At 41.1% G+C, this 72,089-nt stretch overlaps 1 protein-coding gene across 1 annotated transcript; it reads left to right on the top strand.

Annotated features, from left to right (window-relative positions):
- The first annotated feature begins 28,989 nt into the window (after positions 1-28,989).
- Positions 28,990-70,011, top strand: LOC124271423 (Fanconi anemia group J protein homolog). The gene is made up of 32 exons (XM_046706576.1): positions 28,990-29,136; positions 30,254-30,370; positions 31,135-31,246; positions 31,536-31,580; positions 33,732-33,875; positions 34,621-34,706; positions 36,065-36,264; positions 38,109-38,198; positions 38,855-38,948; positions 40,654-40,776; positions 41,235-41,330; positions 47,856-47,991; positions 48,897-48,943; positions 49,490-49,639; positions 50,249-50,409; positions 51,294-51,339; positions 52,363-52,399; positions 53,196-53,257; positions 53,853-53,990; positions 55,016-55,135; positions 56,732-56,803; positions 58,107-58,230; positions 58,613-58,710; positions 59,655-59,690; positions 60,252-60,379; positions 61,203-61,270; positions 61,937-61,967; positions 64,004-65,219; positions 66,103-66,166; positions 67,634-67,765; positions 68,527-68,675; positions 68,963-70,011. Exons 2-32 carry the CDS (start codon positions 30,272-30,274, stop codon positions 68,996-68,998), a joined length of 4,140 nt encoding a protein of 1,379 aa, XP_046562532.1. The 5' UTR covers positions 28,990-29,136; positions 30,254-30,271; the 3' UTR covers positions 68,999-70,011.
- The last annotated feature ends 2,078 nt before the right edge of the window (positions 70,012-72,089 follow it).

Genomic DNA, 72,089 nt, shown 5'->3' with positions numbered 1-72,089 from the left:
TGTGCCTGTATGTCTAATTGTCTGTCGTGCTTGCATGTCTCTAATTTTCTGTCGTGATTGTATGTCTGTCTCTAATTGTTTGTGTGCCTGTATGTCTAATTGTCTGTCGTGCTTGCATGTCTCTAATTGTTTGTGTGCCTGTATGTCTAATTGTCTGTCGTGATTGTATGTCTCCAATTGTCTGTCGTGCTTGTGTGTCTCTCTCTAATTGTTTGTGTGCCTGTATGTCTAATTGTCTGTCGTGCTTGCATGTCTCTAATTGTTTGTGTGCCTGTATGTCTCTAATTGTTTGTGTGCCTGTATGTCTAATTGTCTGTCGTGATTGTATGTCTCTAATTGTTTGTGTGCCTGTATGTCTAATTGTCTGTCGTGATTGCATGTCTCTAATTGTTTGTGTGCCTGTATGTCTAATTGTCTGTCGTGATTGTATGTCTCTAATTGTTTGTGTGCCTGTATGTCTAATTGTCTGTCGTGCTTGCATGTCTCTAATTGTTTGTCGTGCCTGTATGTCTAACTGTTTGTTGTGCTTGTATGTCTCTAACTGTTTGTTGTGCTTGTATGTCTCTAATTGTTTGTGTGCCTGTATGTCTAATTGTCTGTCGTGCTTGCATGTCTCTAATTGTTTGTGTGCTTGTATGTCTAATTGTCTGTCGTGGTTGTATTTGTCTCTAATTGTTTGTGTGCCTGTATGTCTAATTGTCTGTCGTGATTGTATGTCTCTAATTGTTTGTGTGACTGTATGTCTAATTGTCTGTCGTGATTGTATGTCTCTAATTGTTTGTGTGCCTGTATGTCTAATTGTCTGTCGTGATTGTATGTCTCTAATTGTTTGTGTGCCTGTATGTCTAATTGTCTGTCGTGATTGTATGTCTAATTGTTTGTGTGCCTGTATGTCTAATTGTCTGTCGTGATTGTACGTCTCTAATTGTTTGTGTGCCTGTATGTCTAATTGTCTGTCGTGCTTGCATGTCTCTAATTGTCTGTCGTGCTTGCATGTCTCTAATTGTTTGTGTGCCTGTATGTCTAATTGTTTGTCGTGCTTGCATGTCTCTAATTGTTTGTCGTGCCCATTGTATGTCTCTAATTGTTTCTGTGCCTGTATGTCTAATTGTCTGTCGTGATTGTATGTCTCTAATTGTTTGTGTGCCTGTATGTCTAATTGTCTTGTTGTGCTTGTATGTCTCTAATTGTTTGTGTGCCTGTATGTCTAATTGTCTGTCGTGCTTGCATGTCTCTAATTGTCTGTTGTGCTTGCATGTCTCTAACTGTTTGTGTGCCTGTATGTCTAATTGTCTGTCGTGCTTGCATGTCTCTAATTGTCTGTCGTGCTTGCATGTCTCTAATTGTTTGTCGTGCCTGTATGTCTAACTGTTGTTTGTCATGCTGTATGTCACTAATTGTCTGTCGTGCTTGCATGTCTCTAATTGTTTGTGTGCCTGTATGTCTAACTGTTTGTGCCTGTATGTGCTTGCATGTCTCTAATTGTTTGTGTGCCTGTATGTCTAAATGTTTGATGTGCTTGGATGTCTCTAACTGTTTGTTGTGCTTGCATGTCTCTAATTGTTTGTGTGCCTGTATGTCTAACTGTCTGTCGTGCTTGCATGTCTCTAATTGTATGTCGTGCTTGCATGTCTCTAATTGTTTGTGTGCCTGTATGTCTAACTGTTTGATGTGCTTGGATGTCTCTAACTGTTTGTTGTGCTTGCATGTCTCTAATTGTTTGTGTGCCTGTATGTCTAACTGTCTGTCGTGCTTGCATGTCTCTAATTGTGTCTCTGCGTGCTTTGTGTGTCATTGTCTCTAATTGTCTGTCGTGCTTGTGTAACTCTAATTGTTTGAGTGCCTGTATGTCTAATTGTCTGTCGTGCTTGCATGTCTCTAACCGTTTGTGTGCCTGTATGTCTAATTGTCTGTCGTGCTTGCATGTCTCTAATTGTCCATCGTGTGCCTGTATGTCTCTAATTGTTTGTGTCCCTGTATGTCTCATTGTCTGTGGTGCTTGCATGTCTCTAATTGTCTGTCGTGATTGTATGTCTCTAATTGTTTGTGTGCCTGTATGTCTAATTGTCTGTCGTGCTTGGATGTCTCTAATTGTCTGTCGTGCTTGCATGTCTCTAATTTTTTGTTGTGCTTGTGTGACTCTAATTGATTGTTGTGCTTGTATGTCTCTAATTGTTTGTGTGCCTGTATGTCTAACTGTTTGTCGTGCTTGCATGTCTCTAATTGTTTGTGTGCCTGTATGTCTAACTGTTTGTTGTGCTTGCATGTCTCTAATTGTTTGTGTGCCTGTATGTCTCTAACTGTTTGTTGTGCTTGCATGTCTCTAATTGTTTGTTGTGCTTGCATGTCTCTAATTGTTTGTTGTGCTTGCATGTCTCTAATTGTTTGTGTGCCTGTATGTCTCTAATTGTTTGTTGTGCTTGTATGTCTCTAATTGTTTGTGTGCCTGTATGTCTAACTGTCTGTCGTGCTTGCATGTCTCTAATTGTATGTCGTGCTTGCATGTCTCTAATTGTTTGTGTGCCTGTATGTCTAACTGTTTGATGTGCTTGGATGTCTCTAACTGTTTGTTGTGCTTGCATGTCTCTAATTGTTTGTGTGCCTGTATGTCTAACTGTCTGTCGTGCTTGCATGTCTCTAATTGTATGTCGTGCTTGCATGTCTCTAATTGTTTGTGTGCCTGTATGTCTAACTGTTTGTTGTGCTTGCATGTCTCTAATTGTCTGTCGTGCTTGCATGTCTCTAATTGTCTGTGGGCCTGTATGTCTCTAATTGTTTGTGTGCCTGTATGTCTAACTGTCTGTCGTGCTTGGATGTCTCTAATTGTTTGTTGTGCTTGCATGTCTCTAACTGTTTGTTGTGCTTGCATGTCTCTAATTGTTTGTGTGCCTGTATGTCTATCTGTCTGTCGTGCTTGCATGTCTCTAATTGTTTGTGTGCCTGTATGTCTAATTGTCTGTCGTGATTGTATGTCTCTAATTGTTTGTGTGCCTGTATGTCTAACTGTTTGTGTGCCTGTATGTCTAATTGTCTGTCGTGCTTGCATTTCTCTAATTGTCTGTCGTGCTTGCATGTCTCTAATTGTTTGTGTGCCTGTATGTCTAACTGTTTGTTGTGCTTGCATGTCTCTAATTGTTTGTGTGCCCGTATGTCTAACTGTTTGTTGTGCTTGCATGTCTCTAATTGTTTGTGTGCCTGTATGTCCCTAATTGTTTGTGTGCCTATATGTCTAATTGTTTGTTGTGCTTGCATGTCTCTAACTGTTTGTTGTGCTTGCATGTCTCTAATTGTTTGTTGTGCTTGCATGTCTCTAATTGTTTGTTATGCTTGCATGTCTCTAACTGTTTGTTGTGCTTGCATGTCTCTAATTGTCTGTCGTGCTTGCATGTCTCTAATTGTTTGTGTGCCTGTATGTCTCTAATTGTCTGTCGTGCTTGCATGTCTCTAACTGTTTGTTGTGCTTGCATGTCTCTAACTGTTTGTTGTGCTTGCATGTCTCTAATTGTTTGTGTGCCTGTATGTCTAACTGTTTGTTGTGCTTGCATGTCTCTAATTGTTTGTGTGCCTGTATGTCTAACTGTTTGTTGTGCTTGCATGTCTCTAATTGTTTGTGTGCCTGTATGTCTAACTGTTTGTTGTGCCTGTATGTCTCTAATTGTTTGTGTGCCTGTATGTCTAATTGTTTGTTGTGCTTGCATGTCTCTAATTGTTTGTTGTGCTTGCATGTCTCTAACTGTTTGTTGTGCTTGCATGTCTCTAATTGTTTGTTGTGCTTGCATGTCTCTAATTGTTTGTGTGCCTGTATGTCTAACTGTCTGTCGTGCTTGCATGTCACTAATTGTTTGTTGTGCTTGCATGTCTCTAATTGTTTGTTGTGCTTGCATGTCTCTAATTGTTTGTATGCCTGTATGTCTCTAATTGTTTGTTGTGCTTGTATGTCTGTAACTGTTTGTGTGCCTGTATGTCTAACTGTCTGTCGTGCTTGCATGTCTCTAATTGTTTGTTGTGCTTGCATGTCTCTAACTGTTTGTTATGCTTGCATGTCTCTAATTGTTTGTGTGCCTGTATGTCTAACTGTCTGTCGTGCTTGCATGTCTCTAATTGTATGTCGTGCTTGCATGTCTCTAATTGTTTGTGTGCCTGTATGTCTAACTGTTTGATGTGCTTGCATGTCTCTAACTGTTTGTCGTGCTTGCATGTCTCTAATTGTTTGTGTGCCTGTATGTCTAACTGTCTGTCGTGCTTGCATGTCTCTAACTGTTTGTTGTGCTTGCATGTCTCTAATTGTCTGTCGTGCTTGCATGTCTCTAATTGTTTGTGTGCCTGTATGTCTAACTGTCTGTCGTGCTTGCATGTCTCTAACTGTTTGTTGTGCTTGCATGTCTCTAACTGTTTGTTGTGCTTGCATGTCTCTAATTGTTTGTGTGCCTGTATGTCTAACTGTTTGTTGTGCTTGCATGTTTCTAATTGTTTGTGTGCCTGTATGTCTAACTGTTTGTTGTGCTTGCATGTCTCTAATTGTTTGTGTGCCTGTATGTCTAACTGTTTGTTGTGCTTGCATGTCTCTAATTGTTTGTGTACCTGTATGTCTAACTGTTTGTTGTGCTTGCATGTCTCTAATTGTTTGTGTGCCTGTATGTCTCTAATTGTTTGTGTGCCTGTATGTCTAACTGTTTGTTGTGCTTGCATGTCTCTAATTCGTTGTTGTGCTTGCATGTCCCTAATTGTTTCTGTGCCTGAATGTCTAACTGTCTGTCGTGCTTGCATGTTTCTAATTGTCTGTCGTGCTTGCATGTCTCTAATCGTTTGTTGTGCTTGCATGTTTCTAACTATTTGTTGTGCTTGCATGTCTCTAATTGTTTCTTGTGCTTGCATGTCTTTAATTGTTTGTTGTGCCTGTATCTCTAACTGTTTGTTGTGCTTGCATGTCTCTAATTTTCTGTCGTGCTTGCATGTCTCTAATTCTCTGTGTGCCTGTATGTCTCTAACTGTTTGTGTGCCTGTATATATAACTGTCTGTCGTGCTTGCATGTTTCTAACTGTTTGTTGTGTGCTTGCATGTCTCTAACTGTTTGTTGTGCTTGCATGTCTCTAGTTGTTTGTGTGCCTGTATGTCTAACTGTTTGTTGTGCTTGCATGTCTCTAATTGTTTGTGTGCCTGTATGTCTAACTGTTTGTTGTGCTTGCATGTCTCTAATTGTTTGTGTGCCTGTATGTCTAACTGTTTGTTGTGCTTGCATGTCTCTAATTGTTTGTGTGCCTGTATGTCTCTAATTGTTTGTGTACCTGAATGTCTAACTGTTTGTTGTGCTTGCATGTTTATAATTTTTGATGTGCTTGCATGTCCCTAATTGTTTCTGTGCCTGAATGTCTAACTGTCTGTCGTGCTTGCATGTTTCTAATTGTCTGTCGTGCTTGCATGTCTCTAATTGTTTGTTGTGCTTGCATGTTTCTAACTGTTTGTTGTGCTTGCATGTCTCTAATTGTTTGTTGTGCTTGCATGTCTCTAACTGTTTGTTGTGCTTGCATGTCTCTAACTGTTTGTTGTGCTTGCATGTCTCTAATTGTTTGTTGTGCTTGCATGTCTCTAATTGTTTGTGTGCCTGTATGTCTAACTGTCTGTAGTGCTTGCATGTCTCTAATTGTTTGTCGTGCTTGCATGTCTCTAATTGTTTGTGTGCCTGTATGTCTAACTGTCTGTCGTCCTTGCATGTCTCTAATTGTCTGTAGTGCTTGCATGTCTCTAATTTTTGTTGTGCTTGCATGTCCCTAATTGTTTCTGTACCTGAGTGTCTAACTGTTTGTCGTCCTTGCATGTCTCTAATTGTCTGTCGTGCTTGCATGTCTCTAATTGTCTGTCGTGCTTGCATGTCTCTAATTGTTTGTTGTGCTTGCATGTCTCTAATTGTTTGTCGTGCTTGCATGTCTCTAATTGTTTGTGTGCCTGTATGTCTAACTGTTTGATGTGCTTGCATGTCTCTAATTGTTTGTTGTGCTTGCATGTCTCTAATTGTTTGTGTGCCTGTATGTCTAACTGTCTGTCGTGCTTGTATGTCTCTAACTGTTTGTTGTGCTTGCATGTCTCTAACTGTTTGTTGTGCTTGCATGTCTCTAATTGTTTGTGTGCCTGTATGTCTAACTGTTTGTTGTGCTTGCATGTCTCTAATTGTTTGTGTGCCTGTATGTCTAACTGTTTGTTGTGCTTGCATGTCTCTAATTGTTTGTGTACCTGTATGTCTAACTGTTTGTTGTGCTTGCATGTCTCTAATTGTTTGTGTGCCTGTATGTCTAACTGTTTGTTGTGCTTGCATGTCTCTAATTGTTTGTGTGCCTGTATGTCTCTAATTGTTTGTGTGCCTGTATGTCTAACTGTTTGTTGTGCTTGCATGTCTCTAATTCTTGTTGTGCTTGCATGTCCCTAATTGTTTCTGTGCCTGAATGTCTAACTGTCTGTCGTGCTTGCATGTCTCTAATTGTTTGTTGTGCTTGCATGTCTCTAACTGTTTGTTGTGCTTGCATGTCTCTAACTGTTTGTTGTGCTTGCATGTCTCTAATTGTTTGTGTGCCTGTATGTCTAACTGTCTGTAGTGCTTGCATGTCTCTAATTGTATGTCGTGCTTGCATGTCTCTAATTGTTTGTGTGCCTGTATGTCTAACTGTCTGTCGTGCTTGCATGTCTTTAATTGTCTGTAGTGCTTGCATGTCTCTAATTTTTGTTGTGCTTGCATGTCCCTAATTGTTTCTGTACCTGAGGTGTCTAACTGTCTGTCGTCCTTGCATGTCTCTAATTGTCTGTCGTGCTTGCATGTCTCTAATTGTTTGTCGTGGTTGCATGTCTCTAATTGTTTGTTGTGCTTGCATGTCTCTAATTGTCTGTCGTGCTTGTATGTCTCTAATTGTTTGTGTGCCTGTATGTCTAATTAGTCCGTCGTGATTGTATGTCTCTAATTGTTTGTGTGCCTGTATGTCTAACTGTTTGTTGTGCTTGTATGTCTCTAATTGTTTGTGTGCCTGTATGTCTAATTGTCTGTCGTGCTTGCATGGCTCTAATTGTTTGTGTGCTTGTGTGACTCAAATTGTTTGTGTGCCTGTATGTCTAACTGTTTGTGTGCCTGTATGTCTAATTGTCTGTCGTGCTTGCATTTCTCTAATTGTCTGTCGTGCTTGCATGTCTCTAATTGTTTGTGTGCCTGTATGTCTAACTGTTTGTTGTGCTTGCATGTCTCTAATTGTTTGTGTGCCTGTATGTCTAACTGTTTGTTGTGCTTGCATGTCTCTAATTGTTTGTGTGCCTGTATGTCTAACTGTCTGTCGTGCTTGCATGTCTCTAATTGTTTGTCGTGCTTGCATGTCCCTAATTGTTTGTGTGCCTGTATGTCTAACTGTTTGATGTGCTTGGATGTCTCTAACTGTTTGTTGTGCTTGCATGTCTCTAATTGTTTGTTGTGCTTGCATGTCTCTAATTGTTTGTGTGCCTGTATGTCTAACTGTTTGTCGTGCTTGCATGTCTCTAATTGTCTGTCGTGCTTGCATGTCTCTAATTGTCTGTGGGCCTGTATGTCTCTAATTCTTTGTGTGCCTGTATGTCTATCTGTCTGTCGTGCTTCCATGTCTCTAACTGTTTGTTGTGCTTGTATGTCTCTAATTGTTTGTGTGCCTGTATGTCTAATTGTCTGTCGTGCTTGCATGGCTCTAATTGTTTGTGTGCTTGTGTGACTCAAATTGTTTGTGTGCCTGTATGTCTAACTGTTTGTGTGCCTGTATGTCTAATTGTCTGTCGTGCTTGCATTTCTCTAATTGTCTGTCGTGCTTGCATGTCTCTAATTGTTTGTGTGCCTGTATGTCTAACTGTTTGTTGTGCTTGCATGTCTCTAATTGTTTGTGTGCCTGTATGTCTAACTGTTTGTTGTGCTTGCATGTCTCTAATTGTTTGTGTGCCTGTATGTCTAACTGTCTGTCGTGCTTGCATGTCTCTAATTGTTTGTCGTGCTTGCATGTCTCTAATTGTTTGTGTGCCTGTATGTCTAACTGTTTGATGTGCTTGGATGTCTCTAACTGTTTGTTGTGCTTGCATGTCTCTAATTGTTTGTTGTGCTTGCATGTCTCTAATTGTTTGTGTGCCTGTATGTCTAACTGTCTGTCGTGCTTGCATGTCTCTAATTGTCTGTCGTGCTTGCATGTCTCTAATTGTCTGTGGGCCTGTATGTCTCTAATTCTTTGTGTGCCTGTATGTCTATCTGTCTGTCGTGCTTCCATGTCTCTAACTGTTTGTTGTGCTTGTATGTCTCTAATTGTTTGCGTGCCTGTATGTCTAACAGTTTGTTGTGCTTGCATGTCTCTAATTGTTTGTGTGCCTGTATGTCCCTAATTGTTTGTGTGCCTGTATGTCTAACTGTTTGTTGTGCTTGCATGTCTCTAACTGTTTGTTGTGCTTGCATGTCTCTAATTGTTTGTGTGCCTGTATGTCTATCTGTCTGTCGTGCTTGCATGTCTCTAATTGTTTGTGTGCCTGTATGTCTAACTGTTTGTCGTGATTGTATGTCTCTAATTGTTTGTGTGCCTGTATGTCTAATTGTCTGTCGTGCTTGCATGGCTCTAATTGTTTTTGTGCTTGTGTGACTCAAATTGTTTGTGTGCCTGTATGTCTAACTGTTTGTGTGCCTGTATGTCTAATTGTCTGTCGTGCTTGCATTTCTCTAATTGTCTGTCGTGCTTGCATGTCTCTAATTGTTTGTGTGCCTGTATGTCTAACTGTTTGTTGTGCTTGCATGTCTCTAATTGTTTGTGTGCCTGTATGTCTAACTGTTTGTTGTGCTTGCATGTCTCTAATTGTTTGTGTGCCTGTATGTCTAACTGTCTGTCGTGCTTGCATGTCTCTAATTGTATGTCGTGCTTGCATGTCTCTAATTGTTTGTGTGCCTGTATGTCTAACTGTTTGATGTGCTTGGATGTCTCTAACTGTTTGTTGTGCTTGCATGTCTCTAATTGTTTGTTGTGCTTGCATGTCTCTAATTGTTTGTGTGCCTGTATGTCTAACTGTCTGTCGTGCTTGCATGTCTCTAATTGTCTGTCGTGCTTGCATGTCTCTAATTGTCTGTGGGCCTGTATGTCTCTAATTCTTTGTGTGCCTGTATGTCTAACTGTCTGTCGTGCTTGCATGTCTCTAATTGTTTGTTGTGCTTGTATGTCTCTAATTGTTTGTGTGCCTGTATGTCTAACTGTTTGTTGTGCTTGCATGTCTCTAATTGTTTGTGTGCCTATATGTCCCTATTTGTTTGTGTCCCTGTATGTCTAACTGTTTGTTGTGCTTGCATGTCTCTAATTGTTTGATGTGCTTGCATGTCTCTAATTGTTTGTGTGCCTGTATGTCTAACTGTCTGTCGTGCTTGCATGTCTCTAATTGTTTGTTGTGCTTGCATGTCCTTAATTGTTTCTGTGCCTGAGTGTCTAACTCTCTGTCGTCCTAGCATGTCTCTAATTGTCTGTCGTGCTTGCATGTATCTAATTGTTTGTTGTGCTTGCATGTTTCTAACGCTTTGTTGTGCTGGTATGTCTCTAATTGTTTGTTGTGCCTGCATGTCTCTAATTGTTTGTTGTGCTTACATGTCTCTAACTGTTTGTTGTGCTTTCATGTCTCTAATTGTATGTTGTGCTTGCATGTCCCTAATTGTTTGTGTGCCTGTATGTCTAACTGTTTGATGGCCTTGCATGTCTCTAATTGTCTGTCGTGCTTGCATGTCTCTAATTGTCTGTGTGCCTGTATGTCTCTAATTGTTTGTGTGCCTGTATGTCTAACTGTCTGTCGTGCTTGCATGTCTCTAATTGTTTGTGTGCCTGTATGTCTCTAATTGTTTGTGTGCCTGTATGTCTAACTGTTTGTTGTGCTTGCATGTCTCTAATTCGTTGTTGTGCTTGCATGTCCCTAATTGTTTCTGTGCCTGAATGTCTAACTGTCTGTCGTGCTTGCATGTTTCTAATTGTCTGTCGTGCTTGCATGTCTCTAATCGTTTGTTGTGCTTGCATGTTTCTAACTATTTGTTGTGCTTGCATGTCTCTAATTGTTTCTTGTGCTTGCATGTCTTTAATTGTTTGTTGTGCTTGCATGTCTCTAACTGTTTGTTGTGCTTCCATGTCTCTAATTTTCTGTCGTGCTTGCATGTCTCTAATCGTTTGTGTACCTGTATGTCTCTAATTGTTTGTCGTGCTTGCATGTCTCTAATTGTTTGTTTTGCCTGTATGTCTCTAATTGTCTCTCGTGCTTGCATGTCTCTAATTGTTTGTGTGCCTGTATGTCTAATTGTCTGTCGTGCTTGCATGTCTCTAACTGTTTGTTGTGCTTGCATGTCTCTAATTGTTTGTGTGCCTGTATGTCTAACTGTTTGTTGTGCTTGCATGTCTCTAATTGTTTGTGTGCCTGTATGTCCATAATTGTTTGTGTGCCTGTATGTCTAACTGTTTGTTGTGCTTGCATGTCTCTAATTATTTAATGTGCTTGCATGTCTCTAATTGTTTGTGTGCCTGTATGTCTAACTGTCTGTCGTGCTTGCATGTCTCTAATTCTTTGTTGTGCTTCCATGTCCTTAATTATTTCTGTGCCTGAGTGTCTAACTCTCTGTCGTCCTAGCATGTCTCTAATTGTCTGTCGTGCTTGGATGTGTCTAATTGTTTGTTGTGCTTGCATGTCTCTAATTGTTTGTTGTGCCTGCATGTCTCTAATTGTTTGTTGTGCTTGCATGTCTCTAACTGTTTGTTGTGCTTGCATGTCTCTAATTTTCTGTCGTGCTTGCATGTCTCTAATTGTTTGTGTGCCTGTATGTCTCTAATTGTTTGTCGTGCTTGCATGTCTCTAATTGTTTGTTGTGCCTGTATGTCTCTAATTGTCTGTCGTGCTTGCATGTCTCTAATTGTTTGTGTGCCTGTATGTCTAATTGTCTGTCGTGCTTGCATGTCTCTAACTGTTTGTTGTGCTTGCATGTCTCTAATTGTTTGTGTGCCTGTATGTCTAACTGTTTGTTGTGCTTGCATGTCTCTAATTCTTTGTTGTGCTTGCATGTCTCTAATTGTTTGTGTGCCTGTATGTCTAACTGTCTGTCGTGCTTGCATGTCTCTAATTGTTTGTTGTGCTTGCATGTCTCTAACTGTTTGTTGTGCTTGCATGTCTCTAACTGTTTGTTATGCTTGCATGTCTCTAATTGTTTGTGTGCCTGTATGTCTAACTGTTTGTTGTGCTTGCATGTCTCTAATTGTTTGTGTGCCTGTATGTCTCTAATTGTTTGTGTGCCTGTATGTCTAACTGTTTGTCGTGCTTGCATGTCTCTAATTCTTTGTTGTGCTTGCATGTCTCTAATTGTTTGTTGTGCTTGCATGTCTCTAACTGTTTGTTGTGCTTGCATGTCTCTAATTGTTTGTTGTGCTTGCATGTCTCTAATTGTTTGTTGTGCTTGCATGTCTCTAACTGTTTGTTGTGCTTCCATGTCTCTAATTTTCTGTCGTGCTTGCATGTCTCTAATCGTTTGTGTACCTGTATGTCTCTAATTGTTTGTCGTGCTTGCATGTCTCTAATTGTTTGTTGTGCCTGTATGTCTCTAATTGTCTGTCGTGCTTGCATGTCTCTAATTGTTTGTGTGCCTGTATGTCTAATTGTCTGTCGTGCTTGCATGTCTCTAACTGTTTGTTGTGCTTGCATGTCTCTAATTGTTTGTGTGCCTGTATGTCTAACTGTTTGTTGTGCTTGCATGTCTCTAATTGTTTGTGTGCCTGTATGTCCCTAATTGTTTGTGTACCTGTATGTCTAACTGTTTGTTGTGCTTGCATGTCTCTAATTGTTTGTTGTGCTTGCATGTCTCTAACTGTTTGTTGTGCTTGCATGTCTCTAATTGTTTGTGTGCCTGTATGTCTAACAGTTTGTTGTGCTTGCATGTCTCTAATTGTTTGTGTGCCTGTATGTCCCTAATTGTTTGTGTACCTGTATGTCTAACTGTTTGTTGTGCTTGCATGTCTCTAATTGTTTATTGTGCTTGCATGTCTCTAATTGTTTGTGTGCCTGTATGTCTAACTGTTTGTTGTGCTTGCATGTCTCTAATTGTTTGTTGTGCTTGCATGTCTCTAATTGTTTGTGTGCCTGTATGTCTAACTGTCTGTTGTGCTTGCATGTCTCTAATTGTTTGTGTGCTTGTATGACTCTAATTGTCTGTCGTGCCTGTATGTCTCTAATTGTTTTGTGCTTACGTGTCTCTAACTGTTTGTCGTGCTTACATGTCTCTGTTGGTTTGTGTTTCTATGGCTCAAGGTGTATGTTGTTTTGCATGTGTCTCTGATTCGCACCATGTAAGTGTTTTATATAATCAACAATGAAACCAAAACGGGAATGGCTAAACAAACTTCAGGAAACGTACATGGACCTGAAGGTATTTTTCATCCTGTGATAGGAAATCATGGTTCCCCATAACCTGTCATTTTCTTTTTCCATATTTACAGTTCAAAGGATACTGAACACGTGATGTTTTGTATTGTCATATTAGTATCATTGTAATGGGTGAACCACATTTGTATGTCATCACCAACAGAAATATCACGCAAAGAATTGCTGTGTCTTTGTGAGGCTCTAACTGATTATGAGAGAAATTATTCGTCTGTGCGAACATAAACTGTAGCCACATATTTCATCAGTCGGACATCTTGTCAAAAGGAATTAAATCTCGTCGCGACGCGAGAGTCTCACGAAATACTCATCAAATCGTACCTTCACATCAAAGAGCGCGTGTCAAGGGATACAACCGTCATGACGAAAGGTTAGCCCCGGGGATTACGAAGTAACAGCGAGTTGATCTTAGTGTTAAAGTTTCATCGTATGGGGCACGCGCGGTGCTACATATAGACGTTATTCTAGTGAGGAAGTGTGAATAAATAAGTTTTGTGAGAACGAGAAAAGATGTATGACAAGCATTGTCATCGAGGTGTCGCCACTGTGGCCATTAAGATACTGTGGGTTTGGTTTACGAGCTTCTCGCTCTGATTTGGACTCGCTCGGGCTCCGCGTGTGACTTATAACGAAGCTTCGGGCGCAGATGCACTGATTTCGGAATAAACATGATGGGTTTATAGCGTTTGTTTTGCAATAATGACCCAGTTTAAGGCACCTGTGTATATATAATTGTCATGGAATCAGGATAAGGCACGGCACACTGTGATGACCTCTGAACTACTTTGTATCATCACGTAATCAATCATCCATCGTAAGTGCATGTAGGTAAATTACAAGGCATAAATCACACGAGTTGCGCAAAACGAATTTGTCAGAAGCAATAATTCCGTACTTATCAGACAAACAGATTTCTCAATTGGCTGAAGAGAAACGTCAGAAAGTGGCAGAAAAATATAAAAAATATATTAAAAATATATATAATTGTGAAGAAAGGATGTTTATCATCCAAAACTGTTTTCCACAGGAGATATCGCTTGTGTGAGATCATATGATATCTCCTAGGAGATATCGTTTTGAAAGTAGATTTTGTACAATGCCCCAACAATGCTATGACGTCATCAACTTGATGACGTCACAATGCTATGACATCGCTGCACTGCACATCTAATGGTAGTACAGAGTTGAGAGATGTGCATTTTCATTGAAAACTAATGAAGAATGATTTTGATGATAAATAGAATCCTCACCCTCGTGTCTACTGATATCAATTATATCAACACTCGTTGATAAAGGTAAAATATCCTCGGCAAAGCCTCGGATATTTGTAACTTTATCAACTCGTGTTGATATAATTGATATCAATAGACACTGGAAATGAGATCTCTATATAACTTTATATAACACTTTGATATATTCTTTGTACTCTCACCTTTGTAATTTTGTTCATTGTGATGTTTTTGTCTATTCGACACGACGTTACGACTTCGTAAGGATGTATTGTAGTGTTGTTATTGCTGTTTTTCATTATTTAAATTACCCTTGAATGTGCCTTCAGTAACCCATGCTTATCGTAAGAGGCGACTAACGGTATCGGTGGTCAGGCTCGCTGACTTGGTTGACACATGTCATCGGTTCCCATTTGCGCTGATCGATGCTCAAGCTGTTGATCACTGGATTGTCTGGTCCAGACTCGATTATTTACAGACCGCTGCCATATAGCTGGAAATAGTGCTGAGTGCGGCGTAAACCTAAACTCACTCACTCACTCATTATTTAAATACTAACCTTAATTGGCAACGTTAATGCAACACCACGATAACTCGTGATTGCCTTGGTCGTATTCAGCGGAAGAAATTTCGTAATCCTTTATTCATATCTTTCAGAAATTTAAAATTATTATTATATATCATTATAACTGCTACATAATAAATATTATATTTACAGCCAACTGTTATCAAGTAGTAGTCTGTATTCAAGTGTATTTACTTACGTCTCTGTAATATTATGGTAAACTGGGCACCAGTTCAAAACATTTGAAAATAATCATAGCAACTTTATTTTCTCATCATGTTTAGTAGATGTTTCATGTGGGTAATACAGTATTATGTGTACAAATGGCCCTACTAAAGCACGAAGACATTGTCATATCCTTCGGCGCCAAAGGAGAGGGCGTCTTTCAACGTTTTGAATATATCAACGTCTCGCGACTGTGTGAGACATAGTCACAATTTTGTGGTCCTGAATCAGAGTCCCCGTGTTAACTTTACGAGCTTAGACGACATAAACGTCAAGAGGTTTACATTATAAGCCAGTGGTCCTCGGTGGGTGCTGTTATTACATGTGTGACGCCAAATGGACATATATTTTATCCTTATGAGGACATGAAAATCTATTTCTCTCGCTCGTTTGTGGCACACATGACGGCGTTAACTACAGTGATGAGTGTCTGAAAAGAAGAATGCACTTGAGAGTGGTAAGAGTGCATGATCACGGTCACCAAGTGTTGACATTATGCCCTGAGCGCGGTACGCTCAGCTTTTTCAGCGACAAACGATAAAAGAAACGGGAGAAAAGAACATCTCTGTCGCACACCTAGATTGTTTATAAACCGTGCTCACATTAACCTATTTTGCAGCATGCAGTCGTGCAGGATTTCAAGTTGTAGATAAGGGCGATGATTATTATACTTATCTTCATGACTTCTAAAATATCGGAAAAATATAACACAAACTCAAATAAATGGTTGGTCGACGATGATAGACCCAACAAATGCGCGATGAACAAATATTTTCAGTACCCACAATCTCATACAGCTTGCGTTGAGAAAGGAAATGAACCAAACGTGTCTATAAAAATAACAAATAAAACTGTCTCAGCCAATATGCGGTCATAGAAGAAACACATGCCAGTTACATTTGTGAGTGTTAATCAGAATGACAGTGTATCCGGCTTACCAAATTCGATGTTTCCGTCATCGTGTCTTGTCGTGGATGCTCTCGGGCGTTAATTACCAGAACTTGTAGATTTACTGATTCATGTCCCAGATAAACTTGCGATGAGACTTGAGAACAGTTACGCATATTCGTCAGCAGCAACAATCTTTACTCTCATGCTGCGTCTCAAGATAACTGTCGTTTTGTGGGGGCGGGATCTTAAATGTTATAGATGTAAAACATAACCTTTGTATCATCACGCAATCCCTCATGGATTGTAAATGTACTTTGGTATATCTCAATGTATAAATCACACGACCTGGCGCAATACGAATTTGTATTCATATTTCCTAGATATGTAATAAACCTAACTTTATGCAGCAAATTAATTTATTTCTACTAGAAATAATAATATCGCAGAGCATTCCAGCAACTAAAATTGGAGAAACGAGTAGGTTCGTAATTACTGATCTTACTGAAACAAATCTAAGGCGAAATAACATAAATACATCGCCTTGCAACTGAAATGTACGTCAACACAGATTTTGTTTGTCATTGTTAATGTTGAATATTTACTGTCCTATGCATAAATTCCAACATTAAACATCGCCGGAAATGTAAATAAAATGAATTGTAACATGCTTATATTTAGTTGGTTTTTTGCAAAGAAATGTTTTCCGAGTTTAGATTTATTACAAAATAGCACATTTAACTCTTGTGAAGGTGAATAGTTTAAATTATCCCAACATAAATATTTGTGTGATATGGATTGCAATGTAAACAAAGATATAAATTACGAGGATCACCTTATATAATTTTAAAGTACTTGGATTACATTATGTTTCTATCTCCATGATCTGTTTATGAATTACCTTGCATCGCGTTCGGTTTTAAGTTACATTTCGCGGTCTTAAATCATTGATAAAGGACCGCAAAAATTGAAAACAGGGTAGCTTTATCTTCTAATTTACCTGGATCACAATATATTCATAAAACCATACCGCAAATTACGAATAACAATGATCACAATATCTGTCTAATCCCATACTTAAGTATCAATGACTTGTATCACAATATCTGTCTAATCCCATACTTAAGTATCAATGACTTGTATCACAATATCTGTCTAATCCCATACTTAAGTATCAATGACTTGTATCACAATATGTGTACAACCTTTGTCTGTAAGAATAAATTACAGTAGTAATATTCCAAGTGTGGACTTTCGGTAAAAACATTTTCGGAAACGGACACATTTGTTTCCATTAAAATTAATTATAATTCCCCAATGTTTGGAAATGACGGTGTCCGGACTAGCAAGGTTTTCAGGACACACTATGAGTCAGGTGTCATTTCCTCCGGTGTTTAATAGATTATTGTGACAACCCGGATGTGTCCATGATATATACCTGTCTGGTGACGTGAACGTAAGTATTTCAGCAAAGACATTCTCCCTGACATGGACAATCCGTGTGTCGATTTCAGAATAAACTATGCGCGCTTAATGTCTATACAGGCAGTCATTCTCATTTATACCTGTTTTTATATTTTGTTGGATAATTTTTTAAGACATTGGAATATATAAGAATCAGGGGCATTCGTAAACTACGCTTCACATTATAACTGCAGGATGGGATTGTTTTATTGGTGTTTTACACACTCGCAACTTGATTTAGTGTTTCACATTATAACTGCAGGATGGGATTGTTTTATTGGTGTTTTACACACCAGCAACTGGGGTTTAATATTTCACAGCATAACTGCAGGATGGGATTGTTTTATTGGTGTTTTACACACCAGCAACTGGGGGTTTAATATTTCACAGCATAACTGCAGGATGGGATTGTTTTATTGGTGTTTTACACACAAGCAACTGGGGATTAATATTTCACAGTATAACTGCAAGATGGGATTCTTTTATGAGTGATTTACACACCAGCAACTGGGGATTAATATTTCACAGCATAACTGCAGGATGGGATTGTTTTATTGGTGTTTTACACACCAGCAACTTGATTTAGTGTTTCACATTATAACCGTTGTATGGGGTTGTTTTATTGGTGTTTTACACACTAGCAACTGGGGATTAATATTTCACATAATAACTGCAGGATGGGATTGTTTTATGAGTGTTTTACACACCCAGCAACTGGGGATTAGTGTTTCACATTATAATTGCAGAAAGGGATTTTGTTACTACTATAGTTATTTATACACTACCAACTGGGATTTAGTGTTTCACATAATAACTGCAGAATGGGATTGTTTTATGAGTTTTTACATACTAATTATAACAACTGGGAGTTAATGTTTCACATTATAACTGCAGAAAGGGATTTTGTTATTACTTTAGTTATTTATACACAAGCAACTTGGATTTAGTGTTTCACGTAATAACTGCAGAATGGGATCGTTTTATGAGTGTTTTACTTACTAGTAACTAGGATTTAGTGTTTCACATTATAACTGCAGAAAGGGATTTTGTTATTAGTTATTTACACAGTAACAACTAGGATTTAATATTTCACAGTATAACTGCAGCATCTCTAACATTATTTCAGGACATCCTACAACTAATTGAGTCTGTCGTGTTTCAGGCCACACCAGCCTAGGTGCATCACAGCAGCATGTAAGCTTTCCATCCCACTGAGGAATCGAACTTGGACAAGCCAACGTTTAACCCACCGCCCATATCACATGATCAATGCTACCTGACTCGATGTCACACAAAGCTAAGTCACAGAGCTTGACTATCGGTCAAAATCACTGGTTGGTGGTTTTAAAAAAAATCCACAAAATGAGCCCTATTCTTAAAGAGATTGGAGACGGTTGTGATTCATTCCAACATAATTCTTTGAGATGTGCACGATTAACTAAAAACGTTTATCAGGCGAAGCCAAGTTATTCACAACTTAAATGTATTTATGATCTGAACATTGCAAAGAGATAAACGTGTTTGAGAGTGTTAATGGGGAAGTGAATGAGTGAATATGGTTTTACGCCGCTTTTCACCAATATCCCAGCAATAATTGGAAAGACATATATATGTATATAATTTGTTTAGATTTGTAGATGTTGTGCGTTTTCTTTCGTCTGTGAGACGACTGATCATTTCATGTGTTTAGATCCTAAAACACACAAATACAAACGGGATTTAAACACATTCCTATACATGTTAAATCTAAATGTGTATACATTCTAAACATACTAAACGTCATCAAACTGAAGTGTAAGTCATAAGTTTATAGTGATAATTTTTCATAGGATTATTTTACTGAAACAGAAAACAGGGTTATCAAACAACTGTTTTGTCATCTTCAGGTTTGTTGTTCGCACGCGTAACTAGAAAAGCACAAACAATCATTTGTCAGTAGACAGGGTCCCAGTCTGGCAAACTAAGGGGCGTCTAGCGAAGTAGGCGAGCACTTGTGGTTGCTGTTGAAGAGAAAGTCAAGTCCTTAAGACTCTCTTCAGTTGTTTGTTTTGCCTCTCTCTTTTTATACACGCGCGCCATTCTGTCGCCGTTCGTGTCAGCTGAATCTAGCTATAAATTGAGCATATCCATTGCGCATACACCCAGTGTTATAATACACATTCTGTGTTTGCCGAGCTGAACTGTTTGTCTGTTCAGATTGAAGGTGTCGCCCATTAGGAAAACGTTCACGTTGATTCTGTTGGTGTTCGATTTGATAAGACAACTATACAGGTGCCTAAGTTAATATGTTTTGGTGTTCAACTATTCCGTAGTCAGATATACATAAGCAATATGTCATTTAAAGAGTATAAGTGGCTTTGTAAATTTGGACAATAGGGTAAGAAACGGCACTGATGAAGCTGTAAAAATCGATAGCCAATATTGGCGTTCGGCAGGGTGACATCATATGTCCATTTCTTTTGACGGAATTGTATTATTTTTTACATTTTACAACCTATTTTCAAGGCACATTGTACTATTCAACATATCGTATCATATCACTCAATAATGTTGATATAACTTAAAACAATGTGATGAGGTTTTAATTTAAATATGTGATATATAGTTTACAGAATGATGTTGACGTTATGTGAAATCAATTTTCCTATCGTTTTAGTTCACCTGAATACTGTGTTATTTGTTGTCGAGTCAGTGTCCAATTTTAGACCATTTCCACTGAATTACCTTTCAGTACTGACTCCACCTAGACCACATGTTCGTCCTACACGACCGGGGCCCTTCACTATGTCATTATGATCTCTGACCCCCGTCAATCAAATTAACGCTGTCCATTTCTACTTATCGCTACCATCACGAATAGTGGCGAATGTGCCAGTGGAATCTGTGAAGACTGTACCTATGTGTACATGAAAACGTCACCCTGCGTCTGCCGTCGGCACCAGAGGGGGATGAAGGGGGAACGAAGAGTGCTTGAGGAACGCTCACGAGCTCCTTTACCCCCTCTTTGTCCTTAAGTAGAGGGGCTTGGACGAGCGGCGTTCTGAGTGTAGACTACTCTGTTATAAACGAGAAAATTGTCTGACAAGATACTTGAAAACTGCAGCCAAAATTTACAACTGCTAAGGGCCCTTCGCTAGTAAAAACTACCAAATACCGATGGCTGTATATGCGGGACATGTTTTGTTGGGGGTTGCGAAGACACTGTCACCGTCACAGAAAACGTGAAGTATTTATGTCCAAAAGCCATGTATGTTTTAATTCAAGAAAGAGCCTCATACTTTGGAAAGAAAGCCTGGTCACTATTGCCCAACATAAAACATTTGCATTGTACTGTTAGGACTTGTAGCATGATATGTCCTTTACATACCCAGGGACACCATGCGCTACGTTTGACTCTCTCACTTGTCCAAACAGTATATCATATATTGCACATGAGCTCAAGAAACACCCATACCAACCTAATCATTGACGGACATTTTCGTTGTTTTATTCAAGCGTTATTCGGGTTAGGGGTTATAACGAAAGTCCGATGTGTCCCATTCGGCCGTCAGAGCGGACTACGGTGGTTCGTGCGTTTAATATTAGCCATCGTTCTACGATGGCGTGGATCGATTGTCAACATGCTGCCAAGCCCAATTGCGTAGATCGATGCTCATGCTGTTGATCACTAGAATGTCTGGTTTAGACTCGATTATTTACAGACCGTCGTCATATAGCTGGAATGTTGCTGACTGTGGCGTTAAACAACAACCAATCCTGACCACAGCATTCACAAACACACATGCACGCGAGCACACGCAACGAACTATTTTCTCGTTTCCAGCTCTAACAGCGCCCTGCACATTCCGCCATCACTTTTCAAGCCTCGTGTTTTGGAACGGGTAGGAGTGCGGGTCTCGCTCTTGTGACCAAAGGAACATCCAGGCATGTTTACAATGTATTTATTTTGTGGGGAAAAACACACTTGAGGTGAAATGGGGAGGTGGCAACGACTGGCGTCTCTCTGGGGAGTGTTTTCCCCACCCAGACAGATATCGTCGTGGGGTGTTGAGATCTGCATTTTCCGAAGTGCTCGCGGTCTGCCGTAGGCTGGTGCTGTGTCGCTACGTGGAGCAAGAACTTGGTTTGGGGTGAAAGTTCGGCCATATGCAAGGATGTCCCTATCATCCTAAACACGTGGCTCTTGTAAGGTGTTGAGGTCTAAATTCACTGTAGTGTTTAAAACCAAGCAACACTTGTCTGTCTGGGGTGGGTGTTCTGGGCCCTTCTGAGGAGTCTCCGTTCCTTGATTTCGGATGCACTCGTGCCGTTCCGGGATATGAAAAATTGATTACGGAAAGGACCGAATGTTGACGAAAGGTTCTTTGTCGAAAGGCGTGTGAGCTCATCGGGGTATTTTACAACACAATTTTACAGCCCAATTGCGTCGAACGATGCTCATGCTCTTGATCACTAGATTGTCTGGACCAGACTCGATTATTTACAGACCGTCGTCATATAGATGGAATTTTGCTGGAGTGCGGCGGTAAACAACAACCAAACTAAACCAAACCATGTTGCCATGCAGACATGGTTTTAAAGAAAGGATGACAATGGCGTCCTCCGGTTTGTTTTTCAATACCCTTGCCGGGGCGGTGGGGTAGTCTAATGGTTAAAGCGTTCGTTTGTCGCGCCGAAGGCCCGGGTTCGATTCCCACATCAGTACAATGTGTGAAGCCCATTTCTGGTGTCCCCGCCGTGATATTGCTGGAATATTGCTAACCGCGGCGTAAAACTAAACTCACTCGCTCAATACCCTTCGCAAGGAATAGTTTTGTAGAATGGAGGTCAACAGTGCGTTTACAATACGAAAAACACGCAGTGCTACCTTCATAACACGCTGACTCAAGGTGATGACAAACACAAAAAACTTCTCAGGACCTCATTTAAAATATACTCTCCAAAAAAGAAACGCATAGAGGAATTTCAACTGTATGTTTATGTTTATTTTGAAACATCTTGTAGGCTTTATGAGTCAATGAAATATAGCGAAATTGCACACTGGGAATGCAGACTTATCGGTCTTTAGCACCAACTCGAGGAAAGTCAGTTTGAGTGTCACATGGAGACGTGTGGTGGCGCTGAAGTCAATACCTTATGTGACCACCGTGGGCATCAGAACTGCACAGCATCGCCTCGGCATCGAACGAATAAGTCTCAGAATCTCGTGTTGCCCAATCGCAGCCCACTCTGCCTGTAGTGCCTGTGCGAGTTGCTGAAGCGTCTGGGGCTGAGGGTTACGGCGTCGCACCCGTCTGCCCAGGGCATCCCATAGATGTTCGATCGGGTTTAAGTCCGGTGATCTTGAGGGCCAGGGGAGCACATTGATGTTGTGGTTCTGGAGGAAGTCTCTAGTGTGACGTGCTGTGTGGGGCCTGGCATTGTCCTGTTGAAACAACTCCCTCTGGCGATCAATGATTGGAAGGAGGTGTGGGCGTAGGATTTCGTCACAGTACCGTTGAGCTGTCAGGTTGCCCTGGATCATCACCAAATCACTTCTCCTACGGCAGGTGATCGCTCCCCACATCATAACACATCCCCGGCCGAATCTGTCCACCTGGGGAACGCAAGCGTCGGCGAAACGTTCACGTCGACGTCTGTACACCCGCATTCTGCCGTCGCGTCGTTCCAATAGAAATCGTGATTCAGTCGACGATGATGTTGTCGAAGCACAGGGCCAAAATAAGGTCTTCTGGCACGTAAACCAGCCCCTCTCAACCTGTTCCTGACGGTCTGTGCAGAAAGCCTCCTCAATCCGGGTATTTGTCGAGCGGTACTGGTCGCCGTAGCTGTTCGATGACGCAGGTGATGTACCCGGATGTAGCGATCCTGCGCCGCAGTGGTCGCTCGAGGTCGCCCACTACGAGGGGCATCTGCTACCGCATTCTGCCGGCGATATCTCTCCCAGAGCCGTGAAATGGTGCTTTGGTGAACATTCATGCGTCGGGCAACTGTACGCTGTGACTGGCCAGCTTAAAGCAAACCAATGGCGATATGACGGTTGGCTTCACTTAGACGTGGCATTTTGCGTTCGTCAACAATATTCCAAATACAGTGAATAATCGACAGACAGCGATCAACCTTTTATACCCATCATTGAGACTATCTGATCCCCAACTTTCACGTGCATTGCATGTGAATTGTGTATTCTGTGACACTACACGCCGAAATTGAAAATCATGTTATTAAATACAGGTATTTTACGGATGGTGCGTTTTGTTGTGATGCTTCAAAACATAAACACCATAGGACTCATAAACAGAGCAAAACCTTTTCAAAATAAATCACGTTTTAATTCATTGCTACATGAAATTACTATGTTCATGATGCGTTTCTTTTTGGGAGAGTATATTTAAAAACATGCAGCTAGTTGACAAACAAATCGGCATGTACATTTTACGGCAGGCCATAAAGACCCACACACGTTTGTAACTACGGCCCGGTGGGATAACCCAGTGGATAAAGTGGTTGCTCGTCACGCCGAAGACCCGGGTTCGATTCACCACATGGGTTCAGTACGGGAAGCCCATTTCTGGTGTCCCTTGTCGTGATATTGCTGGAATATTGCTGAAAGAGGCGTGAAAGCCAACTCACTAACACTCACGGGACCGACACGAAATCCTGGCAGTCGCCATTATCGGATACTGGGGCAACTGCGACCTCGAACGAACGATGCACACCAACTGGGATAGAACTGTAAGTGAGAATCGGTTAGAGTCTGGTGAATGGGTGAATGAGTTGGTTCACGTGCTAACAGGGAATTTTGATTTGATACGTTGGTCATGATCCAAATGATCACTGGATTGTCGCGTCGAGGTTCGATTATTTTCAGACCGCCTCCATATGAACAAGCGTCCTACAGAAACGCCACTAAATACGTTCTGGTCTCAAACAAAACAAAAGCAAATTATGGTAACATTAAATGTTTGATTGTAAAAAGCAATCATTCTGCAACAGTATTAAATGGATAACAAGAAGAAAATGACGCAGCTCGTGATCTAATGACACATGAAGACATAGGGGTGGACTGTCCGGTATTCGATCACCAATGCAGAATCGACTGGAGCTTTCATAATTTCTGAGAAGCACATATTGTTTAATACCGGGTGTGGCCACCCTAGCAATGATGCAGGCCCGAACCCAGCGTCGAACTGAGTAGGTGAGTCTTCTGACGTCTTGATTAGGGGTCCGACGTCATTCCTCTATCAGGGCAACTGCCAAAGTGTTCCTCGTCATTGGCTGATTTTGGCGTTTCCGAATACGACGTCCCAGTTGGTCCCAAAGGAGTTCAATTGGGGACAGATCGGGCGACGTCGCTGGTCACGTTAACGTTGTTTGTGTTGAGAAAGTCTCTATGTTGACACGAGCTGTGAAGCAGAGTCTTCTTGAAGCAGAGTCCTTGGGTTTCGTTGGAAGGAAAAGGCAGCCCCACTGGCCGCAATATCTCGTTGATGTAGCGACGTGCGGTCAGATTACCGTCGATGGTGACCAGATCCGTCTTCTGCTCCCCATACATGCCGCCCCGGACTATAACGCTTCCAGCTCCGTAAAGGCACCACTTCTTGAACACAACAACGTGCGGTACGTTCGCCCCGTCACTGGTAGACCTTAATTTGTCCGTCAGACTTGAAGAGCTGGAACCTGCTCTCGTCACTAAAGAGCACTCTTCGCCAGTTTAGCTGCTGCCAAGGTTGCACCATTCTGGTCCATCTCAATCTGGCACGTGGATGTTGGCACGTCAACGTCATATCCATGTAAGGTCTATAGGCACGGAGACCATGATGGCGGAGTTGTCAGTCCACACTGTCTCCTGGCTCGATGCCTGTTGGCGTTTGAAGCCGTAATAGTGAGGGTATCGGTTCCTCAGGTGAAGCATCCGTTAAAACAGATTTGATTGTGTTATCTAACGGTAAATATATATTGAACTGCGTTATCTAACAGTTAACACATAATGGATTGTATATTCTAACAGTTAATACATATTGGATTGTGTAATCTAACGGTTAAGGCATACTGGATTGTGTAATCTAACTGTAACTCATATTGGATTGTGTAATCTAACTGTAACGCATATTGGATTGTGTAATCTAACAGTTAACACATATTGGATAGTGTTATCTAACGGTTAACACATATTGGATAGTGTATCTATCTAACGGTTAACGGTAAACATATTGGATAGTGTTATCTAACGGTAACGGTTATCTAACATTATTTTTGATAGTGTTATCTAACGGTTAACACATATTTGATAGTGTTATCTCACTGTTAACACATCTTGGATAGTGTTATCTAACGGTTAACACATATTAGATAATGTTATCTAACGGTTAACATATATTTGATCAGGTATATATATATGTACATAAGTTTGACCACCAAAATATACACCTACAGCAAATTATGACAGACGTAATATACGTTTGCATTACTAGATTTAAAAACTAAATTATAAATTAAACTGTTACTTTGTCAACATCTTAATGCCTTTCTTACGGACCGAAACTTTTAATATTCATGTGGCTTTGCTGGTGGGTGCAGAGATCTGTTGTTGGGAGTTCGTATGGAGAAAAAATATTTTTGGAGATGTATATCTAAATAATCTTTTTTTTTTAATTTAAACTATGAACCTTATAAAAGATAATATAAAAAATTGAAACATCTTGCAATGGATATTTTTCCATGGACGTAATCAAAGCACGAATTTCATTCATGAAGTGCATGTTTAAGCTGTTGTGGTGTCGTCAGCTGTTGCATAGGCTGAAGATAATCCCAAATTTAATATTTTCTAAAATGGCTAAAATTACATTTGGGTTGATTAAACTGCTATCTGAAAGTAAACACGTTATGTTCTTTCACATTCGCGTATTTCTTCAAAAACACTCAGTTCAAAACCGGCAACTATATTCGGGGGATGAAAAGCGGTATTTATTTATGACCCAAAAGATTACTTTTATTATGATTTTATATGATAATATCCAGAATCCGCTCTTTCATTTGAGACAAACTTGTCCCATACACGTCAATTCGGGTAATCCCCTGTCAGTCAACATCATTCCAACTTTTTGTAGAAACCATATATCATTTTAACGGAACCGCGTCTTGGGTTCTTTGATGACGGCAGTACTGATGACATGTGTCGAGTGCGAAGAAATTCATTATCTTTTTGTATTTCCTTCTTTATGAATCGTTCCAATTAATCCCCTGTATCACGCGGCCTTCGGTTTAACCAACCATAAACATCAGGTACTGCGTTTACGAGAAAAAATAAGGGATTTAATATTGCTTTAACGTCTAGACTATGGAATCAGTTATGGAGTCTTTACAATGAAAGTCAGACATTATATCCACCCAATCTCCCATAATCTGTTCTGAAAAGCGGGAAGCATTGGTTCAGGGCACTTTTTGTTTTGGAATCCCCCATTAAGTGCCCACACTTCTTCACTATTACCATGCATTTTGTGGGGTATTTTGTTTTTGTTCTTTGTTTGTTATTTTGGGAGGTGGGAGTGTATTTGGGCTTTTTTATCGACTGATTCAGTTGATATTTGCTTCTTGATTCTAAAGTACGGTTGCACATTCGAGTATGATCTAAACGTCATCACTATTATTGCTGCCATGGACTGGTTTACCGGTTGTTATTAACAGTCAGACAGCAGCTAGTTATCACTGGCTACTAGGAGTTTTGCCGATAGCACAGTGTATTGGTCCGGTAAGTGATGTTTCTGGCCACTTTCTTCTAACCTCGAAATTAAAATTGTCTATAATATTTATATAGGTCCCCAAACCTCGTAATTTAAATCACCTCGAAAGCTCTGGGGTCTCAAACCTCGAAATTTTAGTACCTTGAAAATTTCCCGGTATACGGTATTCAATTTCTTTCTTTAATTTTGCTTGTATGTGTTGAATTTTTCGACATATTAGACAATGTTTGATTGATAATGAGCGTTAGAACATTTTCTAGTCACTACAGTTTAGCGTATTTGAAAAATTAATCTAAATGAAAAAGGATAGTTTTGATTTTGAAAGTCGGTTTTTTAACCTTGAATGTGATATTTGACTGAGGTGTTAGTGATTATCAAAATCTCTTGTATTGTGTTCAGTATATTGTAAAACAAAAATTTTCACAAACTTGCTGATGCGTTAAGCAAGAACTTTCTGCTTTCTTTTGGCCTACTTCGCGTACAGGGTACCCGGTAGGTTTCAGTCGTCTCTCAGCTGCCAGGATCCGCTGATTGTGGTTCGAGTTCTGAACCATATTTGTGATGTGTCAGCAATGTTTCGTGGTCCGGGGTTTCACCCAGGGGGGTGCGTCCTTTTGGGTATCATCCCGTGGGAGGGGGAGCCACAGTGAGGGAACTGATAGCCCCTCTTAAAATCATATCAAACGGGCCGTGAAGATCCGGATTAGAATTGATCTTAATTCACCAACCCATGCTTGTCATAAGAGGCGACTGACGGGATCGGGTGGTCAAGCTCGATGACTTGATCGTATCCCAACTGCGTAGATCGGTGCATATGTTGTTGATCACTGGATTGTCTGGTCCAGACTCGACTATTTACACACAAATAAAACGTCAAACGGAACTCACTTATTTATGTTCAACTTAACATACTCTCACGTCTATTGTAGTCCATGTCACCCACTGCCATCACCACACCCACCACTTTTATCCAATATACACTGTGTGGGTGATATCCTTGAAATATTAATCGTAATGTCAGAGATAGGCACGGCCACAAGCCCCTCACAAATACACATTTCGTGGGACCAGTCACTTTTTTGAAAATGCTTACACCTCGCTGAAGAAGAAACATATGTTATATTGGGATTCCACTTTCTCGGTAAAGTACATATACTATTGTCCGTTTGGCTCAAAAGCGGACCGATGAATTGCAATCTAACTCGAAAACTAATAAACATAAAATACTCAATGAAACGCTGATCATAATCAAAACATCATACCCACTCTGTGAGGTTTTTGCAGAATTTTTGTCCTAAAAAAATAAGAAAGTTGTTTAACTATCTATCATTAAAATATTGACACAGTTCACTATTTGTTACGAGGGAGGAGTGCAGAGAAAGGGACAGCCAGGTGTTCGAGAACGGATGGATACGTCACAGCACAGGTTAATGAATCAATAACTTTGTGGGCACTTGTGCACGTGCTTCTCTGACACCTTTGTAGTAATAATGAAAGGTTGAGTCCCACCCGGGATTCGAACGCACACCCTCAGAGTCAGGCACCTAATCGCCAGCAGCCGTCTAACTCACTCAGCTACCGCGGCTTGCACAAAGATGGAAGTCGGACAACCGCTAGTTAGACTACGGACTTTGTGTACTTTACTGAGAAAGTGTAATCCCAAATATAACATTATTACTAGTATATGTTACATTTGACCACTTTCTAAATGGCCTTTGTATTCACTCGTTGATGATGCAAGCTCACGAATGAAATGAAACAATTTTGATGTGTGGAAAAAATAGCATTTAAGACTCGGTTTCAAAATGTAACATATTGAACCACTATATATTCAGTTACATAATCGTCTTTGTTTCTTGACGAATTACTTTCAAGTCTGCTTCCTTTAAGTCACACAGTATGCAAACATAACATTTACAAAACGTCGTCGTTCTGATTTGTGGATCAACGTGACAGCTTTTCTATATGCTGCTATATTTACTGCCGCAAATGTCAAGGCCTTTGTGTATTCTCGCGCAACGCAATTCGGTCTGTGCGGTCTAAGGTAGGTAATTCTCGAAGGGTTTTTATATTCTCTCCTTTTGTCACAAACATACGAGTTCGATTCCATGTCTGACCATTTGGCGCACTTTTGACAAATTAATGTAGATTGTATGAAATGTTTTTTATTGTTGTTTAGATTGAATCAGTTAAACCAGAATTTCGGGGAAGGTAAATTTATTGGTATTGTATATGAAAATATTATATGCTCATATATATAATATGAAATTGCCGATATATTTGTTTACGGACCGTTACAAAATAGGTGGTTTTGTAATGTATTGAATGTATTTAGGTAATATAGCTGTAAGAATCTTTGTTTCGATCTTTGTGTCTCCGCTTTTCATTCTTGTCAAAATGCCTAGCTTTACCTTGTTTCGTTTTAACCGAAATACATTTTGTATCGACCGGACCCGGAAGTTGATATTTGAGTAAATGGCGCTAAATGAATCTGATCGGTCAATCGCAAATAATGCTGTGAATATACCCTTGAAGATGGCATTTTGAAACGAAAGGCTACAACAAAGCGCTATACTCTTTGGATTATGTTCATCACGTGATGTAAGTCATATACAATCATACAAGCTTATTTTGTTGCTGATGCAAGATGTCAGTGTAATAAATAATATGCTTGTTGAGCATATTCATTCGTCATTCTTAATCTTAAAATATACAGCTCTTATTCAAACGAACTAGGTATGTATCAGCTGTGTATAGGTTATATCTCTTTGTGTTTGGAATCGGTTGTCACCAAAAAAATATTCTGGCAATAAATCACTACACGTTACAACATACTAGTAGATTATGTTTTTTTCTTAACCATGTGTTAACAGTATATGCTGTGGTGTTTATCTGAAGTATTCCTATTTTGAGCGACACGTGCAGATCCGGGTTAGAATATTGACCTTCAGTAACCCATGCTTGTCGTAAGAGGCGAGTAACGAGGTGGTTAGGCTCGCTGACTTGGTTGACACATGTCATCGGTTCCCAGTTGCGCAGATAATAAAGCTCCAGTGTCCACCCATGAATGCATGCTCATGGCGCTGAAAACCTATGTTCAAGGAGAAATGAAGAGTCACTGCAAGGCTTTAGTGAAGAAAAAAGTCTTAAGATTTTTTCTTGAAAGAATCAGTTGTTGCAGAAAGTTTTATGTGGAGTGGCAAAGAGTTCCATAGGAGTGGGGCAACATGCTGAAACATTTCTTTCCGTAGGAAGAGAGGCGAGCCGGAGGAACTACCACTCAGTACCAGTAGATGCTGATCTTGAGAACAAAGAGTCCTGCTGCTCATGCTGTTGATCACTGGATTGTCTGGTCCAGACTCGATTATTACAGACCGCCGTCATATAGCTGGAATATTGCTGAGTGCGGCGTAAAACTAAACTCTCTCACTCATCTATTTTGAGCTAGGGCATGTAATCGTGGGACCTCCATTATTTGCAGAAAGTTCCGTTGTAGTGAATCTAAAGGCAATCACTCATATTGTTGACTTTATCCGATGGTAAAGAGAACAAGACACAACTTCACACTTGCACAATCTACATCATAAAATAGTTTTTAATATGTCGTAATGATTTGACAATGTACACCAAATTATGTTTATGTGTTTATGAAATAAGTTGTTACTGCATCTACACACGTCAATCTTCAGTCATCGGAACAATGTTGTAATGTTTTCAGAGACAACATTGCAGCACAATGGCTACACTACCAGGCCATCAGCAGTACAAGATTGGGGGCTTGTCTGTACAGTTCCCCTGTAAGCCATACCCTTCCCAGTTCAGTATGATGGACAAGGTAACTACTTCACTGATCATATTATTACACTCGAAATGACAGTGTGCTTTCTCACGGGCCTAGTTAGAGCGTCTGCCCGGAGAGTGGAAGGTCGCAGGTTCGATCCCCGACCGAGTCATACCAAAAGACGTTAAAATATCAGAGGCCCAGATAAGCTGCGTATCCGGGTAAAATACGCATAGAAAATCTCCAATTACGCATTGAAAAATAATTCTTGCGTACCAATTACGCATTTAAAATGTTAGATACGCAAAAAGTTTAAAACAAATGCATACGGAATATATTTATAAAAATCGCTTGCGTTATGAAAAAGATATCGATTGCTATCAAGTTGTACTGTTAGTATAGGACAAGTGTTGTACTGTCAGTATAGGACGAGTGATTTTTTATGAAATCATTTCCATTATATTTAAGTTGGTTTTGATTAGGTATGACATAAGGCAGAACATACCTGCTTAGCAAACTTACTCAATGACATAATACTTAGGTGAGTAAAATGACTGAAATACGCACATATTTGAAAGCAGTGGGTAACGGAAAACGAAATACCCACACAACATTCATAATACCCACTCCAAAAAAATACAGTGGGTACAGTACCCACATGAGCTAAATCTTATCTGGAGCTCTGAATATGGTACTTGTTGGTCCCTGTCTGGCCCTCATCATTAATGGATACAAGGGCTGGTCGGATCTATAATTTGTTAAACCAGGGCCTCCATGTTAGTGAGTGGCTCACAGTCTCTCTGTGTTTGTGTTGTCAGATAATCAAGGGTCTTGAGAGGCAACAAAACTGTTTACTGGAGAGTCCAACTGGAAGTGGGAAGAGTCTTGCCTTGCTGTGTTCAGCTCTAGCCTGGCAGAGGGCCGAGAAAGGTGAGTAGACAGAGAAGTAGACTACTAGACTGGGCTTATACCCTACTGTCCTGGACTGATGAGTAGGCAGTGAAATTCTTGTCTCTTCCATATTGGTGGGTTCATAGACAAGTAGACTAATGAGTAGACAGTGAGAGTCTTGTCTCTGCTGTGTTGAGCTTGTTTTCTTTTGGAAATTAAAGGAAATAAATGAAACTTTACAGTATTCAATGAAACTTTGCATTTATATAAAACAATCACTCAATAGACTGATCCAGTGAAAGTTCAATCCATGTCCATATGTTTGCAGAGAAGAGAGATCAAGAAGAAGCCAGAAAGCAGAAAGTTTTAGAAGGTGAGATGTCTTCTTCTGTTGGAAATACATTATCACCCCAGCCCACTCCAGACTTTGTGACATTATCAGGGTGTCGTTACACAAGTCAACCTTAGTGCTATAATGATTGTAAACCTATGTTGAAATATTGGAGTTGTGTTCACTTTAGCGATAAGATCCCAGTATACAATCACTAAATTTATTATGTCAAAACGTATCTCACCAAACATATCCTCAATTATAAACCTTCACTTGGCTCCAGATAAGGGCCGTATCGGCGTATATATGGATATAAAATAAGCACGATACGGTAGGAAATAATTTAGAAAACGTAGCAGATACGCACCACAGCAATGGTGTACGGTCTTAGAATCATTTACAGACGTATTTATCTGAAAAAGTATTGTTTTATTGTTTATTGACCTGTTTACACAAGAGGAACAATGTTGTTGTGTATATATGATATGAAACAAGATTACTGGTACTCCATTGAATTCCATTAAGTACTCTAAATGTACTCTTGAGTTTTTCCAGTACTCCTGCATTGAAAAAATAAGGAGTACTACTCCTGATGTTGAAAATGTATCTGGAGCCCTGCCTTCAATATGATCAGCTGGTAGAAACTTCCTGTTTTTCATACAGTAGACTTGTATAAAGGTTGTTCGGCGTAATTCATCCTACAGAGCTACAGATAACTTTTTGGGTCATTGAGTTATGTACTCAATTGTGTTCATCTCAATTGGGTATCCTAATTTTCCTTGAGTAACCAAATAAATTGTACTCACCTCACTCAAACTCAATTTGGTATTTTGTCATTTTTCATTAATTTTAAAAATATATTAAAGTTTAAATGTTAGTGTTTGTTATTTATATTTGATAAGAAAGACTGCAAGTTGTCAAGTTCATGTCCTGAAATAGAACCTTTCAGTATACCAGTTATTTTATCTATCCATCGGTACGCAAGCTAAGATTTGATATGTTTGTGTGTACGCATGTAAGATCACATTTATTGAGTATTTACCAAAATCCAAGCATACTTGTACTCAATAGACTTTATAGGAATTGAGTTTTCACATAAATATTTGCGTAATTTACGCATATATACTTAGCATCTATTCTGTCTTATGCTATATATGTGAAATCCTCTTTCAAACATGAAGTCTAAACATTGCGCTCCTAACACCGCTATATCCAAAGACACATTGAGATAATGGAATCGAAAGAGAGCAAGCATAACCTGGTATAGGTTTATGTGATAGATAGGGGTGCAATGGTATGCCCATGCCACGGTTCGGTACATGTTGCGATACACAGCTCTCGGTTCGATACATTTCGGTTCGGTTCATTACCAATAAAAATTGAAGTTTCAGAGAATTCTTGGAATTGGGACCCAAATGAAAGTGCCTATACAAAAACTTGTTCATCCAATCGAATTAGTATGAGTTGTTGACAACAGCACTTCGGCACAGAAATGTCTAAAACGGTAGCTACATGAAGATGTCATCTAGAAATAAATTACATGGAATTTTTGTGATGACATTCCGAAAGTAATGTACATAAGGTGAGTAAGATGATATTTTCGGTACGAAAACCGATCCATATTTTCAAAGTGAATTTTGGTGTACCAAACCGAAAACAAAATACCACGGTATACCGTTTCAGCCCCAGTGATAGAAATCTTTCATGTCATCCCGTGATGTACCTCGAGTCTCTTAGTCCACGACCTGTCATCATTTAGAGAATGCAGGTTTTGTGGGCCCAGCATCTGAAAGTGGTATTCTTGATTAATAGTTATTTGGCATTAAATGTATCATAACTATAGTCATTCACTCCATGATCCGTGAAGATCTGGGATAGAATTGATCTTCAGTAACCCATGCTTGTCAAAAGAGGCAACTAACGGGATCGGGTGGTCAGGCTCGCTGACTTGGTTCACACATGTCATCGTATCCCAACTGCGCAGATCGATGCTCATGCTGTTGATCATTGGATTGTCTGGTCCAAACTTGATTATTTACAGACCACCGCCATATAGCTGGAATATTGGTGAGTGCGGCGTAAAACTAAACTCACTAACTTATTCCCTCTACATGGGTGTGTAATTTAATTGGATTGATTGGATAGGAAATGTACAGTACCTTTCCTGGTCATATTTCTACATGTTTTTTGTAGATGCAGAAAATGGAGTGTGCAGATGTTTGTGCAACTGTCATATAGACGCCGCCAAACAAAAGGCATCTGAGGGGGAGTCGACGTGTGCCTACTTCCCCCCACCAGGAGGTGCCACAGCAACGTCTTGTGCTCAAGGGAACTGTGGTAACACATGGAACCTTCACAGTATTTCGAGCAATATCGATTCCCTTGAAATATGAATAGCATTTTTGTTTTAGAATTCCTTGTTTGACAGCCTGGTTGACAGTCATTCTGCCTCTAGCCATCATTGTAAGAACAGCTCAGACTTGGTAATTGCAGTGCCATGACTCGTATGTCAAGGAGGCAAGGGAGTTAACTAAATTTCGTGTCCGCATTGTAGTTATGTCCTTTGATCCCTCCAATTCTAATTCCATCTCTCATATCACTTGCATTTGCTTCAGACCAAACTGGCAATGTCCAGCCTGGATGGATATGACCAATAATCAGGATTTTTTTGTATAAAAAATGAAGTCTTACCTCATGAAGTACATCATCATTTGAGCATCTGGAGTAAATGCCTGAGAAGATGTGAAAAAAATATCTGTCAATGCCTGTTCAACAGTACAGAGACTCTGCAAATTCTATTGCAATGTGCAATTCATTAGCTGTGTTCTTTAGCAACAGAATTTTGACTTCATAACATGATTTTGATTGGAACATTGAAAGACTTGTAAATCTTGCCAAAATATAACTCCAGTTATATGCCTAGTTCAGCAAGGACAGAAACAGGATTTTTATGATCACTTAATTCCTTTGCCTCAGGTAGATAGGAGTGATAATGTTCTAGCACAGCTTTTTCAAAGCATTTGAGTTGCTGCTTTGGCTTCTTGCAGTAAGGTTTTTAGATGTGGATGTATTATATTTTCAGATAAAGATGTTGTCTGTGTTGATGATGATGGTGATGATGATTTCAAAGAAGACTCCAAGACTTTCAGGACTCCTGGTACCCACCAGGTTTGGCCTTAACAACTCTCTTATCTATCAAAAGCATGGATGACCCTTTGGTCTTCTGTGTTTTCCACCTGTGTAGAGTTGTTTCCCTTTACATTGACAGGATCTGTTACTTATTGGTCAAATCTCAAATCCCTTTAGGGTCCTTAGTGCATCAAAAATAACTTGTAGTTGTCAGTAACCTTGATGGTGGCAGTAAAGCATCCTGATGTTCCTGAGACCGCCTCCGTGGTGTAGTGGTTAGAGCGTCCGCCAGGAGAGCGGAAGGTCGCGGGTTCGATCCCCGGCCGCGTCATACCAAAAGACGTTAAAATATGGTACTTGTTGGTCCCTGCCTGACTCTCGGTATTAATGGGTACAACGAGGACTGGTCGGCTCGGAGTCAGTATAATGTGTCTGAGTGGGGTATTCATGCTTCACTGCGGCATGGTATCTCAGTGGGTTAGCACTATAAAACCAGCTTAAGTCTAGGCTAGTACAAGCAGCCACACATACACATACACACGCATGCACGTTGTCATATGAGCAAAATATTCTCAAGCACAACGTTAAACCCAATTTCACTTCACTTCACTTCATTTCACCTGATGTTCCTGGCAACTTCTGCCTCTAACATATTTTCTGAGATTTAATCAATCAATTGTGAGTGAGTGAGAGAGAATGGTTTTACGCCGCTTTTAGCAATATTCCAGCAATATCACGACGTGGGACACCAGACATGGCCTTCACACATTGTACCCATCTTGGGGATCAAACCCGGGTCTTCGGCGTGACAAGCGAACACTTTAACCATTAGGCTACCCAACCGCCCCCTTAATCTATCAAGAAGTTTGGATAGAGTTTTAACTGCTACAGTTTATATGTAATTCCCACAAACATATCAATAACAGATCCATGTGAAAAATATGAATTTTTAGACTTGTATGATGGGATAACAGAGACTGATCTACAGTTTATATGTAATAAATTCATACAAATCATTGTATTAATAATTCAGAATCCATGTGATTTAAGACCGCCTCCGATATGAATTTCCGCCCGGTTAAAGGTCGCACATCCCGACTGTAATACCAAAGAGCGTTATTACTTGTTCATCCCTGGGCTTTCGGCATTAATGGTACATCAACTGCTCAGATAATTGAACAAATATTCAATGCATCACAGTGGGCTAGCACTATAAAACCAATTCATACAAATCATTACCATATCTAATATCATATGATTAAATATTCTCAAGCACGACTTTAAACCCAATTCCACCACCACCACCACCACCGTTGATTTAATTCGTGAGTGGTAGTGGATATTTCTTCTGTTTTAGAAGAAAGGATATATCAAGGTCTAGATTCTTTCTCTTTCAGCCAAGTTTATCAAAAAAACTTCGGAGACATGTGACCATTGAATATGATGCCTCTCCAATAAAACCAGGCAGCATGGACACACCAAAGGTTGAAAGTGTGGAAGTGAACAAGAAAATAGAGACAGTTAACATGGTATCTCCCCCTATCAAAGACTGCCAGGAATGTGACTGTGCCACTCTCAGTGCCAGCAAGAAAAAGAAGTAAGGCTGAATATGTCTAAGGGTCGAAATTAACGGACACTAATATGCTAAATGTGTTTAAAACTTCATAATGGCAATCAATTTTTTTATAAATGTCCCATGTTTTTGATGATTTAAATCAGCAAAAATATGAGAATGGTTGTATAAAAACATCGTCAATCATACTCAGTTTGGAGTTTTGAAAATGGTCGCATAGAAACATCATCATACTCAGTTTGGAGTTATTTCCCCTATTTTTACGTCCTGTAACGAAGGATTTCGACTATAAAATCCACGGAAATTATAGCCAATCATATGCTAAGTATAACATCAGTATTTTCTGATTCAATGATGGCAGACCTTAGCAAATACATGCATTTGTCAAATTTGACATTTATGATGGAACATTATTGCAAATAATATGATATAAAACTACTTAAAACGGAAGTGTGAAGGGGAAAGTGGTGAGGAATCGGGGATAAGTCCTGACTAAAAGAAAACTGACGACGGTCACGCTGAGAAACCTATTAAAGCAGTGGAGGTGTTACGTGTCACATGATTTTGGAATTATTTTTATGTTTTTGCTCATTGAAATTTCATTTAGCTTGTAGCTTAAAAAGTCACAAGCAGTCTTTTGCTTGTGCCTTATATAGTTAAGTTCTAACCCTAAAGTCTTCTTAGGGTCTTTATAAGCATGTTTTGCTCACCTGAAGGGATTCAGTTGACTGAAATGTGACAGTCACGTGTCCCGTTTAACCAGTGTCGGGTGTTTATTGTCCGTTGTGAACAATAAACAAGAAGTTGCCATCCATATACTCATCTTATATATTCACCAACTTCTAAATGCCTCTCAAGAATCTCAAGTTGTTCAAGAATAATGTACCAATGAAGGTAAAACTTTTACATGCTTGTTCCTTCCCTGGATGACTCCCCTATTAATTCAAGGGATTTGAATCTGATTTTCTTAGTCCACGCCCATCCGCCTGTCCGTCCATCTGTAATCATTTTGTTTCCGGAGCACAACTCGAAAACTGTTCAATATTTTTCAGCTAAATTTGGTAGATATATCATATCAAACAGAACCTAATGTGATGCCTTTTGCTATTTACAGATTTTCGTCACATTTTATTTTCTTAATTTCCATGGAAATGTATGGGATTTACTATCAAAAGGGAGCGGTGGGCTTCATTTCCGGAGCACAACTCGAAAACCTTTCAATATCTTTCTACAAGACTTAGCAGATATATGAGGCAGATCCCAAAGTGGTGCCTATGCTGTTTGCAGATATTTGGCTATTTTATATTTCCCGGTTTCCATGGAAACAATTCGGACTTCGTCTCAAAAGGGAGGGATTTGTTCTTTCAAATACAGTAGGTTTAGCTTTCATATAGCTGCATAAAATGGCACAAACTCGAAAAACCTTTCAATATCTTTCTACAAGACTTAGCAGATGTATCAAACAGATCTTGAAGTGGTGCCTTTTGCTATTTACAGATTTTTTGGCATTTATGTTTTTCATGATTTCCATGGAAATGATTTGGACTTAGTCTAAACAAAATCAAGTTGGACTTTAAGTAACTGTTAGATGATTTGTTCTTTCAAACATGTGGGTAGCTTGGGATTTGTCATCTTCTGATGACTCTTGTTCTAAATGACCGTTAAAATAATTTGTGTTAAAATACCTGAGTTTTTTGGGATGGAATAGGAATTTGCTTGCCACCAGAATCAGAAATATATCCCATGACTGGTATATGTGTCACATTTTACTGTTCATATAATCATATAAAAGTCTACATGAATCTTCTCCAACTCACGTGATTCCAGATCACTAACACTTGTTTTCATGATGTACACTTTTTTTCCAGAATCCCTCGAATCTACTTCGGCACGCGCACACACAAGCAGGTGGCACAGATAGTTCGGGAACTGAAGAGAACAGCCTACCATGACGTCGAGTAATGAGTGTTTTTTCAATACTTACAGCTAATCTAAAGTCAGGAGATCCTTCACAAATGTTAAGTGATTTAGATGAAGATTCCCTTTAACACAGAACACGGAATTTTCAATGTGAAGGCCGTCAGCATTCCTGTAATCAAGAAACAAACAATCTAATGACATTAATACATTAAAGATGTCACTTCTTGTAAATCACAAACAAGGAATAACTTCTAAGAGACACCGATGACAAGCTGAACTGTTCTTATCATGTGTATCTACGCATATCTTGACTGTAACATATTTCCTGACAAAGTCCATTTCAAATTCACTCATGACGTGAAACTATGTCTGCCATTATACATTTTGTATATTTTGTATATTTCGTCTTAGTTTTACATTGTTACACTTACTGTTAAAATGCAGACCTCAGAATTTAGGAAAATATTAGGTTAAGTAAAGTTTAAAAAAAAGTAAAGTTCCCCATTTTGAACAGTCTAATAGTAAATCCCTTGCATGTGCAAATCTGTTCTGATAAATACCCAACACATGACACTGTTTCTGAAACCCAAAATGAGTATTACATCACTCTCTGCTCAGTAGCACGTTCTTTATACAAATTAAATCATGTGATTTGTAGTGGTCAGTGGGGTCTAATCGGTGTTTTTGTGGACAGCATGACAATACTGGGGAGCAGGGAGCACACCTGTGTCCATCACGTGGTCTCCAAGATGGCCAACAAGAACGATGGCTGTAAGGAACTGTTGAAGGTGCGTCTGTGACAGGATTTTCAAGTGATCTTTATGAGATTCAATTGGGTAAAATTAAAGAAAATATGAAAGTTCCTTTTCTTTCTCATCATGACACTGGAGCATGACGTTCATTTCGATGATACCCTTATTCAATGGGGTTTGTACAGGAAATTTGAGGGCACTGTTAACATCCTTATAATGCCCTCATGTTCCTGTAGTGTTCCTCCAACTCTTATTGTAGCTGTTCTTCCAGCTCTTCCTGTAACTGTTCTTCCAGCTCTTCCTGTAGCTGTTCCTCCAGCTCTTCCTGTAACTGTTCCTCCAGCTCTTCCTGTAACTGTTCTTCCAGCTCTTCCTGTAACTGTTCTTCCAGCTCTTCCTGTAGCTGTTCCTCCAGCTCTTCCTGTAGCTGTTCCTCCAGCTCTTCCTGTAACTGTTCTTCCAGCTCTTCCTGTAACTGTTCTTCCAGCTCCTCCTGTAACTGTTCTTCCAGCTCTTCCTGTAACTGTTCTTCCAGCTCTTCCTGTAGCTGTTCCTCCAGCTCTTCCTGTAACTGTTCTTCCAGCTCTTCCTGTAACTGTTCTTCCAGCTCTTCTCCTGTAACTGTTCTTCCAGCTCTTCCTGTAACTGTTCTTCCAGCTCTTCCTGTAACTGTTCTTCCAGCTCTTCCTGTAGCTGTTCTTCCAGCTCTTCCTGTAACTGTTCCTCCAGCTCTTCCTGTAACTGTTCTTCTTCCCTGTAGCTGTTCTTCCAGCTCTTCCTGTAACTGTTCTTCCAGCTCTTCCTGTAACTGTTCCTCCAGCTCTTCCTGTAGCTGTTCTTCCAGCTCTTCCTGTAACTGTTCTTCCAGCTCTTCCTGTAACTGTTGTTCAGCTCCAGCTCTTCCTGTAACTGTTCTTCCAGCTCTTCCTGTAACTGTTCCTCCAGCTCTTCCTGTAACTGTTCTTCCAGCTCTTCCTGTAACTGTTCTTCCAGCTCTTCCTGTAACTGTTCTTCCAGCTCTTCCTCTTCCTGTAACTGTTCCTCCAGCTCTTCCTGTAACTGTTCTTCCAGCTCTTCCTGTAACTGTTCCTCCAGCTCTTCCTGTAACTGTTCTTCCAGCTCTTCCTGTAACTGTTCTTCCAGCTCTTCCTGTAACTGTTCCTCCAGCTCTTCCTGTAACTGTTCTTCCAGCTCTTCCTGTAACTGTTCCTCCAGCTCTTGTTCTCTCTTCCTGTAGCTGTTCTCTCCGCTGTTCCAGCTCTTCTTCTGTTCTTCTGGCTGATCCTTCAGCTCTTCGTGTAACTGTTCCTCCTGTAGCTGTTCCTCCTGCGCTTCCTGTAACTGTTCCTCATGATGTTCCTGTAACTTCCTCCAGCTCTTCCTGTAACTGTTCCTCCTGATGTTCCTGTAACTGTTCCTCCAGCTCTTCCTGTAACTGTTCCTCCTGATGTTCCTGTAGCTGTTCCTCCAGCTCCTCCTGTAACTGTTCCTCCACACGTTCCTGTAACTGTTCCTCCTGATGTTCCTGTAGCTGTTCTTCCAGCTCTTCCTGTAACTGTTCCTCCTGATGTTCCTGTAGCTGTTTTTCCAGCTCTTCCTGTAACTGTTTCTCCTGATGTTCCTGTCACTGTTCCTCCTGATGTTTCTGTAGCTGTTCTTCCAGATGTTCCTGTAACTTTTCCTCCTGCGGTTCCCCTGTAAATTTTCCTCCTGTTCCTCCAACAATGTTTGTTCTGTGCAGGGTCCTGGCTGCCGGATGAAGGACCGTGCCAAGTCCATCTCCAGCCAGGAAGGGATCCACCGCATGGGGCTGACGACGGCCTGGGACCTCGAGGACATGGTGAACATGTGCAAGAAACAAAACGTAGGACTCTGGGCCATATTCAGCGACGTCTGTTCCAAATCCAGTCCTTTAACTGTGATTAATGATCGTTCTGCTGAGATTTCTCTGACAGATATGGAATCTCTTATTTACTTTCTTTACGTAATTTTTTACTTTCTTTACAGAATTATTTACTTTCTTTACAGAATTATTTACAATCTTCACATTTCCTGTCAGTTCTATTCAGTTCCAATTCATATCAATTTTTTCTTGTCACTCAATTACTTATTCAATCAATACACTGACCTATCCCCCACATGCATTCAACAAACCTCTAACTCCCCAACAACTCAATCTGTACCTCTATCAGTCACTCACTAGCCAGACAAGCAAAAGGGTCTGGACAACCTGTGTTCGTCAGCCAGTTACAGGCCTGTGTTTTTGACAATTGCAATATTTCGGACTGGCATTAAGACAACATTGACTTCATCCTCATGCAGGCATGCCCGTACTTCCTGACGCGAGCTCTGAAGGAGCAAAGTGAGATTATCATCTGCCCCTACAACTACCTGGTGGACCCCATCATCAGAGATATCGTAAGTACATCATCATTATAGAGAGTGTAAGTACAGGATCATCATAGAGAGCGTAAGTACAGCATCATCAGAGATAGCGTAAGTACAGCATCATCATAGAGAGCGTAAGTACAGCATCATCAGAGATAGCGTAAGTACAGCAGTACTGATACATCTCTCTTGAGAATGAAACCCAAAAAAGAGGCAAACTTTACGTAATAGGTCATAAACAAATTACTGTCCAAGGGCTACAGGGATCATCTTTTAGCCAATTTGCAACATCATAGTTCTAATCTAACATGCATTTGCGAGTGAGATTACCAACAAATTGATTGAAGAAAATCCAGTCCAATTGACTGTCAACACTCACAAACACTACTGGTATGTTTTTAAGAATTCTAGCATCATTGAATTTCTCTCATTATTTGAAATTCTTTACTTACCTCTTATCATCTTATATGCATACTTGCCTTACTCTCCGAAAACAGACTGCAGAAGTCGAGATCGAAAGCTTGCTAACCTATAACTCGCGAAGGTGGTTCGATTGAAGACATCCGGGTGACCGGTAAGGTCACAGCAGTCTATCACGTGCCACCGTGAACAAGTCATTCCTTTCTTATTCGTGTACCGAATCAGACGTGGATCGAGATCCTAAGACTTGTAGTTTTGACTGCGGGGGTATTGTGTCCCCTGTGTTTCTTATTTGCTATACTTCTGGTATGTTTTAAGTTTGCTAACTTTGTTAGAACGTACTCACCGGTGAGTCCTCGTTCTTGTTTTTTCTCGCTCGCTAGTTTTTCTCTTCGCTCTCGCTTCGAGTGGAGTTCATGGTTCGTGGTGGGGTATCCGGGACTTGTGTCCTTGGATATCTCTTTTCGGGCTCCCATTCATCCCTCCTAGGGTGGGTGGGTGTTTTCGCGGTGTTTATTTTGCTTTTTCACTTCACCTGCGTGCCTCGTGTTACTGCCAAAATGGCGGTCCCACGTGACTTGCCGGTTTAGTCTCCCTGTCTGGATTGAGCGGGGTTGTGTTTGCGACGTGTTTGTTTCTGCAGCCCCAGGCGGTTCGTACATGTTTTCGCTTGTCGCTTGTCAATAAATTGTTGTTTTGCTTGTGTTTTAGAGCGCTGTATGCCACGGCCTCATTGCATAAAGTGTAACGGTCTCAAGTCGTACAGGGACCCGCACTCTCGCTGTTTGAATTGCACTTCTCAGTGCACGTGGGACTCCAGGTGTTCGGAGTGCGATCGACTGTCCCTTGATTTCTTCAAGGCTTATTTGCGTGTAGCTAAGAAGAGGCTTACGCAACAGAGACTACGCAAGAGAATGTCATCTACTCCTGTGGAAGACTTGGGGGAGCCGCCTGTTCCCGCATCTACCCCGATTTCGTCTGGCGCACCTACCGGTACGCCTTTGAGTTCGTCACCTGTGAATACGGCGCTTCATGTGTCAACCGAGGATTCGTCAGTGTTCCCTTTGGGGTTGGACAGGGCGCACTGATGGGACAAGCTATACCTGTTGGACTGAGTGTACCTCTCACCGGTGGCGTATCAACTGGCATTGGCGCACCTCTTCAGACTGGCGCACCACAACAACAACGTAGTTTACAGCCTATGTCTGGCGTACCGCAACAGTTCTCTACTCCACAGGGCAGTGGTTTGCCGAACCAGAGAGGTTTTTATCAGGCAGGTGTGACTCAACAGGTGGGGAATTATCCACCTCTGTTCCAGAATTTTGGTATACCGCAGAATTATGGTGCACCTCCTATTCAGGGGTTTGACCCGAGTGTCATCTATAATTTTATGAACTAGATGTTTCAACAGTCGCAGCAACACTCCCAGATGGGACCACCAGCCCCCCCGGGGCCTGCTGTTTTACCTTCATCATCCCCTCAAGAGTCTCGCCCTGCAACACCGGATGTAGTAGGTCAGTCTACTCCACTTCCTCCACCTCCTTCCACTACCTTGGATCGGTCTTCAAGGTCGTCCAAGAGGGACAATAAGGGCTCTACGCGTTCAAGTGACAGAAGTAGGTCGCCTCTTTGTTCCCCTTGCTCTGAGAAGGATTTCCGTCCAGATTATGACGAATCTTTGGAGGGTCCGGAGATGTTGGACCAACCTCATTCCGACACTCATTTAGGCATTGAGGCAGTGTTTGATTGGATGGCGGATAGACTGCAGACTACTTGCCCTTCTCCAGCTGCAGGGGTGGATAAGAAGCTCACTATATGGGACTCACCCGATCTTCGTCTTCCGCCTCACCCTATTGTCCGGGACTTGGTTGACTCTCTGGATGAGGAATTTGCTAAGTTGTCTCTGAATCATAACTTCCGGGCGGCTAAAGCGCATAGGGGTGATTATCCTATTCACTCCTTGGATTTCTCTGACCAGGCCGCTGTTCACGATGAGGAATTGGATCGCCTTTCGTCTACTCCTGTCTCCTCGTATAGGGTTCCTGACTCCAAGTTGGCTGCTATTGATACGGAATTGAAAAGAATGCTCCGTCCCTTGTCGGCCTTGGCCTCGGCTACGGAGGCCATTTCTCAGGATTTGGAGGAAGATAATGGTTCAAGGATTGACCATCTCACAACAATGATGCGTTGGCAATCTCGCACATTGGGGGACATTGTTGGTCATGTTCGAGTTGCGTTGGCCAATACCTCTCGGCATGTGCTTGGGAACCGGAGTTCACAAGGAAGTTGCTTCATCAGCCTTTTTCTGCTCGGTGCCTGTTTAATGATGCCATAAGGGGGATTTATAAGGAACATTCGTCCTTTACAACCACGGGGTTAGCCCTCGAGTCTTTTCGAGCCATTTGTAATACAAATCCAGCGCCCAAGGCCAACTCCTATGTTGGCAAGCGCACCTGTGTCCGCCGAGCTGGCAAGTTTAGGCAAACTAAGGGACGACCCACCGGTGGTGCCCCAGGCAAGAGAGGTAAGCCCCTTGCCATCACCAAACCACAATATCAACGCCGCTGAGGCATCGGACTTCCACGACTGGGACCTTCCGCCCCCAGTCGTCCAGATCCATCCCACACCTGTAGGCGGAAGATTGGGGATCTTTTGGCCTAACTGGACATTCCTGGAGGATCCCTTCGTGGTCAACATTCTGAAAAGGGGGTACCAGCTTCCCTTATGCAGTCAGCCGCCTCTGACCAACCTGCCTCGGTCAAGCGTTTATTCTGCGGCTCAACATCAGCAAATAGCGGAAAACATTCAGATTTTGCTCGACAAAAGGGCCATCGAACTGGTACAGGACCCAAACAACAACCTCGGGTTTTACTCGCCGATCTTTCTGGTCCCCAAGAAAAACACCAACAAAATGCGAATGATTCACAATATGGCGGTGTTCAACGACCGTTACCTGTTGGATCCTCCTCATTTCCGACTGGTTTCATGGACCAGCTTCGACCAAGATCTCTCCAGGGGACTGGCTTATCAGCCTGGATATACAGGATGCGTACCTGCACATTCCTATTTTCAGGCCCCACAGGAAGTACCTCCGGTTTTACTTCCAGGGCCAGCATTTCCAATGGAGCGTACTCCCGTTTGGAATTTATTCGGCCCCGTGGCTGTTCACACGCATCACGGTGCCGATTACACGGCTCCTTCATCTACGAGGGATAGAGTTCAGCCCTTACATCGACGATTGTCTAATGAACAACTGGGATCGTCAAAGGCTTGTCAGACAGAAGGAATACGCTCTCCGATTATTCCTTCAACTGGGTTGGTTGATCAATTGGGAGAAGTCGTATCTGAAGCCGTCTCAGAGACTCACCTTCATAGGAGGACTTTTTCTCACCGCTCAAGACAAGCTCAGAATCCCACCCGACCGGTGGGTGAAGATCTTGGCCTGCGTCCACAAGGGGTTGACCCAGGCTCTCAAGTTGAGGGATTGGCAGGCCATTTTAGGTCTATTGACGTCGGCACAGGACCTCACGAGCAGGGGGAGGCTCATGCCTCGGCCTCTTCAGAGGTTTTTGAACCCGTTCATAGAAGCCGACGCTGTCAGGTCCAGCATTCCACTGCCGTGGCATCTGCACCGGTACCTTCGTTGGTGGACTCACCCATCGAATGTCTGCGTCGGAGTCTGTTTGAGCGAATTCTCCCCAAACCAGGAACTCTTTGTGGATGCCTCATTACAGGGGTGGGGAGCACACCTGGACGGCCACACAGTCTCGGTCAACAGAACATCAGTCCTGGCACATCAACAGCTTGGAATTTCAAGCTGTGATTCTGGCAGTATCTCATTGGCGAGATCGCCTCACTGGAGCCAACTTACTCATTGTATCGGACAACACAACAGTGGTTTGGGTGATACGCAATCAGGGGACGACGGGTTCCCGACGTCTTCTCCATCAGTCGTTCGAGCTCTTCGAGATTTTGGATCAGGCTCTCATCACAGTTCGAGCACGACACATCCCCGGTTGCAAAAATATCCTGGCAGACGCTCTAACCAGGCCCGGCAAACCTTCCCCCACCGGATGGATGCTTCATCCCGAGGCGTTCGATCTCGTTTGCCAGTCCCAGTACAGGCCCATGGTAGACTTGTTCGCCACAAACCTGAACAATCAACTTCCGGTTTATGTGTCTCCGATCCCTGATCGAGCCGCGTGGGCAGTCGACGCTCTGTCTCTGTCTTGGGAAAGTCTCGACGCCTACGCCTTCCCGCCTCCAGTGCTTCTGCCGGAAATCGTGGCGAAAATACGCAAACTACTCGTCTGAAACTGCTTTTGGTCGCGCCTTGGTGGCCGGCGAGGGGTTGGTTCCCCGAGCTAAGGCGTCTCGCCAACGCACACCCAATTCGTCTGCCCGGGTGGAGAAATCTTTTGCTTCACCCTCACAGCAGACAACTCCACCCAGACCCAGAGAGGTTCAATCTCTGCATTTGGGTCATTTACAGAGGACCTTGAGGGCGAAAGGTTATTCGGACGGTGCGTCCAGAATCATCTCGAGGGCTCATCGAGTTTCAACGAGGGGTCTTTATGATGACAAATGGGTTACTTTTGAACGGTTCTGTTCCTCCCGTTCTGTGCGACCGTTGACTGCCTCCCCTCAATTTTTGGCGGACTTCCTCCTTCATCTCCGGAATTCTCGTTATCTCAAAGGAGGTACCATCGCGACTTACCTCTCGGCCATCAACTCTGTTCTGGCAGTAAAAACGGAGGTGCGAGTATCCAAGATCCCCGAGTTGCAGGCTATGTTGAAAGCTTTCAAACTGGAGGACCAGAAAGTGAAGTTTCGTCCACTGGCTTGGGACCTCAACATTGTTCTTCAACACTTGCGAGGTCCCCGTATGACCCTTTATGCCAGGCGTCTTTTGATCTGTTGTCCAGGAAGACGGTCTTTCTTCTGGCTTTGGCCACAACCGCAAGGGTTAGCGAGATTCACGCCCTAGACGCCACGAGAATCCACTTTGAGCAATCTCGCCATGGTGCTGTCCACTTGGGTCTCTTATGGGACTTTGTGGCTAAGAATCAGTTGCCGGGACAACCAGATCGAGATTCACCATTCCACCTCTCTCCTCTGTGGTAGGGGCAGAGGACACAGACGAAGCTTTCCCTTTGTCCCGTGAGAGCTTTACGAGAATACATCTCTAGATCAGCTCCTAGACGAAGGACGAGAAGACGGTTGTTCCTCCCTTTATCGACAGGCTCCAAAGGGGAGGTCAACAAGAACACAGTGGCCCTCTGGTTGCGGATCTACACCATCATCAATGCCTCACGAGGCAGCCGGGTTACCTCCTCCTAAGGCGACTAACCCGCATGAAATTCGGGCTTTGGCTTCCACAATGGCTCTTCATAGGAATTGTTCAATTCCCACGATTATGGAGGGCTGTTTTTGGAAGTCTAACACTGTTTTTGCCAGCCATTATCTTCGAGACGTGGCAGTTGAAGATGTGGAAGGTCTTCAGAGTTTTGGTCCTCTTGTGGTGGCTCAACAGATGACACGTCCTTCTACTCACTAAGGTACGAGGCGTTGTTCTCTTCCTTTGGAGGCTTTGTGACTTTTGTACAGGAACAATCGTGAGAGTACCTCACCTATTGTTCCCTTTACGTGCGTCACTTTCATGGTCTTTGTTTTGCTTGCAGACCCCCAAGCATTCACTGTTCCATACGTCACTCTTTGGGTGAACAATGGTTAGAACGTCCCACCTTCCAGCACTGTCGGATAAGATGCATATAAGATGATAAGAGGTAAGTAAAGAATTTGGTAAAATCTAAGTATTTTAGATATTTACATACTTACCTCTTATCATCAAGTCTGAAGCCCACCGGAGACTTCGCTGCCTCCCCACTTTCATCGTTCTACCTGGTTGTTCGTTACGAAAGGAATGACTTGTTCACGTGGGCACGTGATAGACTGCTGTGACCTTACCGGTCACCCGGATGTCTTCAATCGAACCACCTTCGCGAGTTATAGGTTAGCAAGCTTTCGATCTCGACTTCTGCAGTCTGTTTTCGGAGAGTAAGGCAAGTATGCATATAAGATGATAAGATGTAAGTATGTAAATATCTAAAATACTTAGATTTTACCAATTTTCAGATGGAGATAAACTTGAAGGACCAGATTATCATCCTAGACGAGGCTCATAACATTGAGGACTCTTCACGGGAAGCAGGCAGTCAGAGCCTGAAACAGGAGCTGATACAGAAGGCCATCACAGAACTAAGAGCCATGGGTAGGTTAGGGCGTTGTACATTCCATGCATGCTCCGAGGTTTATTACTGATAAGTTGTTGTTATTGTTTAATGCCGCACGCAGCAATATTCCACCTACACGATGTATATGGCGGCAGTCTGGACCAGACAATCCAGTGATCTACTCAATGATGAAGACATGTGTCAACCAAGTCAGCGAGCCTGACCACCCGATCCCCATGTTTAATGCCGGACGCAGCAATATTCCACCTACACGATGTATATGGCGGCAGTCTGGACCAGACAATCCAGTGATCTACTCAATGATGAAGACATGTGTCAACCAAGTCAGCGAGCCTGACCACCCGATCCCCATGTTTAATGCCGCACGCAGCAATATTCCACCTACACGATGTATATGGCGGCAGTCTGGACCAGACAATCCAGTGATCTACTCAATGATGAAGACATGTGTCAACCAAGTCAGCGAGCCTGACCACCCGATCCCCTTGGTCGCCTCCTACGGCAAGCATGGGGTGCTGAAGACCAATTCTTACCTGGATCTTCACAGGTCATATCAATACTGGAAGCACCGTTGAAGGAAAATCAAAAGCTGTACCGCTATTGCAGAAAAGGGTGTAACAATTGATCACACTTTGAATGCTTTGTTATTGATCTGTAGCGATGAACCACTAAAATATGTGACCATATGTCCATGATTCTGCCTGCTTTAAGTTCTGAGGCGGTGGGGTAGCCCAGTGGTTAAAGCGTTGGCTTGTATCACCAAAGATCTGGGTTCGATTCCCCATATGGGTACAATGTGTGAAGCCCACGGTGTCCCCGCCGTGATATTGCTGGAATATTGCTAAAGCAGCGTAAAACCATACTCACTCACTCTCTCGCTGCTTTGAGTACTATCCACTTATCATTGGGTTCTTTCCTTCAGTGAATGCTGGGGTAGATACGGCCAACTCAATGTTGCTGGAAAAGGTGGTAAGTTGGATTAAAAGCAAACTGAATCTTCAATTACCCAGAAATGATGACACTTTATTTCTCTCTGTGTTCTAACAGTAGTGGGGCGGTGGGGTATCCTAGTGGTTAAAGCGTTGGCTCGTCACGCCGAAGACCCGGGTTCGAATCCCCACATGGGTACAATGTGTGAAACCCATTTCTGGTGTCCCCCAACGTGATGTTGCTGGAATATTGCTAAAAGCGGCGTAAAACCAAACTCAGTCAGTCAGTCAGTCTAACAGTAGTCCTTGACTCTGTGTTGTCAAAACTGGTACTCAACATTTGTTGCTCATGGTGACAAAAATACATCTAAAGCATTGACAGCCACAAGCCATAGAACAGTCTGTAGAAATCATTGGGATGGACTCATGTAGTTCGGAAATAAATAATCACAGGCTTCATGGTCAGATATTTGTTTGAAATCTGAAACCTGTTCAGTATCAGTGAATTTTGTTGGTTGGAACATTGCTGGATGTAAACCCTGAACAAATTCTTTCTATTGTAATAATAATAATATTATTATTTCAGATGACTGGATTGGACCAGTTTATACATCTCCATTCTGACAAACTGGAACAGAAGGACTTCGATCAGTCGTACAAGATCTGGTCAGGTTTTGACATCGTGGCACAACTGGATTGCGTTGGTCTTGGACCAGTCAAGTATACTGAAGCAATGGTGAGTCTTAGAATTCTGAAATCTGAGGAATATTTATGCTCTTCATAGGTTTGTAAAAAGACAATGCATGGAAAAGTCCTTCAATATTTCCTCAACAATTCCCACCATAAGTAAATGTATTATTATTATTAGTGCCATTTTTGCAACTTTTCTCTGTTGGAATCGGTCAAAAACTTAAAAGATTGCGATTTGTATATGATCTAATTATGATTATTGCAGATTATCGTCTCCTACAAATTTTACCCAAGAAATGAAAGGCCCCCAATGTACCATGTTTGTGTATAACATCAATGTTGGTTGGTTGCTGCACTCAGCAACATTCCAGCTATATGGCAGCAGTCTGTAAATAATCAAGTCTGGACCAGACAATCCAGTCTAACGATCCCGTTAGTCACGTCTTACCACAATCAGATCTTCTCTTGTCTGTAGATGGATGTACGTGTATTGTGTATGTTAGGCCAAGTATGATGTAATTTTAGCCAGTTACCTTGTCAAATCTGTTTTATGGCAACTGGTGTTGCTATGTGTATTTATTAAAACCTTACAAGACCCCAAAATGACCTTTACCGTATGAATGTCAGTATGAATGGTACATATTTTATGGTACAGAAATCGATGGGGGTGGTGTGTCAAGAGAAAGACGAGGTGGTTCGAAACGCCCAAGGTGAAGAAGTCAAACTGAGTCCTCCTGTAATGACCGTGCTAGAACATCTGGCATCGGCCATTGACTACCTGTACAGGAACGACATGAAGTTTGTGGAGGATTACAGGTGAGGGAGGCCCACTGATCCACTCAACAGGTACCAGTAAATATACTCATGGAAACCAATAAGGGAACACCTGAAAGTACAAGTGTTCCTTTATTCTTTTCCAGGTTTCTTCACAAGCTTTGTATTGCACTGTGGGTTACATTCTGGAAAAGAATAAAGGAACACTTGTACTTTCAGGTGTTCCCTTATTTGTTTCCATGAGTATAAATAAGTCAGGCTGACAAAAACAGTTGGAAGAATCAACCTTGACAGACAGTGCCACTAAAACAACCGATTACATCTGTCAGTACCATGTTAGCAGGTGCTGTGTCATTAAAGACAGAGTCAACATGGATTTCTCAACTTTTCATTACATTACAGATAAACACATTGAAATCCATGTTTACTCTCTTGATTACAATCTTTTCTAATCATTAAATAAATAATCACTTGTTTAACTTCTGATGATCCACAGATTTTGATTTTAAGCAATAAAAATCAGTGCAAAAAGGTGTATATGTATCATTGGGGAGTATTAGTTTCAGAAAATTGCAAATTATGGACTGATGTCCCAGATGTTTCATACTCTTCAGTTTGGTATTGACTTCCCTGAATCATCTGCCATGCAGTCTCAGGGGTCTAATAACTCCCCTGTGCCCGATGTTTGTTGTATAAGGACAGTTGTGTTGTTTCTATGTGTGATTGTACATTGTCCTCCGATACTGTTGATCTTGCCCTTAAAGGCACTATATCACACCACACTTCTCTAAAACTAAATCATGCATTTCTCTTAATAATACTAATTATCAGCCCTCAGGGAAGCTTCCATACTTGGATTAGTTGTAATGTTCATTAAATTATTAAATATTATATCAATATATAAGACTCATTTCTTTCTCTTGCAGGGTCTCCATAGTCAAGACAACATCGTTTGTTTCCAATCAGCCAACGGTTTGTATGACTGATTTGACATCAATAGACGGGTCATGGAATATTGTTGTGTCATTTCTACACAATTAATAGTAAACAGAGGTTGGCAAGCAAACAATACAACAGTAAAGCAACCTTGCATGACTGAAATGAATTTCTGCATCAAGACATTGAATCACTGTTTTTTATGTGAATCATTGTGCAAAGATAGAGTGACTTGAGTCAAAACCTTTGTTGGTTGACTAGTATTTCATTAGAAATTGCATTGTATTTAGTGACTTTTTTATCGGCATACATCATACAGACCTGTATGAGTTGAAATCTAAATATTCAAGTCCTGGTAAGTTTTAACCTGTCTTGATTTGAAAATGTTGCTGCTGAGTGAGTGAGTTTAGTTTTACGCCACACTCAGCAATATTCCAGCTATATGGCGGCGGTCTGTAAATAATTGAGTCTGGACCAGACAATCCAGTGATCAACAGCATGAGCATTGATCTGCGCAATTGACATGTATCAACCAAGTCAGCGAGCCTGACCGCCCGATCCCGTTAGTCGCCTGTTACGACAAGCATAGTCGCCATTTGTGGCAAGCATGGGTTGCTGAAGACCTATTCTACCCTGGATCTTTACGGGTCGTGTTGCTGCTGAATATTAATCATTAAACAGTTATCTTTAATTGGACACTACTCTTATCATAACTTAAACGTAAAACTAATTCTTTTGGCTGTCATTCAGCATTCGCTCTGACACGACCCGTGAAGATCCAGGTTAGAATTGATCTTCAGTAACCCATGCTTGTCGTAAGAGGCGACTAACTGGATCGGTTAGTCAAGCACGCTGACTTGGTTGACACGTGTCATCGGTTCCCAATTGCGTAGATCGATGCTCATGCTGTTGATCATTGGATTGTCTGGTCCAGACTCGATTATTTACAGACCGCCGCCATATAGCTGGAATATTGCTGAGTGTGGCGTTACACTAAACTCACTCACTCACTCACTCTGACACGCCATAGAACCTTCATACTGGGCTGAACTCTTTCAGAATGGTGCCTGGCTGAATCCAAGGCAAAGGCATGGAGGTAAGAACCTTGGTGATGTGGAAACATATGCTACATGATTCTGAAATATATGGGAGTGGATGTTGCAGTCTGGTAAGGAGATTCCATTTTGAAGGGGGAGATCTTTCAACTTTTTACTGTCTATAAATACTTTTCTTGACAAGTGCTATTTGTCGAGTTAAGATTTGAAAAACATACCACATAGCTTAGTAGACTTGGCATCATGTATTAAAATATATCTTTCGATCAATATTTTCTTTCACTTTTATTTAATTGGTTTTTTTTTTAACATTGTACTACCTACTAAGGCTGTTACGATTCACTCGCATATTCGGTGAATCGAACCGTAGCCCTTCATGAATTCAATTCGTTATTCGTGGTCACTAGAACCGAATATTCATGAATATTTACTTTTTTTTTAAGGGAGTGTGTTTTACTTGAACCCTTTTGTCCTTTTTCAAAACGAGATGTGCAAGAATGCATTATGTACAAGCCTTGTAGTAGCGCAAGTCATGTTAGTTTGCCAAGGGCAGACATGTTACTGTCAACTATAACTATTACATACCAAATCTGAGAGTCATGAGATGACTGACAAATTAACACTGTCAACATGGGTATTCAATATTGTGCATCAGTCACTTAACTGCAATATTGTATTCGTGAATAATTATTCGTATTCGTTACCCAATATTCGTGATACGTATCATATTTGCAACATAGTGTATTCATTACAGCCCTACTACCTACCAAGGCAGATATGCTAATCCAAGAAGCGTGGAACTTCATAAATTGAACTAAGGCCAGGTGTTTGTTTCAGGACAGAGGAGAGTTCCCATGGTGACTTGTACACTCAACTTCTGGTGCATGAACCCTGCAGTGGTAGGTTGCTGGCCCCGTTCTTCTTCCTGGGATGTGGGGTAACTCGTCAGGACGAACACCCGGGTTCAATTCCCCACATGGCTACAATCTGGTGTCCCCGCCTCGATATTGCTGATATAATGCAAAAAGCAGCGTAAAACCACACTCACTCACTCACACTCACTCACTCACTCACTCACTCACTCACTCACTCACTCACTCACTCACTCACTCACTCAGTTCTTGTGTACAACAATAATCATCATGGCAACAGATGGAATGTGTTTGGATGAGGTTTTTGAGGCTTTAAAAAATCAGGCAGTTTCTTCTCAGTGATCAAAAGAATACGAAGAAATACTGAGAGGGATAGGATTCATAAATGTACAAGATGAAATTTTCAGTCTTTGATCGGGATGTGTGTTAAAGAAATTATGGAATTTTCAAAGATTGACAAACATTGAATATTTTGTTCAAATGACCTAAAACATCTTATGCCCTAAGACAGGCTCGAATCAGTTTTTATAAAGAAAGTATCACTGAATGTAATCATAGGATCTTTTCGGAACAGTCTCTGTTGAATGACAACCCAGTAACTAAGCCTATCTCTGTACCGCAGGCTTTCTCAGACCTCCAGAACTGTCGCAGTATCGTGTTGAGCAGTGGAACGCTGTCACCGATGTCGTCTTTTTCCTCGGAGCTTGGGATGAACTTTAGTATACAGCTGGAAGCCAACCATGTGATCAAGGACGATCAGGTAGGGAGAAGTGTTATTTGTAGTTAAAATCCCAGATGCGAAATCGTGCCAGTTGGCTGGCTGAAATTGACATCACGTTATTTATATGTTTCATTTGATCAGTAGGGAGGAACTGCCATTTTGTGAGTCAGTGATATTAGTTGTGATTGTCTTTAGTGTGGTATATTGTGACCTGAGCTGACTTAAGAAATAGTCAGCAAGAAGTGCTGGGCGACTGGTGAAAGGGAGATAACTCCAGTGTTATGGCGCAGGCATTCTGAGTTGGCACACCTGACCTTTGACTTTATGTGAATCATGTTCAAATAGGTCCTATTGTATGAAACTGTTTTGTGCACACTGATGTGGAATAGCAGTGAAAATTCAGATGGAAGAAGTTAATCATAAACTTGCTAATGTTGAAACAGAAGAAAGATAAATGTGAATGGTGGTTGCTGTATTATTTGTCCCAACAGCTGTTGCTAATGGAGGTTACAAAATTCTAACAACAGCATCTGTTGTTAAAAAGTAGTTATTTGATATTTGAGTTCTACTTTCTCAATTTTCATACACACAAATATCTTCAGCAAAGTATTGTTTAGCTGTAAAAGTGTGATCGAAATTCATATTTATAAGTCAGATACTCCATGATTTTTAAGATCTTCATTAAAAAGTGTTTTTTAATCCATAGAAGAAGAATGGGTTACAATCTCATGTCATATGACAGATCTTTATTACAAGCGGTCTCGTATCAGTCGTCTCATCCAGCTGGTCTTGTGTTCATAAATCCATCCTTGTAGTCGATCATTTATTGATAATTGTTCGACAGATGCCCTTGATATCGATTATGGTTTAGAGGTCGATTCCCAACACTATTATTTTGTCCCCATGATCCAGTGTTGGTTTAGATTTCAAGGTGATGCCATTATTGTCAAGTCACATTGTTGTAGACCCTGTTGGTCCCGAGGACCGTGCTTGCAAAGCTCCAAAGAAGAATAAGTCCGAGTAGATGGTTACCAGAGATAAGCATCTGTTGCGTTTTATTCCAGGTGTGGGTTGGTGCTGTTGGTCAAGGTCCTAGTGGGACGTCTCTCCAGGCAGTGTACAGGAATGTGGAGACCTACAATTTCCAAGATGAACTTGGACAGTTGGTCCTACGAGTCTGTAAGGTAACTACTGCTTTTGCATGATTTGAGTCTGTAAGATAACGACAGCTTTTGCATAAGTGAGTGAGTTTAGTTTTACGCCGCACTTAGCAATATTCCAGCTATATGGCGGCGGTCTGTAAATAATCGAATCTGGACCAGAGAATCCAGTGATCAACAGCTTGAACATCGATCTGTGCAATTGGGAACCGATGACATATGTCAACCAAGTCAGCGAGCCTGACCACCCAATCCCGTTAGTCGCTTCTTACGACATGCATGGGTTACTGAAGATCAATTCTAACCCGGATCTTCACGGGTCCTTTTACATAAGTAGAGTCTGTAAGGCAACTGCAGCTTTTGCCTGGTACAAAGCCTCAAAAACAGTTCCTCAGATGTATGATTATTATCCCCAAAGCGTTTTGCGGGGGTATTAAATGGACTCAGACGTACGTCGTCCGTCCGTCCGTCCGTCCGTGCACTTTTGTCTTTTCCGAGCATAACTCTAGAACCCTTCAATGTTTCTTCACCAAACTTGGCACATAGATAGGTCTGGTGGTGTACTGGTGCCTTTTGGTAGTTTTGGAATTCTGAATAAAATATTTTTGGCGTTTCCATGGCAACAAGTTTGACTTAGACTGAAATTGGTGGTTGTGCTCTTTTCCGAGCATAACTCTAGAACTGTTCTCTATTTCTTCACCAAACTTGGCACATAGATAGGTCTGGTAGTGTACTGGTGCCTTTTGGTAGTTTTGGAATTCTGAATAAAATATTTTTGGCGTTTCCATGGCAACAAGTTTGACTTAGCCTGAAATTGTGGTAGTGCTCTTTTCCGGAGCTGAACTCTAAAACTGTTCACTATTTCTTCACCAAACTTGGCACATAGATAGATCTGGTAGTGTACTGGTGCCTTTTGGTAGTTTTGGAATTCTGAATAAAATATTTTTGGCGTTTCCATGGCAACAAGTTTGACTTAGCCTGAAATTGTGGTAGTGCTCTTTTCCGGAGCTGAACTCTAAAACTGTTCTCTATTTCTTCACCAAACTTGGCACATAGATAGATCTGGTGGTGTACTGGTGCCTTTTGGTAGTTTTGGAATTCTTAATAACGTATTTTTGGTGTTTCCATGGCAACAAGTTTGACTTAGACTGAAATTGGTTGTGCTCTTTTCCGGAGCAGAACTCTAAAACCGTTCAATGTGTCTTCACCAAACTTGGCACATAGATAGATCTGGTGGTGTACTGGTGCCTTTTGGTAGTTTTGGAATTCTGAATAAAATATTTTGGGCATTTCCATGGCAACAAGTTTGACTTAGCCTGAAATTGGTGATAGTGCTCCTTTCTGGAGCAGAACTTTAAAAACCTTTCAATACTCTCCTTCCACTTTTCTATATACACACCCTAAATATTTGACATAATCATAACTTCGTGGAGACATAATCATGAGGAATATTTTGCCATTCTTGTGGGGATATTGATGACTTTGTCTTCTTGTTTTATTTATATACACCACAACAAAAATTCTTTTGGAATCTGCTAAATCCTGAAAACATGTAATTATGATTACATCAGCAAGTGTACATGTTTGCTGAAACAGTGTTGTGTTCTACTTGTGTTCCAGACTGTACCTCATGGTGTTCTGTGCTTCTTCCCCTCCTACAAATGCCTGGAAAAACTCACCAGCAGATGGAAGGTAAGGCGGACAGGGTTTAATAATAATAATGTATTTCTATAGCATCTGGGCGGTAGAGTAGTCCAGCGGTTAAAGCTTTCGCTCGTCACACCAAAGGCCAAGGTTCGATTCCCCACTTGGGTACACTGGTGAAGCCCATTTCTGGTGTCCCCACCATGATATTGCTGGAATATTGCTAAAAGCAGCATAAAACAATGCTATGTCATTTCTATAGCGTCTAAAATCCATCAGTAAGGTTCTCAGTGGCGCTGTACAGGATCAAAAACATGTCAGAAAGACAACACTCCAAGTAGAGCTGACTGTAGTCAGTTTTGGGATGCTTGTGAATGGTAATGAGATTTTTTAGATAGATACAGGCGTCATTGTCATAGATGCTGCTGTGAGTCAGAAGACATATTTTGTGTTTGATGGGTAGCCAGTGGATGGGATTGCAGGGCTGGAGAGATGTGGTCAGATGTGGAGACGTGGAGAGATCCTCAAAAAACTGACGAGATTGGTGTGATGCTAGATTCTGACAGTATTGTGCTATGCCTAAATTTTAATCATGATTTCCATGATCCTGAAAAAGTTTTGGGGATGATGTCCTCTGATGTGGCATGTTCCGTTGGTCATGAGTTCATACTCATGATTCATGCCGATTCTAAAGCTTGGTCTCTCTCCATCACACATGTCTTCACGTCATGGACCTTCCCACAGGCTTCACTTATCAAGTTGGCATTTTATGATGTGACTCAATGTGATTTGACGCTACAAATTTCTCTCTCACTCACCCACCACATTCTTTCTATCATTTACAAGCTCATTCTATTCCTTTTGTCTGTCTCTCACTATCAGGCGATGGGGTAGCCTAGTGGTTAAAATCAGTTTAATTTGAAATCTTGAAAAATGCTTCCTACAAGTATGTGACACAGTTTATCCTCACTGTTGTCAAATTAAAGAAGACTAGTTTTCACTCATTTGAACACATTACATAATTGTCATAATTTTTAAAATACTGTTCAGTTCTCAAATAATGCAAATCTTTCCTGATCCTCTGTCTGGGACAGGTGGTGGGGTAGCCTAGTGGTTAAAGCAATCACTTGTCACGCTGAAGGCCCGGGTTCAATTCCCAACATGGGTATAATGTGTCAAGCCCATTTCTGGTGTCTCTAGCAATGAAATTGCTGAAATATTGCAAAAGGCGGCTTAAAAAACTAAACCCACTCACTCACTCTCACTCTCATTCTATCAGTCTCTCTGTTCCTCTGTGCTTATAGCCACCCTGTCTGACATTTGTCTGACTAGTCCCATGTTGTAACTTCAGACTACTGGTCTGTGGGACAAGATGTTTGAGCAGAAGAGGATCGTTGCAGAACCTCGGGGGTCTGACAAGATGAACTTTGAGGAGCTGATGAATCTCTTCTATGAGGCTGTGGAAACAAGGGGAGGTAATCACAAGCAACCTGCTCAGTGTACAGAAATCTGGGTGTTCATGTTTGTGTTTGTTTTGTAAATTGTTGATGAATATTCTTGAAACATATCAAAATATAAGTTTCAAACAAATATTTGTCATTGAATATTTATCTGTCACAATATGTATTATAATCACTTTTCAGGTTAATTTAGAGTAGGCATGCCCATAAAACAATTAGACCCTGCTATCATAATGAACTGGGCCCACTTGCACAAAGCGATCTTAGCGCTACAATGATTGTAACTCCCATTCTCCAACATAGGCTTAAGATAGTCGTAGCGCTAAGATCGCTTTGTGCAAGTGGGTCCTGGGTGATAATTTGCGATTGTTGCGTAATGTTGAGTATTCTACGTCAGATGAAGACAAAGATGGAGCCCTGTTCCTGGCCGTGTGTCGAGGGAAAGTTAGTGAAGGACTTGACTTTGCTGACAATTTTGCTCGAGCAGTGATAACCGTGAGTGGATGTCACTGTGTTACAGTGTGCGAAATAGCCACTGGCCCGCTAGCCTGTGGCTAGTAAAAATCCAGTCGGGCTAGTAAATCTCCACTGGCCCAACTGGCTAGTGAATTTTCATTGGCTCATGTTGTAAATATATCACTCTCTCCAACATGTTAAGTTATAATACACCTTTAAATCATGCAAGATTATGGCCTGATAAAAATGTTCATCATGTTAACAGCTTAATGATGAAACCTGTGTCTACATTCAAATTTCAAGCTAGTGAATTATATTCTGGGTTAGTAACTTTCAGCAAAATTCGGAAACTATTTCGCACACTGCTGTGTCATATGGTTTGTATTTCAGGATCTGTTATTTGAAAAGCTTAAAATGGTTGCAACAGGGTTATTATGGACAGATGTGAATGTAAGATCTTCCTTTTGTACAAAAAACCATAATATTATTGCCTCTTTCTGCATGAAAAAGAACGAAAGCCTCTTGTTATCATTCCCGTAGTTTGTTACCTGAACTGCGCATCAATTGTTTTAGAACATTTATGTTGAGTTACATGAAGTAACATGAAGTATTACCTCTTTATAAGTTGTTTTCGTAAACTTGATTATTAAACAGACTTGGCTTGCAGATGAAATTTTTCTTGTTTAATTTAAGTGAAATGTTGCATGGGCAAATCAGTCAAAGAACTAAAGCCTCATGTTATTATTCACAGATTATGTTACCTAAACTGAGCACCAATTGTTTTACAACACTTACGTTAAATTAAATGAAGTAAACTGAAACAGTTAAACCAGTTAGAAGTTGGTTTTGTAAACTCGACTTTTAAACAGACTTGGCAGAAGATAAAACGACTTATTCATGCTGTTTAATTTAGGTTATTCGTTCAACAAATCCATGACCGGAGTGGTAAAGTTTTCCCTAACTGGTTTGACGTTCTGTTGCAGGTGGGCATACCTTACCCAAACTTCAAAGACATACAGGTAAGTCTGACTACTAGACCACTGGTCATTTTTAGGCAAGCATGGGTCTCCTACATTAAACTGGCATGGTATGGCTGACATTATGATCAGATATTGGTAAAAATGTTGGCAACTTTAAGTATATTTTTTATCAGCTATCGGCAAATAGTTATTGTTTTGTTGGTTTCATTGTAATTCCTGCATTTGCCTAACTGGGCCCCTATTCTCGAAACGTTCGTAGCCCTAAGAATTCTTAACTTTGATCGTAGTCAATGTGTTGAGAATGGACTGAAAAAGTTCGCAGGGCTACGAACGTTTCGAGAATAGCTAGCCTGGTCACTTGTTTTTGCATTCATATCGACAATACTAAATTTGTGGTAGCCTAGTGATTAAAGCATTCGCTCATCATGCTTAAGACCCGGGTTCAATTCCCCACATGGGTACAAAGTGTGACGCCCATTTCTGGTGTACCCTGCCCTGATATTCCTGGAATATTGCTAAAAGCGGTATAAAACTAAACTCACTCACTCACTCAAAATTTTCTTGTGTTCTTGTTTGATGTTGTATTTTCCAATCTGATAGGTGGAACTGAAGCGGAAGTATAACGATACACATAGAGCAGCTCGAGGTCTTCTGTCTGGGAGTGACTGGTACGAGATCCAGGCCTTCCGAGCACTCAACCAGGCACTTGGCAGGTGTATCAGACACAGGTAGGTACTGACGGGTGTATCAGACCCAGGTAGGTACTAATGGGTGTATCGAACACAGGTGGGCATTGGCAGGTGTATCGGGCACAGGTAAGCACTGATGGGTGTATCAACACAAGTGGGCATTGGCAGGTGTATCAGACACAGGTAAGCATTGATGGGTGTATCGGACACAGGTGGGCATTGGCAGGTGTATCGGACACAGGTGGGCATTGGCAGGTGTATCGGACACAGGTAAGCACTGATGGGTGTATCGGACACAGGTGGGCATTGGCAGGTGTATCGGACACAGGTAAGCACTGATGGGTGTATCGGACACAGGTGGGCATTGGCAGGTGTATCGGACACAGGTAAGCACTGATGGGTGTATCGGACACAGGTGGGCATTGGCAGGTGTATCGGACACAGGTAAGCACACTGATGGGTGTATCGGACACAGGTGGGCATTGGCAGGTGTATCGGACACAGGTAAGCACTGATGGGTGTATCGGACACAGGTGGGCATTGGCAGGTGTATCGGACACAGGTAAGCACTGATGGGTGTATCGGACACAGGTGGGCATTGGCAGGTGTATCGGACACAGGTTAGCACTGATGGGTGTATCGGACACAGGTGGGCATTGGCAGGTGTATCAGACAGGTGGGCATTGATGGGTGTATCGGACACAGGTGGGCATTGACAGGTGTATCAGACACAGCTAGGCACTGATTGGTGTATCGGACACAGGTGGGCACTAAACAGGTGTATCAGACACAGGTAGGCAATGTCTATGAAATAATCTTCGTATCCATCTGAGAAATCTCCAGTGTTTGTTTATTGTTCCAGACGAGACTGGGGAGCTCTGATTATTGTTGATGAGAGATTTGTGAAGAACCCACAGAAATACCTCAAAGGTAGGTGTGCAGAGCCTCCTGGTAATTTGTCATCAGCTCATACACAGGTAATACCACATAAATACCACACAGGTACTTTACAGAATCTTCTGGTAACATATCATCAATATACAGATAATTCAAGGATAACACTTGAAATGCCTTAGTATGTTTACTATATTCTTCACATTGTTTATTGGAGTTACCAGTGAAGATCTGGCTTATAATTGGTCTTCAGTAACCAAAGCTTGTCATAAGAGGCGATCGGATTGTTAGGCTCACTGACTTGGATGACACGTCATCGTATCCCAATTGCATAGATTGATGCTCATGCTGTTGATCACTGGATTGTCTGGTCCAGACTCGATTATTTCCAGACCTCCGCCATATAGCTGGAATATTGCTGGGTGCAGCGTAAAACTAAACTCACTCACTCACCGTTCATGGGAGTGCACAAAGGATGTAATTCCAATACCTTCACACAGTGACAGTGGAAGCTCTATAATCACACTTTAGTACGAGCCCGTACACTTAATTATACTTCTACTCAGCATCTTTTTCCATTGTACTTGACAAAATGGCTGAAGAACAAACTTTACTATTTCAAATGTTTTAAATGTTTGATTAACTTATATCACTGTGCGGAATAAAGTTTAAAATCGCTGACATTTTGTGTGTTTTGTCCAGGCTTATCCAAGTGGGTTAGGAACAAGGCCGTGTCACTCTGTCTAACTCTCTGACCAGTTTGGATCGACTGCATGGAGAACTAAAAGTCCACACGCTGAGTTTTAATTCATTGATGCCCATTGCTAGTCCACTCTGTCTAATTCGACCAGTTTGGGACCGACAGATTTTACAGTGTCCGAGATTTTAATGGAGTTATCTCCTTTCAAAATGAGACATAATTCTAGGAACCTACCTGACTTATGATTCATATATTAAATCTATCACATTTCACAATGTCTGAAAACACTTAATAAATTTTAATTTATCATATATTATCAGCAGAATTAAAATTATAAACGCAATGTTATTGAAAACAACGATTCTCGACACCTGCTTCGCAGCGGGTCCACAATAACATTGTCAAAGAGTAAAGTAACGATGTTTCGAGGAATTCATTAAATAAATTGAATAAACTAATGAAAAAATCAACAACAACATTCATAAAAGTTGTCAAACGTGAAAATATAAAATTACTATGTCCATCTTTTGTGCGATCATGTAATGTAAGTCAAGTCACTAGCAAGTGACACATCTCGCTCTCGCTCGCCGCCTCAATCTTCACTCTCGACACGATGTTTAATGCGAAAATATATACATGAAGCATTTTGTCACAGGTCATAGCCTAGCACGATAAGTCTAATAAGTTCCATAATTTACGATAGGTAGCGATTTCTTACTTAATATGTTCAGAATAGCATTATTTTACCCAAAACTTTTGTCTAAATCTAAAAGTTTTGTTTACTTAGGCGGTATCCATTGCCGTAATATCATTGGCTGCCTTAGGTCACGTGTTTGATTTTGACCAATTACGACCCTTATAGCAGACGGTGGCTAAAAAGCTGCCATTAGAAACCAATCTGTATCCAATAAAATCGCTTCTTACATAGTGACATTGACACTGAGTTGACATGATCGGCTCAATTATAGTTTACAATTGGTGTTAGTCGCATCAAAGGTAATAAGCCTTCACCGCTAGATGACGCGGTCTTGGCTGCTGGACTTCCTGCTAAGTAAATAAATACACAAACTAATCAACGGAATGTTTATTCAGGGTTTATTGGCCAAGCGGACTTCCTGCTCAGTCCGAATTATATAGCAATGTTTTTACATGTAACTACCTTATCGGGCCGACACTTTGGTCCGAAGTCCGAAATAATGAGAGTCCGAGATACAGAACTTTTTCATTATGACAACAAAGAAGGATTACGCCGGGGACCGTGAGTTCAGTCCTGTTTATACAGCAATCCGAGAAAGACAGAGTCCGAGTTTGACAGAGTGCACTGTATATAAAAGGGGCGTAAAACTAAACTCACTCACTCACTACTCGCCTATTAGACTGGGGCGGTGGGGTAGCCTAGTGGTTAAAGCGTTCGCTCGTCACACCGAAGGCCCTGGTTCAATTCCTGATTTGGGTACAATGTTAGAAGCCCATTTCTGGTGTTCCCCACCGTGATATTGCTGGAACATTGCTAAAAGCGGTGTAAAGCCAAGCTCACTCACTCACTCTTATTAGACTGTATTTAAAACTAAGAAAACATCCATCCTAACTACAACTTAAACGCATTTGAACATGAGTAAATTCCCTCTTTTCACATTTTCAAAAGTATAGAGATTACCCAGGAATATAGTTTGTATATGGTCTGTAGATATGATCATGTGAAATGGGGATTTTGGATGAGAATAAATGTCACTAGTAGCTTGTGTTTCAGGTTAAAGTGACTCAATGGATTGAGAATCCTTTTCAGTGACTTCATAGATAGCAGGTCATCGTAACTCAAAGGAGTTGATCATTGCTCATACTATTGATCACTAAATCAGGGCCAGACTTGTTTACAGGTTGCTGTCACATGGGAGGAATCCTGCTGTGTTCAGTGTTAAACAACAACCAAACAAATATAACCATTCAAAACCCAAAATTAATTTTTTTAGACATATTAATATTTGTTTATTTATATTTTATGATATTGTACAAAATGTGTGATTTTTATCTACTGTCAGTAGTTACTGTAATCAATTATTCTGTTTCAGAGCTGAAGCATCCTTTATTTCAAGCACACCTTGTACCCAGTCGATTAACGACTCACTGCTCCGGACCCCACTTCAAGACAAGGCGAACATCACACCCCATTCTGTGTCTGTGCGTAAGGGAGACAACTCTGTATATGATCCGATGACCTCTCACTCACCATTACATCTCACCCCTGACCTTGGCTTCAAAACTGGAGGCAGACCATCAACAGAAGCAGACGTCAAAATTATTGGACGTTCTGGGAAAATGTTTTTGGAAGAGAATGTTGTTGTGACTTCACAGAAGGGGAATCAAAATGTTGTGAACAATGTTTCTGGTCAGAAGGTTGTCATATTGAATGAAACGAATAACAACAAGTCCTCTCTGCATCACTATGGCCATGTTCAGTCAGTGACTGAGAGTCCTGTTAACCCTAGATCTCAGACAGTTAACACTGAGGGACATGCACAATCTGTTTTACAAAATGGGGATCTGCCAGGACCTCAACTAAGTGATCTTGGGAAGAATATGGTGGTGTTCCCACCTAACCCAAGGTCCGGACAGAAAAACAAACAAACAAAGCTTGTTTTCAAATTTGAACACAAGGGTATGGATGACCAAATTAACAAAAGAAGTGATAAAACTTTGAACGAGAATGTCTCAGAAAGCAATTTACCTGAATCAGCGACCGTTACTGAAAAACAGAGCTTGGTGACTGGTTCGAACAAAAACGTAGTTAAACAAAATCTGGAGAAAGATGTGAAATCAAACCGCTTCTTCAAATTCTGTCATGTTCCCAGAGACAGTCTAGGTTGTGAACATCTTAACCAGTCAGTAGACGATGGTCACGAGAGTGGCAACATCCCACCTGCAACAGAACCTGTGGGCAGTGACGCTGCTAAAAGCACAAGTCCTCTTTTATTTGATGGAAGCTCCGACCCACTCAGTGTTTCAGAACATGAGACTGCAACCAAGAAACCACTTTTTAAACGAAAGAGTCGATCAGACGGTGTAGAACAGAGTGCTGGTGACTCTAAGGAGACTCTCAAGGACCGTGTTCAGGAGGAACATGGCAGCAAGGGAGATGCATGTGATATTGATGAACTTGAAGGGTTGATGGTCAAGCGACGGAGTAGCAGACAGAAGAAACGCAAGTCTGAGAGTACTGCCAAGCCAGGGTCCAAACGGTCAAGGGGAATAGACTTTCTAGATGAAGTTCAGGAAGATAGGAATCAGGTATATTTCCATGTAACTATGATATAATAAGAGTATTATTATTACAGCTGAAGCCCTCTAAACCGGAATTCGTTGGGACTAGCAAAAAATGCCAGTATGGAGGGCATGCCGGTTTAGATAACTTTTCCCTTTTCAACCCGAGAATGATCTTCCCTATTCCATAAAATACGACTGAACGTGTTGCGAGTAATAACCTTACTTCACTTGTCAAAGCAAAGTATCCGATGTCTTTCAGCATATCAAGCAAGTATCCAAGTGACACGTGTCACTCACCAATTTACCTCACCTACTTTGGCCTAATCCTTATCCATACTCCTTTTATCAGGCAACATCAATGAGCCGATGGTAATCCACTGTGCTGTTGATATACGTTCAGCCAATCAATGCCGGTTTAGAGAGCGTTAATTACTGTACAAACAGTCACTTGGGCGGTCTTTGTTTTGCCGAAATACGGAATAGACTGACGCCGGATTAGAGGGCTTGTAAATGATCATAAAGTAACTAGCTTTTGCCGGGACCAAATTCTAGTGCCGATATTGAGAGCATGCCGGATTGGAGGGCTGCAGGTTTTGAGAGCTTCGACTGTATTATTATTATTTAAGGTTTCCGACAGTTGCAACATCAAAACTTGTGGCAAAACCTGTTCTGCAGATTCTACACTAAATGTGTTTGGGCTGTTACAGGCTAGGCTAACTTAACTAAAGACACAGCATTCAAGAACTGGCCAGCAGGATTCCCTGGACACAAAACATACATATATCCATGGTATCATGCATCGAACTGTCCTGCATGATTTTTCATGATTTAAGACAAAATTGAAATATCTACCACCTTGGTTTTGTAGGATGCACACTTTTCAGGGTGTATTTCTATTATGTTACAGATAGCAGATTTTAAACAGATCACGTGCATTGAATGTGGCCATGTTCTTCTCGATAGGGTAAAAGGTAAGTATCTGTCTTACACTGACACGCTCCCTCATTAGTGAGTGAGTTTAATTTTACACTGCTTTTAGCAATATCACGGTGGTGAGGGGCATCAGAAATGGGCTTCACATATTGTGCCCATGTGGGGAATCGAATTCGGGTGTTTGGCATGGGGAGTGAACGGTTTAACCACTAGGCTACCCCACTTCCCCACACTCCCACATTAGATGTTCATGGTAGCTTAGACTGTACTTGCCTCCGTTGTATAGTGGACAGAACATCTGTAAAACGTCTATGTTTGAATTCATAGCAATGACATTACGGGATGGTTCTTTTCAGGTCCCTTATCTGACACTTACCATTAAGCAGAGACTGTCTCCTTGTGTCATTTTCCCAGTAGCGGCGTCAGTATACTGTGTGGGTGGTATCTACCGTATTTCCTCTAATAACCGCTGGGCCTCTATTAAGCATCAGGGTAAAGAAGCAGTTTAAGAAATAAGCACCGGGTTTCTAATAAGTGCTTATTAGAGGAAATATGGTATGCGTTACAGTTAATAATTTGCCGTGACCAAAGGTTTAAAAGTCCCCTTTGAACCAGCAAAATAGAACACAGACAAGTCTAAAGTATTCAATGATATATTGAACAATCAATGAGCAATCTACAATGAATGACAATACAGATATCTAGTACAATGCAATTGAGTCACAAATCTATAATATTGGGTCACAAATATAAAATATTTAACCCAATGACATATGTTGAATATAGACAAGCACGGTCAGTCTTGAAATGTAGTTTAGACGATGACGATGGCAGACAGATGTACACAAATCCAGTCATGTAATTAAGTCTGTGTACAACACAACAATAAGCCTTTATATAGCTTTTACACAGTTCTCTAGCCCTCTAGCAAAGCTAGGCAGTATCATTATCCACTGAGAACTTTATAGAAATCCATCGAACACTACACGGCATGAAGTCAACATGTTGCCAAGGGAGGCAACTCTGAACCGTTATCAAAAAGGCGTGCCGCTAAAAATACTACTGCCATTGAACATATATGATGCGAAATGCGAGCCAAAACCCACACTCAAACCTTTAAACATTGTGACCCATAATAATTATCAATGTTAAACTCTGGGAACTCTCAGTGGGTGGCACTATAGAACCAGCTTATGTACACGCACACACGCACATACGCACACACACACACGCACACACACACACACACATATGCAGTTCACTAAGGGAAGTATCTTGAACCTCATTTCACAACAGCATGTATATTGACTGAGTGTGTTCCACACAATAATCTACGACCACCATCACTCTAATTCTAAAGCATAAAATTAAAATAGTCCTAACCCTAGCCCATTGATTGGTTTTGGAACTTTCTTAAGATCAGGACATGGCGTGGTGTTACAGTCAGAAAATATTCCATGAAATCTGTCATTTGTACCAGTATATTAACTTTGGTCTTGTTCCAGATTTTGAAAAGCGGAAAAGGGTGCCCTGCTTTGCGAAGTTGTCTGGGATGACAGGTGTCCCTGATGTAGTATACCTACCGGATCAGCCACCTGGGGACTCGCTGCAGGGGTTCTCCGCTGTACTGGAAAATGGTGAGTAGGCTGATAGGAACTATCTTTAGATAGTCAAGCAGGGTTGAATATGGAGAGCTAGGAAGGCATATTTCTGTGCCCCCTCTTACTCACTTCAACTCTATTACATTGTTAACATAGCTGGCCCTACCTAGCAGTAGCAGTGATAAAGTGTTCCAGCATGCCCTCAAGTTGTATGAATGTAATCTTTTGAATTGAAGTTTTCCATCAAGAAGTACATTTGATCAGTCCTGCAGCTAGCTGCTGTATTTAGGAATATAGTTGGTGGTGCATATCTATCAAAAACAAGTTTCACTTTAGAAAGGGGGCAGTGAGGTAGCCTAGTGGTTAAAGCGTTCGCTCATCATGCCAACAACTGAGGTTTGATTCCCCACATCGGTGCAATGTGTGAAACCCATTTCTGGTGTCCCTCCCCGTGATATTGCGGGAATAGTGTTAAAAGCGGCATAAAACTATACTCACTCACTCACTTGAGAAAGTTTGTCGCTTTTTGTATTGAGATTAGTTATATGCCTCTCACCTTCTGAATCCTCAATCTGTTGAGACATTCATCCTTATCTGTCCAGGTTAATGCCAAAGGTACATGAATCAGGCATATTTATGTACAAAAGTAGGGAACGAGTTAATCCTGCCATTGTGATTTCAATCCTGTCTTTTCTCTCTGAAAGAAGGAATTTCAATACTTGTAGTAGAGTGACTGTATTCATATTACCTATGAACTACACTTGGAACAGTCACCAACCTGATGTCCTCCATTCCAGGTGTGACATTAGACAGCCACTGTGATGCTGACGCCGGGGTGGTTGTCCAGTTTCTCCACTGTAACAAGTGTGGCGGTCAGCGAGACTGTCTGGGCGTCATGGGGTGTCGAGTCCTACTCTCAACAGACTCCCAGTACCAGAAGGGGCAGGTTGGTGCATTACTGTGCAATGTTTTAGATTTGTTTATGGTAATTCAGTTGTTGCATGTCTTGCCAAAATACGTATTAGATTGAATTTATTAATCATAGGGTGGTTGGGTACCCTAATGCTAAAAGAGTCTGCTCGTCACACCGAAGACTCGGGTTTGATTCCCTACATGGGTACAATGTGAGAAGCCCATTTCCGGTGTCCTGCGATATTGCTGGAATATTGCTAAGAGCGAAGTATAACTATACTCACTCAATCACTCACTATTAATGTTCTGTCTGCATTTCAGATGTGGCTGAATCTACAGAAGGTGAAGATGAGATAGACCCAGGATCCAAGATGTGCAATACTGACATTTTGCATTCTGAGCAGTAACCTAATCTGGAGTAGGAGATTGAAAGGAACATGGGTTAGACACCAATCTCCAAGATGAGGCAGTAATACTGCCACTGATCGATTTTCATTTTTGCCATATATATTTCTCAAACTCCAGTTGGTTCGATGTATTCCTTATAGGTCCCAGTTGCCTTGAGGTAAGGAGTCTACATGACTGGTATATTGATGCATTGAAATAATGTCACACGAAAATGTTTATAGGTGTCATGAAGTTCTTCCCCTCAAGGGACGGTGGGGTAGCCTAGAGGTTGAGGCATTTGCTCGTCATGCTGATGACCCGGATTTAATTCTCCGAATTCTCCACATGTGTACAATGTGCGACGCCCATTTCTGGTGTCCCCTGCTTAATATTGCTGGAATATTGCTAAAAGCAGCGTAAAACCATACTCACTCACTCTTCCCCTCGATGTGCGATATTGTTGACAACTTTGTTGTATCGTCTCACGATTCAGCACCAGGGTTGGAAGTACATATGCACTTCAGTGAAGTGACAAGCAATGAAATATGTTTATGAATTCATGACATAATTCATTTGTATGTAAAATTGTTTGTACTGGCCTGTTACATGTTTGTTGCTGTTGTTAAATATAAGTCCACTGCCATGAAACAATTCTCCTGATCATCTTGAGAAGTCCCATGCAATCCATGTTTGTTGCATGTGACACATCCTACTATCATTATTCCTCATCTGTGAGATACTGAATTGGTATCATACCAAAACTTTTGGTCATACCATTGACCATGTACGGCTTGCTGTGATATTGTTGTTTTATTGCCAAATATTGCGAATGTGCGCTTAGTTTGTCAAATATGTTCGACTTTTCTCTTCACCCAGCATTTAACACTTACAGGTACGCAATAGGGTGTACTTATGTTTAGTGCAGCTTTCTTACAGTAAGGGGTGGTGGGGTAGCCTAGTGGTTGAAGCGTTCGTTCGTCACACCAAAAACCCGGAAATGTTCCCCACATGGGTACAGGGGCGGTGGGGTAGCCTAGTGGTTGAAGCGTTCGCTCGTCACACCAAAAACCCGGGAATGTTCCCCACATGGGTACAGGGGTGGTGGGGTAGCCTAGTGGTTGAAGCGTTCGCTCGTCACACCAAAAACCCGGGAATGTTCCCCACATGGGTACAGGGGCGGTGGGGTAGCCTAGTGGTTGAAGCGTTCGCTTCTCATGCCGAAAACCCAGTAATGTTACCCACATGGGTACAATGTGTGAAGCCCATTTCTGGTGTCCTCTGCAGTGATATTGCTAGAATGTTGCCAAAAATGGCATTAAACCTGACTCAGTCACTCACTGTTAGAAAGGTTATTGATTGGATGGAGTGTTCTATGTTCATATTTCTGAATCTGTACATTTCACATTTCTCAGTCTAAGAAAAATAATTGTACAGTTTACACTTGTAATCTGCCATAATTAAAACTTGCGAGTCTGGAGGATACAATTGCTGTTTAAGACAAACATTGATTGTCATGGTTGGATCTACTGTTCTTGTCAAACCATGAACCAAAATCTACTCAGAATAAATCATTACGCTATATGGGTCATTTTCAAAATTGGTAGGATTTTCTGTCCGTTCCAAATAAAAAAAAAATCTGTTAACTTAAAAGGATTTTCTTGTGCTAGAAAACATATTTAGACGTTTACTAATCAGTAAATGTGGTATATCATTAGTCTTGTCATTTTGAAGTTTTTATTTAGCCACATTTTAGGGTCATAATTGGCAGATTTGCTCCGTCCGGAGGTGACGGTCCTAATATCAATGTTCACAAATAATGTAAATATAAATGCAAATAACGAAACTAATTCATATTATGCCGGTTACGATTGAACAGGCATACCCAAACTGCATTTAATTTTTTTTTTAACTTAAAAGGTTTTTTTCTACAAATTGTAACATACTTGTCCTGTCATTTTGTGTCCTGACCGTTACCAGTGTATGAAATTCCTGCAATAATTTTCCCCTGGAGCTGGATTGTAATTCAACTTCCTGTGTCTGCTTAAGCTAGCCCCTGTGGATGTGACAGCAGATGAAATAATGAAATTCAACACATTTTGCAGAAAATTGACACCATCAAATAAGTATAAATGTTATGTGTCAACCTTAATTGTCCAGACCATTACCAATATATTTTGTGTCAAATATATTTCTTTGTTTTTTTACATTTCAATGGATATGTTGCCCAGAAATGGAAGAGGTGGAAGGCATGTCCTTTGAAATCTTTTAGGGATCATTCATTTTTTTATTTTAGATTTACTTACAAATTGTCTTGATTGTTACTGTCCAAACCGTTACCATTCTGCAAAGTAACGGTTTGGACAGTCCTTGTAACAGTCTGGACAAAATGATTTGTATTTCAAAAAGTTGTTCATTACTATTTGAAATGTAACAAATTTATAATTACTTTAAGGGTTAAGATAAGTTTAAGCATGGAATTTTACTGTTCAAAGGAGTTTTGATGTAGTATCATAAAAAAAACAGTCTCTAGTAACGGTTTGGACAAATAATAGTAACGGTCTGGACATATCTTTAATAAATTTCAATTTTAAAGAATATGTTCCATGGTGTGATAATATTTTTTTATTTTCTTATCTATCTGCTTTAAATAATAAAAACCAAAACGAATTTATCACGTTAAGTTTCTATTTTCTATAAGATCTATAGTCTTTATAAATTAAAGGTAACGGTTAGGACATCTATGGTAACAGTATTCCAACCTTTAAAGATTTTTTGGGTGTAAACTGTTTTAACTTTAACTGTGAGATATGTAAGGCTACCATTTACTTTGAATATTTGCTAGGTGCTAATATGTTGGCCAAACCTTTGTATTTGATAAATATGTGTTACCATCTCACGATTAACAAAAAGTAAAGGTATCCGAGTGAATGAAAGAAGTATATTTCGTGGAGACTAATATTGCACCATAATATCAACAGCAAAATGACATCTATTCAGTGGCCTGTGTAGCATGACCATGTGTACAGTATCATAGTTGTTGCAGTACCTTTCAGAATTTAAT

Source organism: Haliotis rubra, unplaced genomic scaffold, assembly GCF_003918875.1.
Source record: "Haliotis rubra isolate DU_JTF1 unplaced genomic scaffold, ASM391887v1 Scf160, whole genome shotgun sequence".
Taxonomy (NCBI): Eukaryota; Metazoa; Mollusca; class Gastropoda; order Lepetellida; family Haliotidae; genus Haliotis; species Haliotis rubra.
This window is presented reverse-complemented; position numbering and strand designations above follow the sequence as displayed.

Excerpts from the sequence above, each read along its gene's own strand:
- LOC124271423 (XM_046706576.1), top strand. The coding sequence starts at position 30,272 with ATGGCTACACTACCAGGCCATCAGCAGTACAAGATTGGGGGCTTGTCT. Across the intron at positions 38,199-38,854 it reads ACAGCCTACCATGACGTCGA|CATGACAATACTGGGGAGCA; the intron begins GTAATGAGTGTT and ends TTTTGTGGACAG. Across the intron at positions 59,691-60,251 it reads CAAACTTCAAAGACATACAG|GTGGAACTGAAGCGGAAGTA; the intron begins GTAAGTCTGACT and ends CCAATCTGATAG.